The sequence below is a fragment of the Balaenoptera acutorostrata genome, chromosome 18 (assembly GCF_949987535.1).
Source record: "Balaenoptera acutorostrata chromosome 18, mBalAcu1.1, whole genome shotgun sequence".
NCBI classification, from domain to species: Eukaryota; Metazoa; Chordata; class Mammalia; order Artiodactyla; family Balaenopteridae; genus Balaenoptera; species Balaenoptera acutorostrata.
In genome coordinates, this window is record NC_080081.1 from 32164704 (window position 1) to 32236792 (window position 72089).

The following is a 72089-nucleotide window of genomic DNA, read 5'->3' on the forward strand; positions in this document are numbered from 1 at the left end:
CAACATACATGAAAAAATATTCCACCTCAATGATAAGAAAGGTGAAAATTAAAATAGTGCGACACTAAAATGTCAAAGATAAAAGGAATGATAATTGGCAAGGGTAAGAAGAAACTTTTGTTTCCTACACAGCCAGTAAATGTAGAAATAAACGCAATCTATCTCAGGAGCAAGTTGGCAATATGAATTTTAGAAAAATGTAAAATGTGCTTACATTTTGACCCAGGACTCTCACTCCTGGAAATTGGTCATAAGGAAATAATTAGGAACAGGTGGAAAGATTTAACTACAAAGATGAAATAAAACAGTAATGTACCACCTTAGAAGGAATAAGGAATGTAAGAGGAGGCAAGGCAATTTTTTTGTTGGTGTTGATGAGGGTAGAGAAAGGGGATCTCTGAGCTGATTACATGTAAATAAGCTTCAGGTCTTTTTTTTTTTCTCTAAGGACCATCTGGAAGTGGCAGCTGTATTGCATCTTCACTAAAGTTAGAAGAGGAAGTAGTGGGCTTAAGCTTTCACATAGGGATTTAGGTTAACTATAAGAAAGTATTTCCTTACAAGAAGATTTGTAAACATTGGTATTGGGTAAGTAGGAGGCGGTATATTCACATTCCCTGGAGGGCTTTACCACAGAAGAGATTTTTGTCAAATTAAGATGATTTTTGGTGTATGCCTACAAGAAGCAGGTTTGATGTTTAAATTCATGTTCAGTCTTCTATTTTTAATGATATTTCAATGTCTGATCGGTCTATTGTTCATTGTGTGGTATGGGTTCATGTTAAAGTAACTGTCACCTCATCTCATTAAAATAATACTTGGAATTACTCCTTATTATCCAAATGAAATAGGTTTCTCAGTAAGAATCAGGGTGGGGTACTCTGTCTTCAACCCACCAGCTGCCATGCATTACATAATCTCAGTAATATTTGAAATCCTTTGGGTGATCTTGGCTTTTCCCAGAAAGCTGTAAGTCTGAAATCAATTTATCAACCCTCTGAAAGGCCAAAATTATTCCAATTTTCAGTTATAGTGGGAATAAGTTTTCCAGTTCACATAACTTTAAGTTTGTCATTATTGCTGTTATAGTATTTTTACTGAGCACTAATCTCTAAAATTATAACAAATATTAGACACAATTCTATTAGAATATAACGGATTTGGATATAACCATTGGGAAGATCTGATATAAAGGGAAAATTTCACAAATATGAAAAACAGATTTGTACATACTCAACAGAAAAACTGGGTATCAAAACTGTTACAGGAATAGGTTAACAGTAAGTCAATTCTAATCATTTTTTAAGCAGTACAGACACATTTACCAAGGAAAAAAATGAGCCTAAGAAGAAAGGAATATAAATTGCTTATGTAGAAAGTAGAAGGGCTATTACTGTATTATTTATAACTTAAAGAATCATGTGTTCATATTTAATAAACTTCAAATATTCTCATTTTTTCAGACAAAATCTGACATCATTTCTCCAGTTGCATCATAGCTATATGCCACAAAATAAGGAATTCTGTGATGACTACCTAGTGATTATTTCTATCTTTAGATTTTTCCAGGCAGGAAAGAAAAAACTAAAATGAGCACTATTTGAAATTATACTAGTAGAGCACACCCCTTCCAAAAGGAAAAAGAATACTACGTTTGTGGTTTCCCAGTCTCATTCGACCCACATTGCTTCATTTATTTTAAAGCAATATGTGGTCCTTTCCTACATCCCAACCTTTACAGCTTGTCTATCCTTTTTAAAATTCACTTTTACCTTTAATCCTTGGCCACACCTAGTTTATCTTGCTCAGAAATCCAGGTATGTGGCATATCAAAGTTTTTCTGTCGACATATCAGACCCCTCTCTTGGCTTCAAAAAAATTTTGCTCCTCAGATTGCCTGAATTCAACCTGACAATATTCCTTGAATCATTTACTCTCCCTTCTGGACACACACCTTCATTCTAAATATTTATGATTGAATTTTTCAAAATATCCTTTATTCCTTTTTTTTAAAAAAATATTCATTCATTCATTTATTTATTTATTTGGCTGCATCGGGTCTTAGTTGCAGCATGCAGGATCTTCGGTGAGGCATGCAGGAACTTTTGTTGAGGCGCATGAGCTTCTCTCTAGTTGTGGCATGTGGCTTTTCTCTCTCTAGTTGTGGCGCTTGCGCTCCAGAGCGCGTGGGCTCTGTAGTTTGCAGCACGCAGACTTTCTCATTGAGGCGCACGAGCTCAATAGTTGTGGCGCGCGGATTTAGTTGCCTTGAGACATGTGGGATCTTAGTTCCCTGACCAGGGATCGAACTCACATTCCCTGCATTGGAAGGTGGATTCTTTACTACTGGACCACCAGGGAAGTCCCCATAATATCCTTTATTCCTGCCTCCCAATTGGATAAAGAGTTCCTTTTGTTTCTTACAACTCTCTACTCCCACCTTCTCTAAATATTCTGCCTTTGTCACTTCCTAGGTCAATGTTAACCCCCGAACCCTATCCTCCTTTACAGAGCTTCACACCTAACCCCTGCAATCTTGTCTTCAGGCCCTCATGTGAAGAGATATTTCCTTCTCAAAAACTTTAATATGACAGCTATCTTATTTACAACTTATAACGCTTAAGTTTGACACAGTAGCACTGCGGGTTCTCAATCCACACAATTATTTTTAAGATTTCCTATACTGCCCTCCCAATTTGCTCTTCAATGGAAATCCATAAGATCGACCAGTGGTATGAACCTCCATCAAAGGAACATAAAGGAAGTCTAAATAGTATCCTACATGAAGATTTAGCCATTAAACAAATACTAAATTGAGTATCCATCTATTAATCAGCTTTTCAATTGGTAGAGATATAAAATAAATCCCAGATTAGATAGGAATTTATTAGATAAGAATAATTACAAGTAGCTCATAAAAGGTAGGGAAAACAACACTCTAATTTTCTTTATGACTCTGATTTTTATTTGTGATGACGATGTATGCAGCAAATAAATGAACTACATTCCCAGACCCCCTTGCAGCTAGGGTTGTCAAGGAACATAGTTCTGGCCAATAAGATATAAATGGAACTCAGAGGGCATTCCATAAAAGCTTTTTTAAAGGAACTGACCACACTGGCATGAGTTCTTTGCCCCTTGCCCTTTACCATTCTTCCTCGCCAAAATGCTGGTTGCCATGCCCATGGGGGCAAGAGTTATCTTGCAGTAATGAGGAAGAGAGCATATATTCTGGGGAAAAGTTAAAAGGAGGCTGGATCCCTGATGACATTGTGTATACCATACTTGGCCTGCCTACTACCAGACTTCTTTCACACGAGAGAAAATTTAACCCCTCTGTTTTACGCCATTGTTTTTTAGGTTCTTATGGCCAGCAGTCTAACACATCCTTAACTGATAGAGTTGGTAAAAAATTTGATATGAAATTTTAAGCAAAGATATTTCAGGAAGTGGCCTAGGAGTAAAATTTAAATTATTATTATGAATGGAGTTCATTAATTATTTTTTCTTCAGAGTTTCTTCTGCTTCACAAGTGTCTGTTCTCTGTGATATGAAAATACAAAATGTTCCTACTATTTTTGGCTTTTTTACTATTTGTTATAAGTCTGCTTAGGGAAGAAAAGAAAATGGAACGATTAGAGGCTTCAGATCAATGTCCAAAGCTTACCCTTAGTTCCTACTAAAACTTTGGTACGGTTTCCCTCTATTACTAATTCTATATATCAAGATGTTTGATTGCAAACAACAGAAAGGTGTTTTAACTAACCTAAGAAAAGTAGGAATTTACTGGAATCATTTCAGGTGTGCAATATCATGATTTATAAGAAATATATATTTGGTCATCAGATGACTAAAATAAATTACCCATGTATTTTTGGTGTTCATCCATGGTGCCTGGCTCAGAGCTCCAAATACTCTTGGAATCTCCTAAGTGATGAGAGCAATAAAGATGTCTTTTGTTATGCTAATGAGGTGATTTGGGGACCACACCTAAGGATGGGGACTGGTTGCCAGGAGAACCAACCATATGATTAGAGGATTCAAACTTTCAGCCCCACCCCCCAACCTCTGGAGTTTGAATCAATCGCTAATGTCCAGTGATTCAATCAGTCATGCCTATGTAATGAAACCTCCATAAAAACCAAAAAGTACTGGGTTCTGGGAGTTTCTGGTTGGTGAACACGTGGAGATTGGGGAGAATGGTGCACCTGGAGAGATCATGGAAACTCCAAGCCCTTTCGTCATACCTTGCCCTTGAAAGAGACCAGCTTCTCTTTCATCTAGCTGTTCCTGAGTTATATCTTTTTAGAATAAACCAGTAATACAGTAAGTAAAATGTTTCTCTGAGTTCTGACAGGCCACACTAGCAAATTAATCTAATCAAACCCAAAGAGAAAGTTGTGGGAACTTCTGATTTATAGCCAGCTGGTCAGAAGCACAGGTAACAACCTAGGCTTGCAACTGGCATCTGAAGTTCCAGTTGTGGGGGATGGGCACGGAGGGCGGTCTTGTAGGACTGAACCCTTAACCTGTGGAATCTGATGCTATCTCTGAGTAGATAGTAGCAGAACTGAGTTGAATTCTTGGACACCCTGCTGGTCTCTAAGAATTGTTTGTTTTTGGTGTAGGGAAGTCCCCCTCCTCACACACACTGGAAACTGATCTCAGAACACCCCCAAAGGAAATTGACAGGAAAGCTGAATGCAATGAAATTCTGAGCTTAACTGCCCAGAATTAGGTCAAATTTCATGTTAAGGGCACAGTCCACCACAAGACTCCCCTCTCTTCAGACACCAGTCACAAGCTCCAGGGTTCCCAGGCCACCCACATTTCTCCCCAGCTGGCTAAAAATTCAGAGGTTCCTATTATTCCCTCAGGTTAGATAATTCACTGGAAAACTCACAGAACTCAGGAAAGTGATATACTACTTACAAATACAATTTTATTTTAAAGAATACAAATCCAGACCAGCCAAATGAACAGATGTATATGGGATCTGTGAAGATCCAAAACACAAAGCTTTCATGTCCTCGGGATGTTTCACCCTCCAAGCACATGGCTGTATGATTACCAACCAGGGAAATTTACTAGAGTTAGAGTGTCCAGGGTTTTTACTGGGGCTTCCTTCCATAGGTGTGATAAGTTGAATCACTGGTCGTGTGATTGAACCAAATCTCCAGCTCCCTTGCCTCTGTGAAGGTCAGGTTGATATCATGTAGCTCAAAGCACCAAACCTCTAATCACATGGTTGGTCTTTCTGGTATGAGGGCCTGATCTATCTCATTAGTGTAAGCCATCTAGGGGTCTACCATCAGTCTCCTCGCTAGTATAAACTATCAAGTGTGGTCTGAAAGGCCAACCATGAATACCAGAGACACTCCATCACTCAGGAAATTCCAAGGGTTTAGAGGTTCCCTCCAAGTAACCAGGACAAAGCCCAGCCAAATTCTATTTTACACAACACTGAGGAAAATCAGGACGTTTTCTTCAGGAAATCAGCAGGAAGCAGGATTCCAGTCAAGACCTCTCCACTGGAATGGCTGTCTTAGGACACACCTGCCACCTCTGCAGACTTCCCTGGAATTCTCCACTGACATTGCCACAGCCAGCACCATACTCACTACACCCCAACCGCACTGATGACACCTTCAAAATGAATGGATATGGTCTAGCTCCTTTGCATTATTTCTAGTTTCAAAACTCCTCGATATGAGCCTTTCGCTATCCAAGTTTAGGTCATGTGCACACACCTAGCTCACAGAGAAATAGGAACATTTATCCCATGGGGGCTTCTAAGGTGGAAGTATCTAATCCTTATTTTGAATCTCCAAATAACGAAGGAATCCCCTAACTTCGGAACTTGAGACCTTTGGCAGCAAAAATATGCCAAATATCCCTATACTCCACCTATTTCAGTAACTAAAATCCTTATACACCCTTCTTCTCCCCCAAATCTGCTTCTGTAAAATATAATACTATCACTTGTATAATTAAAACACACTTTTCTACTCTTAGAACATGGAGACCATCCAAAGTCCTATTATGTGCAAATCCAACTACATGCCTCAGATTTTTGGGTAGCATCCCTTCCTTCTCTAGTTTTGCCTCCATTCCACAGAAATATCCCATATAAATACTGTTCAGCCTCTGGACTAAATATGCCCTATATATAATAGTGTGTGCAAATGAGCAGGAAACCAAAGATAGATTAGTTAAATATGTAATGTATATATAATATATAATGCCATATACACATGGAGAGAGAGAGAGCAACTAAGATCATATAAAAGGGACTACAGTCCCTGTTTATGCAAAACCATGTCAACAAATATGCCTCTTCCACTACTCACTGCATGTTCTCTTTGCCATCAGCCAGCACAAAAGCTGGTTGAGTAAACTTACCCTAGGATACTTCATACCTTTATTCCTAAGAGTTCTCTGTCCTGGATGATCCTACTGTATAAGATTGAAGTCACCTTTAATCTTTTTTTTACTTCTAGAAATGGACATACAAAGATCTCCACCCCTACCCTCAGCTTAGTTGGTTCTGTCCACATTCTTTTCTGTCTCCATTGTGAAGTAACAACTCCATTTTTCCTTCGGTGTCAGGATTAATCACCCCAGACAGCACCATAATCCCTCTTTTCGATATATTCGACTCATGGTGAAGAACCCAAAAGGCCAGTGGCTGTCTCAGCTTCCAACTCAAAAGAACCCTTATTACGATGCCTTGTGGGTACATTCATCCCTTGTTTACCAAATCCTCGAAGCCAAAAGTGTTGGAAGTTAGCACAGTTTTCTGGAGTACATTATGAGTAATAATGAGTAATCTTGAGTCACAAACGTTCTGTCGTTCACTCTTCCCTAGACTCATCTATTCCATCTATGAGATAAATGGGTCCTCATATTGCACTCCTGAACATGCGCTCCGATCTCACACACAAGATCTCCTGGCTGGGACCCAAGGGGAGCCTTCCATAGGCCGCGCAACCATTCTACAAATGAGCTGCTTTAGGATGATGGCTACACGATAAAACCAATAATCCCATGAGCAGCAGCACATTGCCTCATTTTACTCACTAAAAACCAATTGTGTGGCCAGAGAAATGTGGAACACAATCTTCTGCTGAAGTAAAAGGCATATGTTAAGTCCACAATCAATGGTGCTTTCAGAAGTATAACAGGCAAGAAAAGCAAATCCATGTACTGAATGTTTATTGGAAATTGTCCAAAGTAATCAACCTGCCAGGACTTTCACCCATGTCCTAAGCCCTTTGCTCAGCGTGAACAAAGTCTACTGGAAAATTGAGCCCTCCGCAATGCCAGCAATAAAATAAGCCTAATGTAGAGAAGTCCCAATTCTTGGTATATTCATTCTTTAAGTGCCGTAATACATTACCACAAACCTCATGGTTTACAAAACAGAACTTCATCTCTCACAGTTCAGAGACCAGAAGTTAGAAATCAGGGTGTCCGTAGGTCCTATTCCTTCTGAAATCTCTAAAGGAGACTCCTTCCTTGCCTCTTGTGACTGCAGGTGTCCCTTGGCTTGTGACTGTATAACTCCCATCTCTGCCTCTATATTCGCATGGCCCTCTCTGTGTCTGTGTCTTCTCTCCTCTCTCGTAAGGACACTTGTCATTGGATTTAGGATCCACTCAGATAATTCAAGGTAATCTCAGCTCAAGATCCTTAATGTAATTACATCTGCAAAGACCCTTTCTCAAAACAATCATATTCACAGGTTCTGGGGGTTAGGACAAGGATATATTTCATGGGAGCAACCAACATTCAACCTGCTGTAATAAATTCCATCACTATCACCATTGCTACACCACTCATGAGACTACTAAGTCAACACTGAGGAGAAGGAGAGAGGAAGCTGACTGACATTCAGAGAGTAGATCATTGTATCTATTTTGACCTTTTAGAGAGTCTTGATAATCATTTAAATGGTATACTAATATTTTCCCACCTGGATCCATCCCAAAAGGTTTATCTACATACCTCTACCAAAATAGTCTTATTACTTTCAAATTTCTGACCACCTGCTCACACCACTAACCACTAACTATTGGTTTGTGTTATTACTTAACTCAATCCATGACTTCTTCCAGGCAAATTAGACAGGATGTACCTCCCTTTAGAAACACTACTGAAATGAATGGTGCAGTAAGGTAACATTAGATCCACCTAATATTGGTCCCAGAACACCAGGAAGAAATGAAGAAATGTGTGTGTGTGTGTGTGTGTGTGTGTGTGTGTGTGTGTGTATCTGGCTTCTCAAGCTGCTAAGTGGTCGTGGGAACCCCTCCATGAGGTCATTCCCATGGTATTGAGAGAAAGCAACAGTGCAGCACGAAGACACCTCTGGGGAGGACACACATCCTCCTTGTACAATTTAACTTATGCATTCAAGATTGGCTTGGGTCCATTCCTAATATGGATGTATCCCTGAATGTATATTCCACTTGATGGACTACACTGGGTATGCCTCGCTTTATGATTTGGTGGATAAGCTAATAACCAGTTCATAATGGGAAGCTCAGTTCACAAAATCAGGCATTGAGGCTCTACTGAGGTCCGGTAACAATTCAAGAGTTATTTCTCAAAATAAGAATAGTTACTTGCTGAAGAGGCCATAGCTTATATTTCAAAAACAATAATAGGGGTTTTACCTGTGAATTTACTATTGGGGCTCCATAAGGAACCCCAATCTGCTACAGACTGTTCAAGTTTCATTGGCTCTGCTGGGTCCTCTGGGCTGCCTGGTAGAGCCGGTTGCACTGCAGCCTGGACTGATTGCCAGGGGCTGTACTGATCTGAGTTAGTAAGGAAACAACATCTGGAACAGCAGCTGCACTTGGAGGCTTCACCTAATTAAGCTTATGATAATCCACTCTCATTCTCCAAGACACATCTGTCTTCCCCATCAGCCTAATTGGAGAGTTAAATGGAGCTGTGATAGAAATGACCACTCCCTATCTTTCTAGTTGTTGATGGTAGCACTAATCTCTGGGATTCCACAGGAATGTGGCATTGCTCTTGGTTTGCTCTTTTAATGAGGAAGGTGAGATCTAGGTCTTCCATCCTTGGTCCTTCCCCTCATAATAATTCTTATTCTGAGTCGAGAAGCAAATGTCAATATCAGGCCGTTGCCTAGGATATCTTTTTCCCAGAATACACTCAGGAAATGGAGGGGAAAAGAAGAGGGTGGGTCTGCAGGCCCCGCTGTGCCTACTGTGTGCTGTACTTGGCTCAAGATTCTATTCATCACCTCACCACCAAAAGCTTCCACTCTGACTGTTGAACCACAGTGCCATTTTTCTTTGCCAGGAATGTGTTATTTTGGATCCATTATCCAAAAATAGGTGAAAGGTCTACTTATATTCCTTTCCTCAGAGTATATTTACGCCAGAAAATGACCACAGGTCTAGAAATAGAGATAATGACTGTCTCCCTTTTGGTGAGTTCTATCAAAAGACATGGATTTTTTAACGCAAATTTGTTAGGAACTTTGTGAGTTGCCCATACATTTCCATAGACTCAATGATCAGTAAACCAATGTGAAATACCCATGTGTCTATTAGAGAAAGCACAACCATCTAGCCTCTGGAAGTTAAGTGCCTGACTTGGCTTCTGTACCTGCCCACCTCCACCAAAGAATCTTCCCATCTCTGTTTTAATCAGGCAGATCAGCTCAATATTAGTGTCTCCCAAAAAATATCCTTGAACTACAAGAAAAACCACAATCACACTTTTTAAAGATACCAGTGGTTCCCTCTTCAAAGTATTTCTCAAGGCTTAATAAGGAGAGGGTTTTCTATGCCTATTTAGGGAACACAGAAAGTATGTAGGATTCATATTATAAATCCAGTCGGTTGATTGCTTTCTATATATTTTGGCAAATCATTTATGGCATCTTAACCTTCTTAAGCATAATCACCATTCAGTACAGCTTTCTGTCAGTCAACCTACCTAAGAATTAAAACTAACTTGCCTTCTCAATGAATGCAGATAATTGCACTTATGTTAAAAAAAAAAAAATCAGGTTAACCTAAAACTATACTTTTTCTCTCTTTAGCATGTTTGGAATTTAGTCCCATATATTTTCCTCTATGTATGTTATAATATAAATTGCTAAATATATTTATTTCATTTTTATTTATTTTATTTTATTTATTTATCTATCACTAAGGTAAACAACATAGTTGAATGTTCTGAAATCTAACTCTAGTTATCAATTTGAGATGAAGATTGGGGAAAAGAGGCTTAGGACCTGAGGAGAACTGGCTCAAGCGAGGGAGGACTAGCCCACTAAGACCAAGAAAAGAATCTCCATGAGCTACTTTGGTTGTATCCACGGGCAAAGGAAGCTTAAAGAATTTGGGGTTTGTGGATATTCCAAACCCTTCAAATCCTCCCATAATTCTTATTTCAATATTCTGGGCCTTACTCTGTCCCATTAAATACTTTAACTTTCCCAGAAGAAACCTGGAGAGAGGGCATATTAAATAATGTGTTAACTTCACAATCCATAGCCAGCCTTTTCCTTTGTTTGTTGGGTACCTCAGCTCTGCAGCTGTAAGAGTCAAAAGATTCTACCAACATCATCAGATAGAGTCTCCTGGGTTTAAGTTGGTGACTTGAGAGTTTCATATTTAATCTTGTTATTCTCTTTTTTCAAAGCCACCTAGTGTGGCTAAAAGCAGCCACTCCCAGCCCCACTTGAATTCTTTCATGTTGTTATGTAACAGCAACAAGTTGATACCCAAAGCCTTATCTTCAATGTGCACTTGATTCCAAGTGACAGGAGGAAAAGGAACTGTTTCACCACTGCTTACCATAATCTGTCACCTTTCTATCGCTGACAAAGACTGCACTTTCACTAATTTTAGCCCAGTTAGGACAGGTAAAAATCCCAGATTTCCTTCTTTTTTCAGAGGTCTGATACAATAATCTACTCCTGGAAACAAATTCCATACCACTCAAGGCTCTTGATTGCCCAGAATACAAATGTACATATTTGTTAATATGTAGTCTTTACATGTTATTTAAAGATGCAGACTTAAATATAGTCTCTTACATGATATTTTGCCCCTTTATCACTTCCTTTATTATCTTTTTTCTCAGATAGCATTCAAAAAAAGCTAGCAGGCTTCTACCCAATCTTGTTTGACTAGTAGGGGCAAATGAAATTGAATGCTTAAGCCAAAGTACTTTTTATTTTAAGATTTAAAAAAAATTTTAGGCTCTGTTTAGAAAATATGTGCATATATATATTAAGGAAATTGAGTCCACAAACAGATAAAATATATAGATGTGAAGACAATGATATTCTTATGTTCTGTCTATTCTCTAATTGTATATTTTTACCAGGTAAACATAACACATTTCAGAGTAATTTTCCTTGTACAGTGATTATTGATATTATTCTGTTAAACACTAGGTCTTTTCAAAAGCGTCTGTTATTTTAATGCATATTGATCTAAACTGATTAACTTGTTTTGCATTTTTTAAATTTAGTTTGCTTTGCTCCCATCACCTTTTTTTTTTTTCAGAATTAATGACTGCAAATCTTGTGCTTGCTTTTGCTCCTTGAACTAATTTGTTTTTTTTAGTGTGTCTTAAGACCAATTGGCACACATATCCCAATATTTTTTATCTTTCCAAGCATTCCCTATACATTTAGAATGTGTCTGTTTTCAGTAACTTCATTATCCTTCCTAATCACAGGATATATTTCTTCATTGTTTTTCTATTTGAAACCCGATTTTATTACTTAGGCTCTCTCCTGCAATTAATTTACTCTAGTTGAATTGCTGTACTTCATCTGGAGAGAGCAGCATGCCTCTGGTGGTCCAAGTTATCTTTTACCAAAGCATGCAGTATGGGGCCTTGGAGTCATCAAGTTAATTTATTTACAAACATTTGGAAGCTCCTACTGTATGAAGTACATTGCATATAGCACTCCAGAGGGGATACAAGAGAAATAATCTCCACTTTTAATAGATTTGTAAATTCATGAGAAAAACACCCAGAAGAAGTAAAGTCAACCCTTCTTTAAAATGTGAATCAGCCCCAAATGGCATAGTTTATTCATACAATGGTTCAGCACATTTTAATCAATGCCTACTATGCACCAGTCCCTGGGCCAGATTCTAGGAATGCAGTAAAATCATGGTACCTGACCTCATGGCCTTTGAAGTGTATCCTGGAAGGCTGGTGGTGAACAGAAATTACAAATCACAAAGGACAAGCATTGAATGATCTGGGAGCAGGCAATATGGAAATCGAATCTAATCACGGGGCTCAGAAAAGGATTCCTTGAATTAATGCTTTTTACACTAAAAAGATTAATAATGTTGGATAGGTAAAGGGGAAGGGGTAGAATACAAGGGCTGAGTGGGTATTGACTAAAGGATTTAGTGCAGAAAAGACCTTTGGAAAGAGATAAGCCCTGAGATAGTATGTAAATCAATCTGAAAAAAAATTTTTTTAAGCATTAGCTATGTTCTCTATAAAAAAGTTCTGTGCACTAGGAAGAACACAGATTAATGTAAACCACTGATGAACGTATTCCAAGCGGAAGGAACAGCTTAGCAGAGAATGAAAGGCAAAGTTATGTGTATGGATTGGCTTGATCATACAAGGAAAGCTGAGGAGTAACGTGAAATCAGGTTGCACAGAGATGAGGAAAGTCAGCAGAATATCTTCTAGAGCATATTTCCTTCAATATCTAAAGAAATATGCTCTAGAAGATAAATATAAAATAAATGAGAGTATGAAGAATTAGAGGCTAGAAGGGGAATCCTTGGAACAATGGGAGTATTCTTGCCTGGATTAGGGTAGTACGGCAGATGCTCTTGGTGCCCTGCCCAAATCACTTTGGCATCACCAATCCCGTCTCCACACACACCACCTGCTACCTACCACAAGCATCTGTGACTCTCTGCCCTAGGGCTTTCTCTGGTCACAGGAGCATGCCTGGCCTATCCAGGGTACAGGCCAGACGTTTTGAGGAGTTCATGCTTGTAAGCAGGACAGGATAGCAATGTAGTGCATCAGTACCCCAGTTCTCTCGCTCCAGCAGAGGGGGCAACTCCAGGGCAGGTTGTCCTCAGTCTTCCAGACTGCCAGCAGAAGGGAACACTGAGTACCTTCTGGTAGCTTTCTTCTCTGTGTTACTTCCCCACTCTCCTACAGTCTTCCTGGGATGCCATGCAAATACACTGCTTGTACCAAATCTCATCTCATGGCCTGCTTCTGGGAGAACCCAAAGTGAGCTGTCAGTTACTGAGGAGGCTGAGGAAGAAGAAGTGTTTGGACATGGTGATAAAGAGATAATCCCTTAGTGGGTATCTAGCCTATGAATTAGTTGCACATCCCCATAACCTACAGACAGCTCCATTTTCTCCTAGTAACAAAGATCTTCTAAATCGCACTGTTTATCCACTAAGTGTAGAGTTGTGGATCACCAATGCTAACAGTGACAAAGAGACATGATCCTTAATTCACACAAATTTACAAAAATATATTGTTTAGTGCTTTACCTAATTCTGTCCCGGTTACTGATCTCAGGTTGTTTTGGTTACCACCCCACAGAGAATGAGCGCCCATGGAACGAGGACATCTCTGCATTAATAAAGACCTAAAAGACACTTAGTTGGAACACTCATTTTACAGGTAAGGCAACTGAGGTGCAGGGAAGAGAAATGTCTTTGGCGAAGTCACGCGGTTGGTGAGTGGAGACCTGTGAATAAGATCTAGTTTCTCTGTCAAGTGCAAGCAACCCCACAGCTGTCTGCCATTTGGGGGTGTGGGCAGGGGGGAACCTTCAAAAATAATAGGAAGCTATTGTTTTAGCATATATAGGGTAACGGACTAGACAAACTGTTTGAAGGTAGTTGTTCTTAGTGCTCATAAAAGAGCAGATTTTAGACACAAAAATGACGATTCATAAAATTCTAAAACTTGTCCTTTTGCCACATATGGTTTTTTTCCCCCTGAATTGAAAGATAATAGAAGTTAATGTGTAAAAGAAGCAGTTCAGTACCCTCAGGTAATGATAAGGTATATCTCTAAGTGACCTGTGTTATTTAATACAAACCAGACTGTTCAACTAAGACAGAGAGTAGCTGTTAGTTACTTCTCAAAACACCACTGACCTGAATTCAGAAATGAAAATCAAAAAGGGAAAGATGGGATCGAGCTGAACACACCTAGAAAAAGGCAACAGGGACTTCCCTGGTGGCGCAGTGGTTACGAATCCGCCTGCCAATGCAGGGGACACGGGTTCGATCCCTGGTCCGGAAAGATCCCACATGCCACGGAGCAACTAAGCCCGTGCGCCACAACTACTGAAGCTCGCGCGCCTAGAGCCCGTGCTCTGCAACAAGAGAAGCCACCGCAATGAGAAGCCCGCGCACCGCAACAAAGAGTAGCTCCCGCTCGCCGCAACTAGAGAAAGCCTGCATGCAACAACGAAGACCCAACGCAGCCAAAAATAAATAAATAAATTTTAAAACAAACAAACAAACAAAAATATATATATAGAAAAAGGCAACAAAGGTACCCAGTGCTGCACTGGAGTCTGATGGGTGTTAATACAGTCGCCCTGTGGAAACTGATTTGGGTCCACAAAATCAGACATATAAGTGCATCATTTTTATTAATCTGTAACCAAAATTGCTTTCCATATGAAGCTCACAGTCTCCCAGGTGACAAAACTTAATTTCCATCCAATTATGACCTTCTGCCAGGGTTGCGTCTAAGTTCGTACGGGCAACGGGGGATGGGGTCTGACAAAGTACCGGAGCATCACTGGAAGTGAGTGGCCGGTGAGATTTGGATCTTGGTTATCGGTCCGCACATTTTCCTGCATCTGCCTCACACTCACATCAGCCTACACGAGGCCGGCTGGCTTTCTGTGCACATTTGCATCACTCTGGGCATCAAGGGAAAGTGGTCTGCTTTCCTCACACCAGCTGGGGAGTGGTGGACCCTGGGGAACTGACGCAGGTCCACCTGCCTGGGCACCACTCGTGACGTGTCTTGGGCTCCCGAGCCATGCTGTTTCCCAAGCCCTCCTCGGGGAAGGTGGTACCAGACTCTGCTCTGTCTCAGGTTTCCAGCCTCTTCCAGATCCCGGGTCTCTGACCAAAGAATACAGGCAGGAGGGTTTCTAGGGAACAATCCAAGCTCTACTACTCTCACCTCCCCCGGGCCATACACCTCCCCCAATCTAGACTCTCTAATTGGGAAAACTAACCCTGAGTGATTAAAACTTCTATCAAATTTTGCCTTATATTTTGAACTTAACTTTTGAAGATCCCAAAAGCCAAACTTTTCACTCTTTTTTTCTCTGTTGTTCGGTGCCTCATGGATTACTGGCTTGAATAGAGAAAGGATCATGAAATAACAAGTGCTATGGTCAAAAAAGTGAAGAGTAATCACCAATTAATATATAAAACTATGTCTCCAGCGACACTGACACCAGTTTTTATCCTCATTCTGCCTTCTCACGTGTAATATAAAATTTAAAGTGTGATTAAAATTGAGACTGCTGGATGATAGTGAGTCTCTCTGCAAATCCTGGGCCATTTCCAAAACAGTATGGCAACAGTTAGGCAAATCTTGGAAAAAAGCACTCCTCAGAATCTTCCACTGATAAAAGAGAAGCTTAACGCTGATAAACCCACCTCCCCATCCTCCACCCCCACCAGTGAGCAGAAGTGCCAGCTCTGCTCTGCTAATTCCCTGGGAGGCTAAAGGCCTCTTGATCCCACCCACTGTGATCTACCCGTTGGGTTGAATGGCCCTTGTTGATTCTTTCAATAGGATTATTTTACTGCACTGACCTTTAATACAGTCTCACCCAGATCCACACTGGTCCTCAACTTTTCATCATTACAAAAAGGTCAGAAGGGCAAGTTTCAGCCTCTTGATTTGTCATGTCCAGGACCCAGAACCATGAAGCACGGCAGTGGCGAACCTGGGACTAGAGTTCAGGCATCTTTTTAAGTCATGTGTTTGGCATTTGTTTTGTTTTGTTTTGTTTATTCTTCTTCTTGTTTTTAGTCACTGGGCCATGCTGATTCCAGTCTTACTCATTATCAGAGACTTAAGGCAAGTGTACCTTAAACTTGAAGCTGTTCATTCTTGACTTCTTGACAAGAACTTGGTAACTTCTCAGTAGATGCTGACATTAGATTGGAACTAAGAAAACTTTATTTGAAATTTATGGAAATACATGTTTCTCCTCAATACACAGCAGCAGTCACTGGATAGAGTTACTTTTCCTGTATATCTAACCATCTTATTTAGCAAGAAATTATTTCTTTTTCTTTTTCTTTTCTTTTTTTTTTTTTTTTTTGCATAGTGCTTTTGTTTTTTTTTAATTTATTTTATTGAAGTGTAGTTAACTTACAGTGTTGCATTATTTCTGCTGTACATCAAAGTGATTCTGTTATACATATATATATGTACACTCTTTTTCATATTCTTTTCCATTATGGTTTATCACAAGATGTTGAATATATTTCCCTCTGCTATACAATAGGACCTTGTTGTTTATTCATTCTACATATACTAGTTTGCATCTGCTAATCCCAAACTCCCAATCCTTCCCTCCCCTCCCCTCCTCCCCCTTGGCAACCACAAGTCTGTTCTCTATGTCTGGGAGTCTGTTTCTGTTTTGTAGATAAGTTCATTTGTGTCATATTTTAGATTCCACATATAAGTGATATCATATGGTATTTGTCTTTCTCTTTCTAACTTACTTCACTTAGTATGATGATCTCTAAGTCCACCCATGTTGCTGCAAATGGCATTAAAGAAAGTATTTCTTAGAAAATAATTTCTAGACTAGGGGCACAATTTTAATTAAATAGAAGCCATTCGATATAATAGAAGCTACAAATAATTGCTCTGTGGATGTTCTTCTCTGGTTAAAAATAATTTGATCAAACACCTTCCTGAAATTATATCCATCTGGGGTCTCACAACATCATGCAATTGAAAGCCAAGTGCAATTCTGATGAGTAGGCTGCTGCTAAATGATACAACATAAAAAGCTAAATGCCAAATAATTGATGAGCAATTAAAAACTCAACTAGTCTATATTCCTTAAGCAAATGAATATACTTCAAAAACAATGATGTGATATCTCATTATTAATCTCAAACGTACACTCTAGAACACTCAAGGTACCGAGCAAAGGTTTTTTTCTTTGTGCCCAAACGCCCTCCCTTGTCAACTTGGAGAAATGTTCATTCTCGCTTATTAACCTGTATTTATTGAGCACCTACTTGGAATGAGTTACCATGCTAAGCATTATAGGTCCTTTAAAGGGATAATAAAAGTGTCCCTTCCTTAAAGTAGTTTACTAGATATTTGTTAAAGAAGATGTGTTTTTAAAATGCTAAATTTCTAAAAATAAGTTCTAGATGTTAGCAAGAGCATCTTGATAGACGCAAAAGCAGCCAACTCTTGCAGGCACCAATCTTCTCTCCTGATGTTCTTCTTCTCTGGCTAGCAAACCAGTTGCTGCATTCTGAGTGGAAAAACTGTTCTCCATTTAGCTCGATGGCCCAGTTATGGCTGTCTTATCTTTTCTTTAATTACTCATAGAATAACTGAAGTAAAGCCTGCATATTTGAATGTGGTTAAGTAGCAGTTAAGGGACAACAGAAGACAAAATAAACACACACACGCACACACCATGGCACAAGATCATGTGCCCTGGAATGTATATGTATTTATCTTCAGCTTGGGGGTTTCCTCCCTGCTACTGTTACTCTCTCTTCATCTGGAAGGGGCCACTTTCAAACTTTACCTCCTTGGGAGCCCCCTCAAGGCCTTTTAGAATCATCAGCAGACAATGAACAGAATGATCATGATTATGAGCTTTGAGGTCAGATAGGTATGAGTTCAAATCCCAGTTTGGCTACCGTACCTGCATAGATTTAAACCAGTAGATATGTATTACCTTTTGGACAATAGCATGAAGAATGCCTTCTTCATCGGGTTGTTTTTGGAATTAGAAGAAATAACAAGTACTTAGCACACTGCCCAGCTTAAGTGCACAATACATGGCAAGTATTATCATCATCAAAATAATAATGATCATTTAAAACCCGTAAAAGATAGCAAGACCCAGAGTGAATGGAGTTCCCTCTCTATTTACCTAAAGCCTGACGTCTCAATTTTCATTCTCTGTCTCAGAACCTGCCTCATCCTAACTGACTGGCACCAGCAAAATCCACTCCCATCAAAAAAACTATGTTTGCACTTGGCAATAGCCATATTAACAGACGTGAAGAGGACAATTCACTCAATAAAATACACCAAACACACAATCATACATGACACGTGCATATACTGATCGGAGATAATTTAGTTACAAGTGCATAAAAGGATGAACAATAATTAATGTAAGTGATAGTTCAAGGCTCCAAATGATTAATTAGCAAACATAAAATATATAAACAAAAGAGAGAGAGAAGTGTTGATAAATGTTTTGCTTTTGAAGAAGGCTCTTTGGTCAAATAAGTTTCAGAAACCCTGATTTTAAAAAAGGCAAAAAGTTTATTAGTGCAAGGTTCATCATAATCTATAATAAGCTATGGAGCTTAAATAGTGAATATATAAATCATACTATTTCCCTAATTTATGTACGCAGGACTTTCACAAACACATCAATCTTTTTCTATGATGGCAGGGATAGTTCAAGAACTTGTTTTCTATGGAACATTGAGAAATACTGGTAAATTCAAAAAAGCATTATTATTCTAGAAGGCAGACAGCTCTGTGGGCTCTAAGAGGCTGGCAAGTTTTAATGGGAAAGAGATTTAATCTCTTTGAGGAATGGATAGGATAAAGCATTCGATTCCTATTAAGAGGAAAAATAAATAAACTGATACATAGCTACTTAAATATAGTTTTTACATATTCACTTATTTATATCCTTCCATTTTTATTCACTCATAATTTTAATATCCACAAGGGATTTGAGGTGTCTCCCAGACACACGTGTACACCTCCCTACCACTTTGCTCCCACTTCGAAATAGTCCTTTCCCCTGCGTGATGCACTGCAGTTTACGAATTCTTCATCTGCAGGGTTCCGGAAATATAATGTGCTTAAGACTGATAGGAACTGGGGAAGCAGTCTTGTCAGTAATACTGGTTCTCAGCGCAAATACAGATTCCTGCACTTTTAGCTAGCATCTCAGATGACTCCGGGCAGGTAATGTAAGACTGTGCTTTTTGAATGTTGTTTTAGAATAATGTTACTTAGAAAAGATATCTAATTACAAATGTTAATCTCTAATCACACTCTAAAAACATAGATATTTCTCTCGAGAGATGATGATACATAGATAGATGATAGATAGATCCCAAGAGTTTTTTTAATTGAAGTACGGTTGACGTACAATATTATGTAAGTTATAAGTGTACAATGTAGTGATTCACAGTTTTAAAGGTTTTACTCCATTTATTGTTATTATAAAATATTAGCTATATTCCCTGTCTTATACAATATATCCATGTAGCTTATTTTTTACCTAATAGTTTGTACCTCTTAATCCGCTACCCCTAGATTACCCCTCCCCCCTTCCCTTTTCCCACTGGTAACCACTGGTTTGTTCTTTATATCTGTGAGTCTGCTTCTTTTTTGTAATCTTCACTAGTTTGTTTCATTCTTTAGATTCCACATATAAGTGATATAAGTATTTGGATCCAAAGAGTTTTAAAAACAAAAATTATGAATAGGAATAATTTAGACTAGAGATTTCTAATTCTATGCCAGAATGATCTATCCTAGCAAGGAGGTGGATGATTCAAACTTCTAACTTCTTTATTTCAGAGTTAGAAATAAAGAAAGGAAGAAGGGAAAGAAGAAACGAGGGAGGGAGAGGGTGGTGAGAAGGAGAGAACAGAGCTGATAGTTGCAGTTAAATATTTCTGATTTCGTTAAGATGGTTAGAAAAGGAAGAATTTACCCTATATAATCATGGTTAGTTATAATAAATAATTTGATTTAGCACCACTGAATCCAATGCCTGTAGAAAGTAATAGTTAAATCTCATAGAATCTCAGAGGTTTTGTTCCATTAGTTTGAGTAGCCAACCCTTCCTCCTCATTTTCCAAATGGAGTCCTGGCACAGTTATATGCTGAAGGTCATGGAAGCAGGGAGTGACACTGATACAGTCAGTCTTTTATTGTGATGGTTGTGTCCTGGTTGAGTCTAAGAACAGGGGGGAAAGGACGTGTGTCTGAAGCAAAGCCTGGGGTGAGGGATGGATGACATTTCTATGGCAGATCCTGCAGTTGTGAGCAACAGCCCACGTCCTCATATCTAAAGAGCAGGTGAAGTCAGCTGACCCTGCTGGCAGCCCCATCTGTAGGGTTCTTTGGAGGCAGGAGCCTAACAGGAATCACCCAAGGGTAAAGAAGGTTTGGGTTAATATCTATAAGCCTCTGGAAAATAGCATTAGCGATGCTATTCTTCAATATGATTTATTAACAATTAAGGGATAACAGAAGGGAAATAAACACACACAAAACATGGCATGTTATGGTGTAGCTTGCATGGTCCTTGAGAAAAGGGGCCCCTGCCTGTGTGAATCAGAACCCCCAGCTGTCAATTTCAGCCTATCCCAGCCCCAACCCCCCTCCCACAAAGATCACCTGCCTTGTGTGTTGTCAGCTGTACCCATCTGGGCACCAAGGACTGACTCAGCCTAGCAGAATTAGAAGCTTTCCCCTGCCCACTTGCAAGTGGGGTCTGGAAGCTGTCCATAGCTATCTTAAGTCATAGAGCCTGGAGGTCAACAGAATCCTCTGGGCCACGAAGAATAATGCTACCTGGCCCTTCAGTTCAAGTTTGCAGTGTGTGATTTCTCTTGACAGTATCTTCCTCAGGATGGGGAATCAGGAACCTGATTCTGAACACCAGCCAGCCAATTCAGGAGTTGGGCCTTTCTTACCTGACAGAGGAGAGTAGGAAGATGGGAGAGGATAGGAGAATTTTAATCCCCAAGGAGAAGGAGGTGGGAAGGGGGAAGCAATGCACTGGGAACTTAGCCAAGCAGACTGTGGTTTCAGGCAGGGGTCCCAGTCACAGTGAAGATCTGGATAGTAAAAACCCACACTACAAAAAAAGCAAAAGTTAAAAAATCTAAGATGAAGATTGCAAGGAAGCCCTCAGTTGAGTGAGAACTTGGACACCTGGGTAATCTATCTAGATATACCAGACACCAGGCTCAGGTCTATAGTGAAGAAGCGTTCATTAAACTGGTACCTAGGGCAGGGTCATATGGGAAGCAGGTGTGGCTGTATCCAAGAGATGGAGAGCCTGGGTACTGTTGAGAAGAACTGATAAGACTGGGACTGACTTTCACTGGTGGTATTAGAACAGCAACACTTTTCATTAATTATTCTTTGAATGTTGACATGTTTTCTCTATCGTTCTGGCACATCTTCTGCTCGCTGCTTTTTCAGTGTGGTGACTAATGCACATAATGGTTAGAAGAAAAACATAAAACTACGCAATACTGGGTTCATTTTTATTGCAGCCTTGATATTTTTTGAAGTTTGATGGAATAAGACCATCAGTCCCTGGCGTGTTAGGCGTAATGAGTGCCTGAAAGACATAACACAGTAATTGAATTGCCAGAGTTCCTGCTCCCAGAAAAGGGCTTAATCTCCTTCACGGGGAAGCCAGCTCTGGCCTGCTTTGCCCTCACCTCTTCTCTAAGGCATTCTTCAGCACTTCCTTTAGTGGTCTCTGATGGTTCTAACCTTTTGCTTGTTCTATATCCACCCCCCTCCTCAGCTTCCCTTCCCTCGTAAGTCCTCCACGGTTCCCTTCTGGGTACCTCCCTCCTTTCACGTGCTGGTTCTTCTCTGCATCCCGTCTGCGCACAACCTCGCAGACATCTCTGTGCATGATTTTAAGATCTCTCTGGAATAGTTGGACATTTCTGTCACCAAAATTTCTTACTACCTAAAGCACAAAGGAAACAGATCTACTCCTTTTTCCAGGCACAGAGCTCTGTGTTTTAAAAACTCCTTGTCCTCATCATACTCATTTTTGACAGGCTAATCCTACCCCAAATTAGTCAACATTCTCTCTCAAAGCACTTTTTCCTCCATGGATGCATTCACTTATTTATTTATTTTATTGAGATATAATTGATCTATAACATTATATTAGTTTCAGGTACACAACATAATGATTCATATTTCTACATATTGCAAAATGATCGCAACTATAAGTCCAGTTACCATCCGTCATCATACATAGTTACAATTGTTTTCTCTTTTTGTGATGAGAACTTTAAAGATCTACTCTCTTAGCGACTTTCAAGTATACAATACAGTGTTATTAACTATAGTCATCATGCTGTACATTATGTCCCCAGGACTTATTTATTTTATAACTGGAAGTTTGGTGTATCCATTTGTTTATTGGTTTCCTATTCGTTTGGGTCTGACTATCTCTTGCTTTGCCTTGGTGTAATGACCTCTCACTCTTTCCTCCAAACTTACCTCAGTACCTCAGACGTATGGCATTAATATGTCTCAAATATGTCTCATCACCGAGCCCCAGATCCAGTAGCTCCAGCAAGGCTATCGTGATTACAAAGTTTGGAGGCCATTGACTGACCTGATTACCAAAGAGAGAACTTGACCTCACAGGGTGGAACACCTACCCTCTGCCCCTCCCCCAGCCTCAGGGAGACTCTCCCAGTGATGCATCAAGAATGATGAACTTCCAGAAAATATCTACTGACTCCACCTACCCAATCAAGGAATAATTTCAGAATCTCCTCTTTATGATATTCACATCCAAAAAACCAAGGAACCCATAAAGCATTTCCCAGTCAAGTACTCCTCAAAAGAACAGCGAGGAATAAATTTAAGTATTTTCTACGTAGTATTAAAGAAAAAACCTTATCAGAACTTTCAGGTTCCATATATTTTCCAACTATAATTATGGTTGATGAAAACCAAATTTTTAAAGTAAGAAAGCTTGTTTTTTCCAACTCTCACCTACTGTGTTCAAACTCCTCCTTCTCTACCCTAACCACCACCTAAACCCACCCCTGGCCCAAGCTGTTGGGAGAAATCCCTGAGAAGCTTCATGGTCCAGACTCACCTACTCCCAATGCATCAGGCCCAGCTCAGTGTTCCCTTTTCAGCAAACATTTATTGTATTGGGGTGGGGTTTTGTGTGTGTGTGTGTAAGAGAGAGACAGAGACAGACAGACAGAAAGAGAGAGAAAGAAATGCCCCTCCTTTCAAAGCATTTACTGTGTAGTAGGAATGCAGGAGTTGACATTTACTGAAGTATCAAATATGTGCTATACACTGTGCTAGTTTATTTACATCCTTTACATCACCTAATCTTTGTAGCTTTTTAATATTATTATTCCCACTTTAGAAATTAAAAATATAAGAACCTGAGACTGAGAAAAACTAAATAACTTCCATCGTCATATAGCAAATTTCAGGAAGTGGTTTTGTTTTGGACCCACGTTTGCCTGGATTTTCTCAAACAGCCCACTTGCCCACCACCATTTCCCATCTTTCGAATTCATCCTCTAGTACCACTATTCCATCAATCCTTCAGCCTCCCTGAAACTGAGAGTCCATTGATCCTACCATTTTTTTCACTCTCCCTCACACCTCTTCCTTCCCTCCTTCCCCAGCTTAAAACCCACGGTCAGTCATCATGAACATCCTTAGTTCACATGAACACACCTCCCGTTCCTTTGTGGTTTGTCCCCTTTGCATGCTCACTTGGCAAAACCCCAACCCCAGTGAGACCCAACCCTCCACCTCCTCTGTGTCTGCTGCCTCCCAGCTGCTTGCTCAAGACAGGAGAGAAACACGCAACCAGGAGGACTGGTCTCTTGTGAGACAAAGACCTTAAGTCAGCCCTTAATGGTGGGCACTTTTACAATTGTGGCGACGTGTGTCTAAATGACTGGCCAGAACATAAAACTGAATGAGATAAGTTCTACAACTTCGCAAGTGCTTCCCAAGACTAAGCCTAGCTTATACATAGATTACTAATCATTGGCTGAAACTGTATTAATTGATGGGGGCTATTTCTCCTACTTTCCTTAAGCTCTCTTTGTTCTTCCTAGTAACATATGAAGCCTACTTTTCAAACCAATGTCCCCACCTTCGCTAAATTCATAAAAAGAGAAACTCAAATGGCTACTACAGAAGTGTGAATAGTCTTTCCTGGCCAACAGTGTTGCACACAAATGTCATCAGAAGAAAACAGGCTGGTGGCAACCTGTTTTCCAAGTTGACATTTGGAGGCAACCTGTCCTCACAGCAAGAGCATGTTTACCCTCAGCCTCTCAGGCTCAAAAACCTAATGTTTTCAGGGCACCAAGAGCACATATAAGCTCTCAGTGTAAACTCACAGTAATCAAACTTGTAAACAGATGTATAAATCCAGAATCCGACTACAAATAAGTCTATTACAAAGTCTGCAACATGAAAATTAGTATAACCACTATTCCTCTGCTATATAGGAAGCCAAATCATAAGCAGAAGTTTGGCTGATGAGTTTATAATCAAAGGGAGAGAAATTACCTTAACTGAGTGTATGTTGTCATTAGTTTAAGGTACCCAGGGCCTCCAGTGCCACAATACCAATAGCCTTGCCAATAAGACTGGAAGTTCATCATCAGGTGACCCCCACTCCCTCTCCTTGACATAGTGTTTGGATGAACCCTTGTCAGTGTTGGCCTCTGTGATCCTCCTTTTGTAATAATGAAAATATCTCTCGACAGTAACATCAATTCATTCAATCTGGTTACTGTTAAAAGTCTCATAGACCTAAAAACATTCTGCCTACAATAACTTGACATAACTTTGAGTTTTCATTCATTGTTTTCATAAGTGAATTCTCAGCGTTCAATTGTATACCATAAATTTAAAAATTCTTGGGAATCCCTTTCTGCGGCCTCCACAGGACATCAGTGAGGGTTTCAGAATAAGTAGGGAGCAAGTAAAACTTGAGGTCAATTTGGGAGATAAGAAAAATCAGGTAGGATGCTTACGATACTTCATCTCCCTTCTTCACCTAGGTACAAAATTGGTACCTCCTGATAGTTGCCAGAAAACTGATCACAGAGAAAAATTCAATTAATGGTAGCAAAGATCCCTTCAAATCGCTCATATGTCTCTGATATTTTTTTCATAGTGTTATCATCACAGTGAAATGTTCCTATTTAATCCATGTCATCCTTGTGCACCAGAGAATCTGTAACAGCAAGGAAACGATTTTATATTATATGGGCTTTTCAATTCAAAGCAATCTAAACCATCTTTATCACCAAGAGCATTTGTGATATCCATTTTACTGCAGTGTAATAAGCAAGATATCAAAGATATTTTCTCTGCTTTGTCTTTTCCGCACTCTCAATTTCTTTTCTTTGAAATCCGGTCAAAAGAACATAGCTTACTGCCTCCAAACTCATTATTAGTACAATAAGATAATTTTCACAGAAAGCAATAGCTATGGATGGAATTCAAACTACTGATGTCTATATGAAGATCATATTTTTCAACTAAAAGAGTCTTTTCTTAAATTAATCACGGAATACCAGTTAATTCCTCTGAGCATTTAGATTTTTTTACCCTAAGTAATTAACTCCTCTGACCCTCCTTAGCAGCGAGTCAGAGGTGCTTTCTCATACTTGCCACACACAGATGCAAATCTCAGCCCCAGCATTCTGACTCCTAAATGGAGATGTGCACGCCTCAGCTGAGACCCCCTTTCTTTGGAGGCTTCCTGCACTTAGACTCCGATTTCGGAAGAAAATGCCACCAAGGTGATCTTCACCATCTGTCCAGCGTTTCTGGGGAGGCATCGTGGGCACATGTTGGAGGGAGGAAGAGTTGATGTTTCCCTCACGTTGGTCTGTGCTATTTTTTCCACCCACAAAGCCAGGAAGCTGCACAAATCTCTGGCAAGCAGCCACTTTCAGTTTTCTCAGAAGCCGAGAGAGTGGTTCCCTGTATTTTAAAAAAGGCAAATGCTGCCTTATTCAACCTCATCATTACTTGGAGAACAATCGCAAAAGAATCCAGCCCACTGCCTTTTATGCCTAAAGAATAAGCCTGGGCGGCATTCTAAATGCTTCCACTTCTCTTTGCCAGAAGACAGAAAAGTCGTGTAGGAAACGGGCTCTCCACCAGGGGAGCCGCCCAGCTGCTGACACTGAGTATTAGAACGTGTTATTTCTACTCCATCCTGGAACTCCCAACCGGAATGGGGCCAAACCCTGGTACCAGGTGACCCTCCTAGAAAACTACACCGTTGTCGTCCACTTCAAGCAGGATGCATCATCCACTTATAACAGAAGCAGGTCTGAAATCTCTGACTGTTTCTTCTGCCATCAACGACTGGGGTTCTAGTGCTGATGTTGAAGTGTGGGCATTTGGAGAAGGCAGGGCCTGGGTGTGGTGTCAAAGAAAGAGGATTGGGGCACTGACGTGAAAGAGGATTTGAAAAAGAGAACTCTAAGAGCAAGGAAAGAAGTTCCCAAGGGAGGTGAACAGGGTCCAAAACTAAACCTTTTATGTAGAAGTGTCTGGGGAAAAGTTACTGAAAATTCCCTTTGCAATGGATCTTAGGTGGTTATTTTTCCACTGATACTTTAAGATACATTGGTGTGATTTTTTTTTTAATATTCCACTATTAAGCTTACATTTTAACCTGATCTTCCCAAAATAAAGTTGTCCACTCTTATTTCCAAGAGGAAATTTGTTATTAATTTATTTATTTAAAAAAGCTGTATTGAGTAACTGCTCTCTGTGAAACACGTTGCTATATGCCATGGTAGATGGGAGACTCATAAAACACTACAGATTTGATTGATATATTGAGATCATTAAAATATGATAAGAAAACTCAACCAGGAATAAGAAAACAGAAGTGAGAAGTGTTCTTAGCACAATCCTTTTTTCTTTGTAAACCTTGACTTCTTAATTTATAAAATAAGAAAATATGTTAGAAGGTCTCTAAATTTGTTTACAGTGTTAACATTCCATCATAGATCTTTCTTTCTTCTCCCTTACTAGCTCTGCTTTCTTTAGGCCCTCTTTTTTTTTTTTCCTTCCGTGAAACACTTTCTCCTTCTGACCCTATATTAGTTCCTTGGGCAATTTCATCAATTCCCATAACTTTGATTTCCACTTATAGACTTATGATTCCCAACTGTAAATAGATAAATGATAGATAAAGGACAGGTAGATAGATAGATGATAGATGATAGATAGATAGATAGATAGATAGATAGATAGATAGATAGATAGATATAAAGGAGCAAACTTATCTCCTGGTCTCCAAACCTGATGTTTAGCGTTCTACCAAATGTCTCAAACTGTATGTCCCAAATTCATCTCCAACTTTCACGTGTGAAATTGAAAATCTTCTATTTTTGTATCTATTGCAATAAATAATAATGCTATCTACTCAAATACCAAAACCAAAAACTGGGAATTTTCTTCAATAGTTTGTATCGCCATCCAGTTGGAACCCAGAACAGTCCATTCTTCCTTTTCCATCCCCAAGCCTTCAGTCCGTCTCCCGAGCCACCATCAGAGTGACCTTTCCAAATTCCAGTGATGGTAATACACTCCTTTTCTAGGTTTAAAACATTTAACCACAAGTTTGTTGCTACTACTATCTTCTTCAAACCCACCATTGGTTCCCCATCCCCAGGTGTGTTTCTCAATCTGGAATATACAGTCCCCAGGAGTCCTGGCACTGTGCCAGGGGAACTGAACACCTCAGGATAACATCTTCTGGGAAATTCAATTTTACTTGATGGCAAAAAGTTTAAAATATGATTTTAGTATTGAAACCAGTAGAGTACACACACAGTAGAAAGCAAAAATATGAAAGGAGACTTCAAATAAATTTTTTCACTTGCAATGGCCCACTTCAGACTATTCACTAAAAACCTATGGTAGGAGGATATTCTTCTTTCCTCTTTGGAATACTTTGGAACAGACAAAATGTTTGAGAAGTACTGACAATGAAGAATAGAACCAATAAACAACTAGGTCCTACTGTATAGCACAGGGAACTACATTCAATATCCTGTGATAAACCATAATGGAAAAGAATATGAAAAAGAATGTATATATAACAATCACTTTGCTGTACAGCAGAAATTAACACAACATTGTAAATTAACTATACTTCAATAAAATTTTTAAAAAAAGAATAGAATCAAGACTTCTTCTTGGTATAGCACTTGCAATTCATCTATTATCTCAACAACCCCATGTTCTTCTCCCACTTCCCTCCCACCCAGGGCTCCAACTATAGCAAGTTACCTTTATCTCAACAGGCTGTGTTGTTTCATGCACAAAGCCATGAGTTAGACAAGGGTATAGAATACGGGAGAACAATGAGTCATTCACGATGGCGTAAGCTTAGGGGTTGGGAGTAGAATGAAATGAGTTTGGAAGAAAGTGGGGAAGAATTATTGGGGCCAGCTTGTGAAGAATATTGTCTCCCACAGTGAGACTTATCTTGTAGGCAATGGGGAGTCCCTGAATGTCTTGAGACAATGTCAGGATCACCTGTCTTTCAGAAGTGAGAGCTCTAAGCTACAGCGCTACCTCTAGTGGTAACGTGGCTCAAAGACTGGAGTGGAGAATTTCGGGCGAGAGTCCAAGTGAAAGATAAAATTCTTAACAATCACTGAAGAGTTGACCCGTGGGAATATAAGTGACACTCTTCAGTCTAGGGGTTTGAGGTTAAAAACAAAAAATTCAACCACAACAGGAACCGCGATAATGATTCACTTGGTAAACATCCTGTAGTAGATGTTTCAGATACCCCTATTAGTGAAAGCACTTCAGCTTTTCTAACTCCAACATATATAAATTAAAAACAATGAGACAGGGGCTTCCCTGGTGGCGCAGTGGTTGAGAATCTGCCTGCTAATGCAGGGGACGCGGGTTCGAGCCCTGGTCTGGGAAGATCCCACATGCCACGGAGCAGCTGGGCCCGTGAGCCACAACTACTGAGCCTGCGCGTCTGGAGCCTGTGCCCCGCAACGGGAGGGGCCGCGATAGTGAAAGGCCCGCGCACCGCGATGAAGAGCGGTCCCCGCACCGCGATGAAGAGTGGCCCCCACTTGCCGCAACTAGAGAAAGCCCTCGCACGAACCGAAGACCCAACACAGCCAAAAAAATAAATAAATAAATAAATAAAGTAGCTATACAATTAAAAAAAAAAAAATTAAAAAAAAAAATTAAAAAAAAAAAAAAACAATGAGACAGATGACAAGGTGTGCCTTTTTCAGGCCTCTTTGGCATTGCGTGTACATTCTGTTCCCGTTGGTAAGGATGCCCTTATCACCCTGGACCTTATTCCACCTGTGGAACCCTTAACTCTATTGCAAAACCCAGGCCAAAAGATACCCCCTTAAAGAATGCTTTGTCACTGGCACCCCCTGTGGTTGCATCAGGAACCTCCATCTTTATGTGCCCAAAAGTTCTGTGTCCACGTGGTCCAGATGGCCTCACCTCGCTGTAATACAAGTATGTTTCTGCATGTTCATCTCCACTCTAGACTGTGAGCTCCTTGAGAGTAAGGTCACACCTCCTTCCCCTTTGAATCACCAGCATCCGGCCCTAGGACTGGCAACTGTTAGACACAGTTAATGGGACGAGTACATCAAAGAATTAAAACTCAGAAAGAAACACCTCATATATACACATATATGTCAAAGAAAATGCAAGGATGTGTAAGCTCATTTCAAAATAAATGCCTATCTTACAAGACTAAATATACCTTCTGTGAAATCTGACTGTTCAACAGAGAAATATTTTCTATAAGTAGTAAGATCATTAACAAACATTTTCTATTTGAGGGAAAATTGAGTCACAATAGTGCAAATGTGCAATTTAAGTTGTCTAATCTAATATTCATATAACTTTCTGAAAAGTAAGCAGAAGAGTTTTAATATTCCTACTCTAGAGATTCAGTAGCTGAGAATCAGAGTGGATGTGTATATCCGAATTTTGCTGCCAACCTTCTCTTTCATATACGCTGTTAAGAAATTTGTACTTAAAACAAAATGCCAGAATAACAATATTTAAGGGGATGAATATAAGTTTGATCTTTTGTCTCTACTTTCATGGATGTGCCTTTCCTGCTCCAAAGGAGAGAAATACTTCCCATAAAAGGATAACTTTTTTAATTGTAAAAAGGAGATAGAAATAAGTTGTTATTAATAGATGAAGATCTTACCTCACCTGTACTACTTCACAAATATATATAGACAGGGAGGAAGAGCAATTATAACAGATTATGTATTTCGGTCAAAGATGTTTTCTAACTATTTTCCTCTTTATTTCTCCTCTGTCTTTTGTAATTGCAGCCACTGAGATACTACACCACTTCAAGTAATAAATCTAAATCATAACTACTAAACTTTTTAAATGAACATAGGGAAAGGCAGTTTCTATATAACAACTATAACATTTATTGAATACTTCTTGTGCAGAACTGAGATAAACTCTTTACATATGTTATTTAATATAAACAATATTTAATATAAACAATTTTCTGGTTTCCCTTACCAGCACCTACTGCAAATAGTTGCATGTGCTTTGTAACATGAATATAATGCCTTGGTGATTTATACCAAGTGTCAAAACAAGGGGAATGAAAGCCTGATTTTTTGCTTTAGTCAACAGGGTTAAAATAGCCTCTATGGCCCTCAAAGCTGAAATGCATCTGCCTTCATGAGTTTGGTGGTAAACACCCCCAGTAACCGTCTCTTTAAAAACCAGGGAAGAAATGGTCATTTAATCCATTTTGGTTTCTTGCATCTAAACTATATTATGTCACATTTGAAGATTTTTTAAATGTGTATACGTGTATTTAAATACATATACATACACACTCTATAATACTCAGGAGAAGACTTGAGAACTACCTCTGTCTCCAACATTACATGCCATAAATGTAAACCTTTTCAGAAATTCCAAGTAAAAGAGACAGATATTTCAGTTAAAATCCAAAATAAGCATATATATGTGTATATATGTAGGTAAAATCCAAAACAGATATATATATGACACATATATGTGTGTCTATATACATATATATATAGACATATATATTTGCATTGTATGTATATAATGGTCTTGAGCTGTGAAAAGAAATCTTAGAAAGATACCTCTGAAGCATTTTTCAGAATTCCAAATAACAGTGGCAAAACCTGAAAAGCTTAAGTGAACATACTGAATGGTTTTAAAATGTATGTATAGCCAAACAAATTAATGACTTTTCCTTTTTTGCATAATGACTTCTCCTTTCCTCCAGGAACCTTTCTTATTTCTGGCATAATTCTGTTAGCTTTTGAAATCTGTACAGCTTTTAAATGTAGCCTCATATATTAAGGATTGCATAGTATCAGTTATTGGACATTTACAGTGTGACATGCAGTGTTTTATGTGATTTGCCAACAAAATCTCATTTTAATGAGGTAGTTGTTCTTATACATTCTTCACAGATGATGATAATAATGTTTAGGAAAAAATAAATCTACTTGCTTAGGTTCACAGAACTTTTATAATTTGCATAGTTCAGATATGAACTCAGATCTTTCCAATTCTAAAACTTCAATTGTTTTATTTCTCTGTCTTCAAATAGAATATTTAGCCAGCTGAAGGATCTCAGTATACTTTTTAAAGTCATTTTTAATTGAATATTATCATGTTTTTTCAAACTACAATGTGTAGCTGGAAACAAAGGTATTGCACTTAATTATTACAGATGCCAAATCTGCATGGGCAAAATATGTTTCCAGAAGAACTGCTAACAATAATGCTTTTTCCCATTGCTTACACAATACTCTCCCCAAGGCACTCTTACGTTCTTCTGGCTGTGGATATGTGAAACAGGCCTCTGCAGGGCCTGTTGCCCACCGCAGGAATACTTCTCAAGGTATGTAGTGAATGGAGCAGGTCAAGGTTGCCAGGCCACGGGATCAGATCGATAGAGGAGCTTTTAACAGGTTGCAGAGTCTTGTGCAAAAAGGTCTTGTCCCACTGATGGCTGTAGCTATTCATGTATTCAGGTGTTCATGTGAATACCAAAGGAGTAGCTTCATCAAAGTGTGAGCCTGTGATTTGTTCATTTGTTTTGTTTAATGAGTGATCCTTTGCCTATAAGCCAGGTTCACAGTGGTCCAGTCAAGTACCAGGGAATCAAAACTCCCTAACACTAAGCAGAGGAGCCCTGTTGTCTTTGACAGTGATCTTGGTGAGACTGTGTACTCTGTCATTTAGATCTGCCCCTGGAAAGAGAAAATGTGATTCTATTGCAATTGTTGTCAACCTACCTGGAATGGCACAAATAAAAATTCTGATGTCAGACAGTAGAGGCCTTTCGCTTTAAAAAGTTTTTGAAACAGTGTTGTAAAAATACTTTTGTTTGTGTAGGTTCAACTATCAGAGGTTAGAAACCCTCAAATCTGGACAGGACACTCTTCTTGGAATGTAAAGGAAATTTCTCAAAAGGTTTTACTGGGCATCTTTTAGAGTCATAGAATTATGTAGAGATGTGAGAGCTTGAATGGGTATGAAGACATAACAGGAACTAGTTTCTTATCACAGTCTAGTTCAAGCCATGGGATAAACTTACATGAGGCAATAAACTATCACGGTCAATTTTTTGTGGCAGAAACTGAAACTGCCAAGTGAATCCATAACAGGGACCCTTTCAAAGAATCATGAACGTCTACTTGACCACAGTTATCAATTTGGAAAGAGTAAAGCTGTTCAGAAATGTATTTCCATATCATCTTAATCTTCTGCACACTTTGGAAAGGTAGAGCTTTATTGTTGCTGCTGTCACTGTTATTTTTGTTGCTTAATAAGCCATTCTCTACAAAGCCCATGATGCAATTAACGCTGCCTCCATCCTCCTTTCCACTCTACCCACAACCTCTTCCAATGTTAACATTGGTCTGAAGGAAGATGACTACTTACTAGGTAAAGTAAATTAGTTTATGTTACTCGCAGATCTTATCACATTGTGAATTCATCTAGCACACACAGCTTCTAGAATTTTAACGTCAATTCTTGCTATTATCAATTCAGACCAAAAAATTAAATTTCTTTTGAATAATTAATAAGTTAGATGCTTTCTGCCAATTTTTCTCCAGAGTATACAGACCTAACGTAATAATGAAAACCAATAACCAAATCAGATTTCCTAGACAATAGACCATTTTCATTCACAGATTTAAAATTTTTGATTGAGATGATTTGAAAGCATATAATAATAATTTCTATTTCCGAGGTTCTATATTGAATGATGTGTAATCTGAAGATGGTATGCAGAAAAGGGGCTCTTTGTTAGGAGGGTCCAAGCTGGCTGCCAAGCTTCCATGTCCACTTTACCTGGTTTCCCGTAATTTCAAATCTTGGTCTTCACAGGACATATTTCCAAAGATGACATATATTGTAGAATCACAACTTGGGATAGACAAGCCTGCAGACCCCCAAACCTTTATGCAACATATGACATAACAGGAAAAGCATGCTCTTTGGAGCGACAAGGTTGAGTTCAAGGCCAAGCTTCCAATATGACTGTCCTTATGACCTTAAACAATCCTTTAACCTCTCTGGGTCTCAGTTTATAAGTTTGCCTTACCTCTCTGGATGATGGTTTTGTTTAGCAAATAAAATGATGCGAAGTTAAGAATGAAATAAAGCATTGTTACAAATATCCAAGAGGTTAAGGGAGGTTGTGGCAAGTGATTCACATATTTCTTCCTCCTCTTTCTTCTCTTAGAGTTTAATGCTTAGCAGAATATTTATTGAGTGTCTGCTAAATTCCATTGATTAACATCAGAGATTCATAGATAAAGCAACTTGGTCCTTGCCCTGAAGTAGTAACAATGTGACATGACCTGACTTTCATTTACAAGGATCACTCTGGCTGCTGTGTTGATAATGCATGATAGGGAAGTAAAGGCAGAAGCAGAGATGCCTGGTTTATAGACCCCTGTATCATTTTGGGCAAAAAATGATGCTGCCTTGTGCAAGAGTGGTAGCAGTGGAAGTGGTGAGAATTCAGATAAGATGAAGGTTGATAACTGCATCTTGGATTTAGCGTGGCAAAAAAAAGAACCAGTATCTTTGTGGCAGAGACAAAGTTCAATCAAAGCAAAGCAACTAAGAGAGGATTACTTAAAAGAGAATGAAAATTTCATAAGCATATTGGAAATATTTGGGAGAGAAGCCAACAGGAGAAGGAAGAGTAAGAGGGAAAAAGCATCAGGTTTAGAAAGTCTTGCTTTGGAGGGCAATGGATAAAGGCCTGACAGACATGAATATGTGGAATGTCCATGAGGCTAGATCAATGGGGACGTGGTTCCTCTGAATAGAACTCGTCTCAGGTATGAAGGGGAGAAAATCTTCTGTGTTCACCATCACTCATTTTCGTGCAAAACCACCTGCTGTCCATTTGGTTAGGGGACTAAAATAAACATGGTAGAACTGAAGGAGTCTGAATTGGAGCTAAAAAATTCTAGTCCTTGAATAAGGTCTTTGCCACGTAGTTGAGGAGGTGAAGCATATATAATTATGTTTGTTATGTATTGAGTACCTATTCTGTGTCTGCCACATTAAACTCTCACAACAAAAACCTAAAAGATAGATGTTATCATCTCATACTAGAGATGAGAAAATTGCATCTCAGAGAAATTAAATAGCATACTCATCCACCCATCTTCCCACAGTGAGTGACAAAACTAGGACTCTACTCTCTCTCCCTCTCTTTGCATTACACTTTGAAGGGCCGTGGAGATGCATCTTTCAGAAGGTGAAGAGGTAGAATTAGTTGGAAACACAACATGGGGTACACTGGGGAGACAGGACTAAAAGAGTCTATATAAGAAATAAAAATAGAGTTACCATATAATCCTGCAATCCCACTTCTGGGCATATAGCTGGAGAAAACTATAATTTGAAAAGATACATGCACCCCAATGTTCATTGCAGCACTATTTATAATAGCCAAGATATGGAAGCAACCTAAATGTCCATCAACAGATGAATGGATAAAAAAGATGTGGTATATATGTACAATGGAATACTACTCAGCCAAAAAAAAGAATGAAATAATGCCATTTGCAGCAACATGGGTGGACCTAGAGATTATCATACTAAGTGAAGTAAGCCAGATAGAGAAAGACAAATATAATATCACTTATATGTGAAATATAAAAAAAAAGATACAAATGAACTTATTTACAAAACAGAAATATATCCACAGACATAGAACAAACTTATGGTTATCAAAGGGGGAACGGCAGGGGGGGTATAAATTAGGAGTTTGGGATTAGTATATACATACTACTATATATAAAATAGACAAACAACAAGGTCCTATACCTTGTTGTATAGGGAACTATACTCAATAGTTTGTAATAACCTATAAGGGAAAAGAATCTGAAAAAGAATATATATATATATATATATATATATATATATATATATATATATATATATATATAATAAAACTGAATCACTGTGCCGTATACCTGAAACTAACACGACATTGTAAATCAACTATACTTCAATTAAAAAAGAAAAAAAGAAATGAAACTGAATTGGGGTCAGCTGTGGTTTTCAGCCTTCTAGACCAATCTTCAAAGCTTCCTCAGTTTCAGCCACTGGTTGTTAGTGGCTCACAGGCTGCTCTCAGGGACCTAGGAAAAAATTGCCAAGTATAAGTTACCTTTTAAGTTTGGAATCTAAAAGAAGTTATTATTTTAGATGACTTTCCAGGTGTTAGTAGGAGTGAATAATTTTATTTAATTAAGACTCTCATCATAGGCTCCTACCTCTTCCAAATTCTCACCCTTTTAAGTCTGACAAGGAATAAAAAATGTTGTTAGCATGCATCACCTTCACTGGTACTTCCCTACTTTTACAAGAAGCTGTGCACACCATGGGGCTCAGGAAAACAGAGAATTACTGCCAAGCACAGGTTGGACCTGGGAACCCTGAATATTCAAAACCATGAATAATGAGTCCAGAGGTAGAGGACATTTTTTTTTGGCCAGGATTTCACTCTTCAACAATGTATTCTTCAGACCACTTAGGGACATATTGCTTATTATATATTTTTTCCTTGGTTCAAAGCCTTTGTTCCTGAAGGCTATCTCCCCTATAATTGCACACAAGGATAATGCAACTTTGATGATAAGCTCCAAGAATTCAGAAAGCCAGGAGTATGGCAATTTTATTTTTGCTCAAAATATACTGCCATCCCAACTAGCAACTCTAAAGAAGCTTATTTGTTTCCTTGTTTGTTTTATTTTTTTAAGATGTTACACATTATTACATGTTTCAGAATGTAAAGTTCAGATCATAAGAATTCATTATATTTAACTTTAAATGGCTACATGTACTGAGGGTTCTTAATATTTGATAATGGAAATTTAAATGATATTCAAATTATTCACTAAGTGTGGAACACCACTGTTTGGTTTTCTTCATTTTTCTGTTTGGCCTATTTAAAGAAGACTATGAAAACTGATAAAGTACAAAACGTGATGTTTACATTGAAAAAATAAACTAAGGGGCACAGAAAAATGAAGACAAATAAACTTTGTGTTAGTTATCAAGTGTCAGATTTGGGGGAACAGTTTTGACTTCGAATACTCTGTTTCACTGTTTCCATTTAAGTCAAATCAGACTGTCATAATATACACCCTAGTTTTAAATTCAGACAATATAGGCACCATACTATAAATAAAAAGCGACATAGATCTAGAATCAGACACATTAAATTCTCATTCAACCTCTGCTACTAATTTCTGTGTGACCTTGAAAAGGGGACTTAACATTTCTAAGCTTCATATTTCCTTATCCATGAAGTGGTACAATTGGTCTAGCTGACCTCTGAAATCTCATCTTATTCTAAGATTAAATATTAAGTCTTGAATGTTTCCACTATTTAATATAGTTTCAGAATTTTCAGTACACAGTGCACAAAGTATGACAAAATGCTCTATAGCAAACTGTATAAGAGAAAGATAATATTCCTTAGACATGGATAGTTATGAATTTCACCCAAGTAGACAGGTAAAATAAACTTAGGGAAAAGAAAACTGACATTTAAAATTGGTAGAGATACAAGTATTTTTGCAGAAATAACATCTTATACTTCCACAGCATCTGTCTTCTTTTCTTTCTTCCAAACACATGAAAAAAGGCATTTCGAGTTACTGATTAACTTCAACATGTTGATCTTTGATTCTGTCTAAGGTCCATGAAAATTGATTAGATTTCCTTCTACCAGAGAGGAAAAACTAAAAAATTGAACACATTTTTTAAAAGATTAGATTCTCTGTTATTCTGATATATCAGCCTAAATCTCATTTGGTTGGACTATATTTTTATTTGTTCCTTTTTCCCAAAGAAATTGGGAATGTCTAAGAGCTATCTTCTAAATATGACACTGTATTTTATTATCAGAATAAACTATACATTTTTATGGGTTATCCTCTTTCTCTTGATACTTTCCACTTTTTTTAAAAATTATTAGCACATTTTAATTATTATTATTATTATTTTTTTGGGGGGGGGGCTGTGTTGGGTCTTCGTTTCTGTGCGAGGGCTTCCTCTAGTTGCGGCAAGTGGGGACCACTCTTCATCGCGGTGCGCGGGCCTCTCACTATCGTGGCCTCTCTTGTTGCAAAGCACAGGCTCCAGATGCACAGGCTCAGCAACTGCGGCTCACGGGCCTAGTTGCTCCGTGGCATGTGGGATCTTCCCAGACCAGGGCTCGAACCTGTGTCCCCTGCATTAGCAGGCAGATTCTCAACCACTGTGCCACCAGGGAAACCCACTTTCCACTTTAGAATGAGAAGGATAGGATTGTGGGGAGTTGATTCTATAACCACTGAGGTTCTTAACTATTGTTAGCCTTGGCTATAGATGATGATAAAAGGGGGAAAACTTTAAGCAGGGAGTTGCTTTGACTAAAAATGGAAAAACTTTGATCAGGGAATCAAAATGAATATACCAAGTGAAAATCAGTTATCATGTATGACTTTATAATGTTGAAAAGACAAAAATATGAGGGGGTATAGACAATGTCTACCATTACTAGTCAACCACTCTGTAAGAGGCAGCATGGTTCAGTCTGGAGTAATACAGAAGTGGACAAGGCAGCTTATTTCTCACAATTCATGTGAGATAAACCACAAACACTCATTTAAAGCATAACATGGGTTAGTGCTGTGACAGAGGTACAATGCTCTGTAGGAGTACAGATTGCTGATATTTGAGCCATTCTTGAGATTAAGAGGATTGCAAAAGGTATGAACAGATGGGAAGGGTATTCCAGGAAGAAAGAACAAAAGCACCATTAAGGCTGTGAAGAGAGCCAATTTTGAGGAAAGGCAATTGATGCTATATGTAGAAGGCATGGGAAAGAAAAGACTTAAGGAAAGAGTAGCATTGAAAAGGAAGGGCTTTATACTATATGTAATAAGGAGGGGCTTAAAAGATTTTTGAGTGAAAGGATGATGAGACATGATTAGACAAGTACTTAATTAGGACAAATAGTCTGAGAGCAACAGGCAGAAAACCTTGGAGTGGGGAAGACTGCAGGCAAGGAGATCTGTTAGGAAACTATTTCACTAGGATTGTGAGTACATTGGGAAACAAACAAATAAATATTTTCGCTTCCCAATCCCTATCAGCCCAGGAGAAAAGTTAGTCTCCTGTGGGTCAGGTATGGTACTGTTACTGAGTCCAAGCTCTCTCTTACTGCTCACCACACAACAGGCCAATAAATCAAGAGACGAGTTGTTGGGGCAAGGTATAGCGACTTTATTTGGAAAGCCGGCAAACCAAGAAGATGCTGGACTAGTGTCCCAAAGAACCATCTTACCAGAGTTAGAATTCAAGCTTCTTTTATACTGAAAGGGGAGGGGGCGTGTGGCTGGTTGTTTCAAACTTCTTGGTGCCAGAATCCTTTGTTCTTATAGCTGTCCCCATAGATCAGGTCAGGATGTTCCTATAAACCTCCAAAAAGACAAATGTTCTCTGTTCTGCAACTTTTTATCTCTAGGTGAATGGAAAATTGTTACACCTTTAAAGATCAGAGCCTTGAGAGTGGGCTATCATGTATATTTCAGGCTAGAGGCAGCATTCTTTTACAAAAGGTGCAGAGCCAGCATGACTAAGCACAGGCAACAGAGCACCAGGGTTAGAGCTAAAGGAATAGATTCAATATGGAGTCAGGTTTGTTCTTCTCAGACACAGAATATCCAGGAATGAAAGTTAGGGTCCCTTCTTCAGTCTAGTTGGAGAGACATGGGTTGATCTTTTTTGTTGTTGTTTTTATCGAAGCCCCTGGCTTTTAGCAATGATCAATTGCTAATGATTTTGTAAAACTCCATCCCTAGTCTTTTGCCCAGTACAGACTCCTATCCCTCATTGTTGAATGGACATGTCCACATAAATGTTCCACAAACTTGTTAATTGGACACAGAAGATCAAACTCATCTTCCTCTCTGCTAATCTACTTCTGTTAGTGTCTTTCATTATTAACTCAGTCTTCCAAGCCAAAAATTCCAAAGATATCTATCCAAACCATTAGCAAGTCCTGCCTATTCTTGCTCAGAAACTTCTCTTGAGATTTTTCCCTCCTTTTCTTCCCAAGATACTGCTTTTTCTTCCTTCAGATCTCCATCAACTCTCACCTGGATTATTACGTTGGTTTTCTATCTGATCTTATTGCAGTTTCCTCCTCAAGGCCATCCTCCACACAACTTCCAAAGGTATCTTCCTTTTAAAAAATACATTCCCATCGTTCACCTGCTTAAAATTCCAGATATTTATATGTGCCTGAAAAACAAAATTCAAGCTTCTGATTATGGCATGAAAGGACACTTTAAATGTGACTGTAATACAACTTTCCAACAGCTAGTCAACATACTCCAAGTTCCAGCCACATTCAATGTATCACTATCTTTGATGAATTGCCACAAAGATTATCCTTCCATGGCCATTGCACATGCAATTTGGTCTGCCTCAAATGTCCCCTTTTCCTCTTCTCAGGCTGGACATCTTTTCATCCTTTAAGAACTATACCAAAACTTAGTTTTTCTTCCCCAACACTGCCTGACAAAATGAGTTTCTGCCTATAACCATAGAGTAAATTGTTTCTACCTTTATTCCTGTTTTATTGTAACTTCACCTGCGTATATATCAGAGCTCTTCCAACAGACAACAAGATTCTCAAGGGATGGGATGGATTTCAATTACCTTTTTATCTCCAGGTCTCAAATTAGCCTGGTAAATGGAATGTGTTCAATAAATGTCTGTTGAATGAATGACTGATTATCACTATCACTATTGAATGTGGTACAAAAAAGTAATTACCCATTAGGAAAAATTACAGTGTAGTCCACGACTACATGCAATACTTCATGGAAAAGAGATAGGAAATAGATCTAATGGAGATTTAGAGATTCATCTACAAGGAATGTTTTGAAAAAACATAACTATATCTTTGTTAACAACATAGCTTTGATAGCAAAGAATCAAATAACACCTTTAAGGTAGGGTGAAATCAAGACTCTGGTTGTGGAGGAGAACTTAGGGATACTCATTCTAGTCCTGGGTATCTTCTTTGTAGAGGTGGTAATTGAAACTTTGGAATAGGATGAGGATATCAAAGCATCAAGTGTAGGGAGAGAAAAGTACATACATAATCCAGGATGATGTTCAAATTCTTCCTGAAGTTGCCACAGTCAAAACATTTCTATTTCTGAAAAATGATTGTAGTGTTATGTTTTAGTTTCTGCTTAATTCTGTTATGTCATTGATATTCCCTAAGTTGTATGCAATCAAGGAGAAAGCCATTTAGGAGTAAGAATGCTTAGTAAAATTACAACAATATTCATCTTAAATTCAACATGTTCTTCATAATATTTATCCATTGTACTTATTAAGAACTGGTTATATGATAGTTTGAGAGAAAAAAATTCCAGAATCTCAAAATGACAAAGTGCTCCCACTCTAGTATAGCTTTTCATGAACTGTGTTCCCATTGACCTAATGGAGATTTAAAACAGACAGTTCCAAGCAGCTACATGCTACAAAGTACTATGGGTCTTATATGTAATGAAACTTGGGAAGAGTTCTAACACTGGGGAAGTGAAGGAAAAAATATTTCCTCTCTTTTGATCTCTATTATTTAGCATCAGTTAATCGCATTGTGTGGTAGGATAGATCCAAGATGTGATCTATCCTGGAGAATGTTCCGTGCACACTTGAGAAGAAAGTGTAATCTGCTGTTTTTGGATGGAATGTCCTATAAATATCAATTAAATCTATCTGGTCTATTGTGTCATTTAAAGCTTGTGTTTCCTTATTAATTTTCTGTCTGGATGATCTGTCCATTGGTGTAAGTGAGGTGTTAAAGTCCCCCACTATTACTGTGTTACTGTTGATTTCCTCTTTTAGAGCTGTTAGCAGTTGCCTTATGTACTGAGGTGCTCCTATGTTGGGTGCATATATATTTATAATTGTTATATCTTCCTCTTGGATTGATCCCTTGATCATTATGTAGTGACCTTCCTTGTCTCTTGTAACATTCTTTATTTTAAAGTCCATTTTGTCTGATATGAGTATTGCTACTCTAGCTTTCTTTTGATTTCCATTTGCATGGAATATCTTTTTCCATCCCCTCACTTTCAGTCTGTATGTGTCCCTAGGTCTAAAGTGGGTCTATGGTAGACAGCATATATATGGGTCTTGTTTTTGTATCCATTCAGCAAGCCTGTGTCTTTTGGTTGGAGCATTTAATCCATTCACGTTTAAGGTAATTATCAATATGTATGTTCCTATGACCATTTTCTTAATTGTTTTGGGTTTGTTTTTGTAGGTCCTTTTCTTCTCTTGTGTTTCCCACTTAGAGAAGTTCCTTTAGCATTTGTTGTAGAGCTGGTTTGGTGGTGCTGAATTCTCTTAACTTTTGCTTGTCTGTAAAATTTTTGATTTCTCCATCGAATCTGAATGAGATCCTTGCTGGTTAGAGTCATCTTGGTTGTAGGTTCTTCCCTTACATCACTTTAAGTATATCATGCCATTCCCTTCTGGCTTGTAGAGTTTCTGCTGAGAAATCAGCTGTTAACCTTATGGGAGTTCCCTTGTATATTATTTGTCATTTTTTCCCTTGCTCCTTTCAATAATTTTTCTTTGTCTTTAATTTTTGCCCATTTGATTACTATGTGTCTCAGCGTGTTTCTCCTTGGGTTTATCCTGTATGGGACTCTCTGTGCTTCCTGGACTTGGGTGGCTATTTCCTTTCCCATGTTAGGGAAGTTTTCGACTATAATCTCTTCAAATATTTTCTCAGGTCCTTTCTCTCTCTCTTCTCCCCTATAATGCGAATGTTGTTGCATTTAATGTTGTCCCAGAGGTCTCTTAGGCTGTCTTCATTTCTTTTCATTCTTTTTTCTTTATTCTGTTCCGCAGCAGTGAATTCCACCATTCTGTCTTCCAGGTCACTTATCCGTTCTTCTGCCTCAGTTATTCTGCTACTGATTCCTTCTAGTGTATTTTTCATTTTAGTTATTGTATTGTTTATCTCTGTTTTTTCTTTAATTCTAGATCTTTGTTAAACATTTCTTGCATCTTCTCGATCTTTGCCTCCATTCTTTTTCCGAGGTTCTGGATCATCTTCACTATCATTATTCTCAATTCTTTTTCTGGAAGATTGCCTATCTCCATTTCATTTAGTTGTTTTTCTGGGGTTTTATCTTGTTCCTTCATCTGGTACATAGCCCTCTGCCTTTTTATCTTGTCTATCTTTCTGTGAATGTGGTTTTTGTTCCACAGGCTGCAGGATTGTAGTTCTTCTTGCTTCTGCTCTATCAAATTTTCTATTTGAGTGAATGTCAAATCTCTCCATGTCTATCTGAAATTTTAATGCAATTATAATCAAAATTCCCATATGGCTGTTACAGAATTATCCATTGATTATAAAGTTTTTCTGGAAAATAAGTGTGGGCAACTAACTAAGCTATTTTGAAAAGGTAGACTAATGGGAGTAGACATGCCCTATGATATCAAAATACAGCACAAAATTCCAGTAATTAATGATGTGGTAGCAGTGTAGGCCCTGATGACTAGAAATATCTAGGAATAAAGATTCCAGAAACAAATTTGTGTACTTTTTATAAAAGATAGTGGGATTCAGATATTTACTCTGCTCTTTCCTATGAAAATTACCAAAACATCTGAAAATCAACACCATAAACTATTAAAAAAAACAAACAAACTAAAAATACAGAGAAAATTTATCCAAACCCAAAGAAAATATCAAAAGTTAACTTACTGCCCTCCAAATCTTGGTTAAAGTATAGATTTCTCTAAAAAGAAAATTAGAGTGTCCCAAGGGGCTAGCCAACATTTTTTTTAATGTAACTACAAGAATTGGGATAGTGGGTGGGGGAGGGAGAGAGTGAAGGTCAAATTCTACACTGTCAAGTGGTGGGGGTCATAAGAGGATAAAACCTATGTAGAAATACATATGAAATTCCACGTAGACAGCCATATTAATTCTCTCTCTACTCTCACCCAACTAACACTGGAAAAATAGCTTTCACGTGTGGGGAGGTAAAGTGGAGACGGGAATCAGTAGGAAGAATTAACTAAGCAGAGAGAAATCACCACATAAATGACCTGTGAGCTATAGGGCTTCACAGTGGAACTTGGTGACCTCCTACCTGTGTGACCTGCCCGTCCTGAAATGTAAGCTCCTGAAGTGAAGTAGTGAGTGATGGGGTCCTCAGACAGAGTAGACTCTGGCAGAAGATTGTTCTGAAACAACAAACCCAAATTGAAGCTGTTTCCCAGTTTCCCAAGATCATGCTCCCCAGAGTTATAGTATCAGCTGATAAAACTGCCTCTTTTCAGTGCTCTGCATCACTAACCATCAGGGAAATTCAACTCAAAACCACAACAAAATATCACTTCATACCTGTTAGAATGGCCATCATCAAAAAAATAAGAGATAACAGGTGTTGGTGAGGATGTTGGAAAAGGGAACCCTCAGGCACTGTTGGTGAGACTGTAGATTGGTGCAGCCACTATGGGAAACAGAATAGAGGTTCCTCAAAAAATTAAAAATACAACTACCATATGATCCAGCAACCCCATTTCTGGGTATATATCCAAAGGAAATGAAAACAGGATATTGAAGAGATACCTGCAATCCCATGTTCACTGCAACATCATTGTTTACAATAGCCAAAAATATGGATACAACCTAAATGTCTATCAACAGATGAATGGATAAATAAGATGTGATATATATACATATATGAATATTATTCAGCCATGAGAAGGAAATCCTACTGTTTGTGATAACATGGATGGATCTTGAAGGCATTAGGCCAAGTGCAATAAGCCAGACAGAAAAAGATTAATATTGCATGGTACCACTTATATGTGGAATCCAAAAAAAAAGGTCAAACTCTTAGAAACAGAGAGTAGAAATGTGGTTTCCAGGGACTGAGGGATGGGGAAAATAGGGAGAGTTTGGTAAAAGGGTACAAAGTTTCAGTTATAAGAGGGTTAAGATCTGAGGATCTAATGTATAGCATGATGACTAGAGTCGATAACACTTGTGTAATTGAAATTTGCTAAGAAGGTAGCACTTAAATGTTCTCACAAAAAAAAATAAATGTGTGAGGTGATGGATGTACTAATTAACTAGATGAGGAAATTCTTTACCAGTGTATACGTATATCAATTCATCACAGCTTATGCTTTATCTAACAATTTTATTTATCAATTGGACCTCAGTAAAGCTGAAAACAAAACTTCCTCTTTTCAAATCTAATATTGACTCCATTAATAGACCCAAGGCATATAAATGAGACCTAATAACCTGTTACAATATAGAATGTGTTACAAACCATGAGAACTAGAAATATATAAGAAAAAAATGGAGGACTAGGAATGTGTAAGGAAGAATAATTGTGCTAATTTCTTCTTTTTTACGTTAGAGGATTAATGATTTCCTGTAAAGTTTATATGTCAAGGAAATTAGGTTTAAGTAAATTAGTGTTATAGAAGTAACATTAAAGACATTACAGGCTGCAGAGTTTCCAAGTGACCCAAAAGGTGGAGGAAAACTAAAAAGAAAAAAAACACATAGACCAAATAATAAAAAAATAAAATCAAACGAAGCATTAAAAACAGAAAATATAACTTTATATTTTTTTTAATGACTATATGTGTTGTATAAGCTTTCAGTGATAGCAGGTTACACAAATGAGAAAAACTGAGATAAAATATTTTAAAGAATCTTTTAACAAACAGTGTTGGAGAGGTAATAGGATAATGACTTGCTTTCTAGACAAATCTAGAACATGAGAATGCAGAGAACTAAGGAAAGTACTCAAAGCCATTTTTCTACACTATAATCAAAATTAATAACAAAGCATGAGTTCACCAGCAACTGAAACATAATGAAAGAAAGACTTGTTAGCCTGGAAGTTTCAGCAAAAAAATTACCAGAAGAATGCATCGAGAGACAAAAAGTTGGAAAATGCAGAAGAAAAAGATATAAAACTTATAGTGAGAAAGTTCCAGAATAGGAGGAAGTTGAAGCAAATGCAAGATTTAAGAGATAATGACTAAGAAACTTCCAGAACTGATGAAACATGTTGGATTTAAGAATCAAGTTAAAAAAGAAAAGAAATCCACCATTGAACACATTTGAGTGGAACACATTTGTGGAAAACCAAAGAGAGAATGCTTGAAAGCAGCCAAGGAAAATAGATAGATTACCTTCAAAGAACAAGTTAGACTGAGAACTGATTTCCCAAGAACAACAATCTTACTCAGAAGACTGTAGAGTATTTCCTTCAATGGACTAATCTGGATTCTGTCCACAGCAGAAATATCATTCAATAATAAATTGAAATAAAGACAATCTCAGAAAGTTAGTTAATAGACAAACAGTAAAGAATTTTTTTTTTAATTTTTAACATAAAATGTACTCACCCATAATTCTCCAATCCTAGGAATTCATCTTAAAGTAATAATAGGACAAACATTAAAAGATACATTTACAAGATGTATATACATTGTTATTGGTTTCCTTATTTTATCCAAAATATGGAAACAAGTGAAATGTACATTAATAGGGAACTATTGAAATATAATATGATGCATTCATAATTTGCGTTAAGATTTCACAGATCTTTGTGTATTCACGTGGAAATATAATCTCAGTATTACAATAAGTAGGAAAAAAAGAAAAAAGCATACTATGGAGAAGCAGGTTTCATATGATTCAATAAAGGTTAAAAATTATAAATTTCTATTTGTTATAAGTTTACATATCCAGAAAAGTCGAAAAAGGCATATATGTATATATATATATGGTTATTACTCCTGGGGTGTGAAATGCGAGGGAAATTTTTCACATTTTGTTTTATTTGCTTTCTTTACCACCATCATTTTCATTTAGAAAAACAAAGAACAAAAGCTTTTCAGGAGTATCACATATTTATTGAGACCTTTACTAGAAACATTGCATTTATGCAGCTAACGGCACGGTATTTTAGAGCTAGCCTTGTTCTTTCGTTTGGGTAGGCCACGATGGTAATAAAGCCTACTCTGAAGTTTGCTTCCTGTGTAGGTCAGTTAGCTCTGCACACAGAACAAAATGACTCTTTTGTGCATTATCCATCAACCAAGGAGCCAGGCTTTCAAGTCCTTACCTTTGTCTCATGGTAAGAGAGTTTGTGTGGATGTTACAAACCATAGAAAATGGAAAAACAACTCAAACCATGTGAACCGGGAGTGGGGGGTGGGGCAGTTAGTGTCACTTTCACCTACAAAGAAGGACTCATATCTTCCTTTGATATTCCCAGACCATGGTGTTTCCCAGGTTACAAGTCCAATCAAAACAAAACTGCATTCAGCAAGAAACTCTCATTTTTTAGAGCTCCCTTTCCATTTGCCTCATTGCTTTCTCCCACTTTCTCTGCTCAAGAGGATTTCCCCATTTTTACCATATTCATTCTCATAACAAATGACCTCAAGAAATGGAGGCTGACCTAACCACTCTCCATGGCCTCAGAAAGGAATTCTAATTTTTTTGCATTATGGTGAGGAACACCAACGGCTGGGGGATTCTAATCTCACCATTTTCTGGCCTGCAGTTTTACCCCTCAACTTTACAGCAAGTAAATCCTGGTAACAGTTTTTGGAGGTTTATCTCTTATGAAACCTGCCATAGAAACATACAGCTTCATTCCAATCTGAATGTATCATTGTCAGCTTATAACCCGAATCATGGAAGGAATTTGAGCAGCTAGTTGGAATGTTTATACTGAATACCTGGAGAGTTGGGCTTATACATTCCAGCACATCACTGTAAATGATGTACTAGGTAAAATTCTAAACAAGTCATTTTAGAATTCTGAGTATTGGTTTGTTTCACTGGAAAGAATACTGAGCATATGGATACATTGTAAGGAGAAACTAGATCTTACTGCATTATCCATGTTCCTTTTGTAACATGTCCTGGGCTTTGTGTTAGCAACTAACAATTTTTCAGTTGTCTTTATTTTATGAAAGGTGTTTTACACTTTTATAACAGTCATACTACCAGTAGTGTTTGTAGGGCAATGTTTTTCTTACAAAACCTATTTTCTAACATTGATATTCTGATAATTAAGAAGAAAAATAAATAAGTTCCCAGAAATTTATGGTTTGGGTTTTTCTCTTAGAAATCCCTGGATATTTCCTAAACATTTTCTTCTAGGGAATATGGAAGAAATATATGTGGTAAATAAAATCATTGTCAAGGTATGTTTTTCAAATATTCTGATTGCTAGCTAGATAATTAATATAAAGCCATAAATTTCCATAGAAAACTACTCCAGAGATGAAAGTGCTAAGTGAATTCATTGTCAATCAATCATATTTATTTTTGAAACTCTTCCTCCTGTCAAGGTTGATTAAGACTTCTTGCTACAGAGGATTTTAATTAGGGTGAACATACATTCTGGCTTCTGGAACAGTCCTGATTGGTTTAAGTCCATTGCCCCTGTGTAACTATTAATAGTGTCCCTTCTCATTTTCAGAAGTTGGAAACAAGAATTACATGATCACTCTATTTTAATAGTTTGATAACCCATTTTTACAGCTTTCCCTTCATTACATCTCTTGATGTACACTCCTCTGAGAAAATCAAGATAAATGAAGAATGCAGAAGCACTACTACCCACCCTGGTCCTTCGCCTAGGGCATCTGCTGAGGCTCAGTCAGGTCTACCATGTTGCCCAGTTCTCAGGGGTGCCCTTCACACCATAATCTGTATGGCCAGTGGCCCCCACTCCTTTTCTTGGACTTATCCTGTTAGGGGAAACATGTATTTACATGGATACAGCTAAGTTAAATAACTATTAACTCTATATCTCTTTCTTCTTTCTCTATGTGTGACTGTGCCCAAACCCTCAACTCGATCCCATGTGAACAGAGTTTATCATCTCTTTTTAACTAATCTCATTTTCCAAATGAAAAAGCCTTTGCAAATGTCGTGTTAATGGTAGAATCTGGTGTCACATGAAAAAGTCTGGTGTTCATGTTTGGCTATTTTTTATTCTAATTTCAGTCCAAACTAACACTGTTTTGTGTACATAGACTATGTTCCTCCATTCTAGTGATATTTAGTAATCACTTACTTAGGTACAACATTACCTTAAATACATGACTGAATTTCGTTGTATGAGAAAATCTGAATAACATATTTCTATATACACAGTACAACAAGCAAGGTTTAACTACGGTATGCTCTTTCTAGCACACTATATATGGATAAAATAGTGTTAAAAGATGTCCGTATAATGTAATACACAAAGCTTGTAATAAAAATTGTCATGAGTATTTCTAAGTTTATAATTTAAGATAAATAGGGCTTCCCTGGTGGCGCAGTGATTAAGAATCTGCCTGCCAATGCAGGGGACACGGGTTTGATCCCTGGTCCGGGAAGATCCCACATGCCACGGAGCAACTAAGCCCGTGTGCCGCAACTACTGAGCCTACACTCTAGAGCCCGCGAGCCACAACTACTGAAGCTCGCGTGCCTAGAGCCTGTGCTCTGCAACAAGAGAAACCACTGCAATGAGAAGCCTGCGCACCGCAACGAAGAGTAGCCCCCACTTGCTGCAACTAGAGAAAGCCCACGTGCAGCAACGAAGACCCAACACAGCCAAAACTAAATATGTTTAAAAAAAATTTTTTAAATAAATAAATAAAATAAATGAACATCTAACTTGTGACCACTGAAAGAGCAGGCAGGGGCCAGGTTATGTGGTGCCCTCTAGGCATTGTGAAGGAAGGTGGATTTTATTCTAGGTGCCAAGGAAAAGTATTGAACAGTTAAGAGTAAGAAACATAGTTTGACTCACACTATTGGATTCACATGGGCCAAATACATAGCAAGGAGTTCATTTAGGAGGTTGTAGCAGTAATTCTGGCAAAAGAAGATGGTAGCTTGGACAAAGACATGGAGATGGAAAGTTTTGGAAGAATTGGGATCTATTTTGGAGTGAAAACTGGCAAGACATGCTAATGGATTGGCTGAGAGTGGGAAAACTGTGGAAGGACAGTTTATCGGGCTGTTCCTGAGTTATATTCTTTCATAATAAAGTGATAATCTAGTAAAAAATGGAGTAAAATAAATGAACATCTAAACATTACACACACACACACACACACACACACACACACACATCAAAGGCAGAAGCCATAAAGGAAAACGTTTATATGTTTGACTAAATTGATTTACTTTTTACTTCCAGTTAGACATGGCCAATGGAACAAATGCATTTTTTTTTTTAAAGTATTCTTTTTTTTTTTTTTTTAATTAATTAATTAATTTATTTATTTATTTTTGACTGTGTTGGGTCTTCGGTTCGTGCGAGGGCTTTCTCCAGTTGCGGCAAGCGGGGGCCACTCTTCATCGCGGTGCGGGGACCGCTCTTCATCGCGGTGCGCGGGCCTTTCACTATCGCGGCCCCTCCCGTCACGGGGCACAGGCTCCAGACGCGCAGGCTCAGCAATTGTGGCTCACGGGCCCAGCTGCTCCGTGGCATGTGGGACAAATGCATTTTTTAAGTACCCAACCCCCCTGAAAGCAGATTAAATGGATTTTCTTTAAGGTATAAATCCATACATACATAAAAGAGAGAATGACAAGGACTTAAGAGTGTAAAAGAGACCGTAGAGAGAAGGGGAGGGTTCTGCAACAAAATAGCCAGGTCTCCAAGAGCTGGCCCCATCAGGCAGCAGGTTCTAACCACACACACGTGTTCAAGGCCTTTCTTAAATATAAAGTTTTAAAGCTTATCTGAAATTTGAGGAAAGCATCTAATTTCATAATAGAGACCCAAACGTACAAAAAGGAACTCAAAGGAAACAAAGATATGATAGGGTTAAAAAAAACATTAAAGGTCCTAAAATTATTATCCTCAGAGTTTTAAGGAAAGATATTGCAGCCGTGGAATAATTACAAGATACAAAAGAGGAATAATCAGAGAACAATTTTATTTTTATTGTAGAATAAAAATAAGGTTGCTAAAATTAAAAAGTCAACAGAAGTGTAAGAAGATAAAGTGGGGCCCAGAAAGCATAATAAAAAGACAAATATACGAAATATTGGGGCAGAAAAATAAGGTAATTTAAAAAATGGTTTAGGAGATAAAGTACCCAATAACTTGAGTTCAAGAAAGAGAATATATCTGGGGGGAGGGGGGAATAAGAGAGAAAGACATTATCAACAATTATTTCAAGAAAATGTTTCCAAAATTTTAGAATATGAGTTTGCAAAATGAATCTCAACAAAATAAATTTTAAAATACCCATTTTAATGCGCATCTCCTTGAAATTTCATCCAGAGCACTAGAGATAAGTAAAATACTATAAATGTTCAGAGAGAAATAAATTTTGAAAAAAGTTTCTGCGATCAGAATATTACCAGACAACAGTACAACCACATTTGAAGCTAGAAGATGATGAAACAATACCTTCATATTTCTGAAAGAAACTTTTATTAAACCTAAAATTCTCTTCTCAACCAAACTATCAATCTATGTCAAACCAGCAATCAAGTATAACAGTATATTAAAACATTGACAGACATGCAAGCCCTAAAAAAAATGAGCTCCCATGCACATCATTTTAAGAAGTTCCTGGACAATGAGGGCATAAACTAAAATAGAGGAAGAAACCAAATCTTCAAAACAAGGGACTCAGAACAGGAGAAAGGAGAAGTTCCAGGTCGATAGCTTTGCATTAGCTCTGAAGAGAAACTAGTCCATATTGGAGGAGAAGGATGAAGAGCTCCAGCATGGATGCTTCCAAAGGGCTGGGGGTAAAAATTGATAAAGCACCGGATGTTTTTGACCATATGGAAACTGGAAACCAAAAGGGTCCTATTGATCAGTTGGAGAGTGTGATATAATGAATGTGATACATATATACACCTAGGCAAACAAAAATAAAAATAAAAACAAAGGTATTATTAACTCTAGGTAAAACAAAAATTGCACAAGATGGAAAATATAATATTTGGCTCAGCTCTGAACAACACTAACATAGTCATAGTAAGATAAATACTGATCATGAATTCAACAAAACTAATTGATCTATGTATATTGAGACAATAGAAAAAAATATGAAATGAGGTAAGAGCTCTAAATCCTCATCTCATAAGAAAAAATATATAATAACTAAAACTGACAAGTTAAGAAACAGCACTATAAAATACAAGAAATTAAATGCCAAAGGAAATAGCCAGAAGGTTTGTGAAAGAGAACACAGGAATAGGAAATTTGGGGCTTGGGGAACTATTTTTCAATATCAGTCTTGTCAAGTTATTTGACTGTTTAAACTACATATGTTGATTACTCAGAAAAAATAAAAACAATATTTCAAATAGAATAGAAATGATTTAAACTTAGAAGGAAGGAAGGAAAGTAGGAGAGAAGGAAGGAGAAAGAAGAAAGGAAGGGAGGGTGATTCCATCCATGTATTTCATTATATCAATCAGTTAAAAGAAATAATATGAATGGTCCGTTCTCTAGATGCTGAAAAAAAATTGATAAAATTCTGTACCCATTGCTGATATAAATAAAAGAAGTCTCATAACAAAATAGCTTCCAGAAACCCACAGCAACCACTATGATATTAAAATGACAAACAAATGAAAAGGACAGTTGCCCTCAACACTAAAATTCAGCATTGTACTCACAATCATAGCCAATGCCACAGACAAAGAAGTTTTTCATGTTGCCATAGTAAATTGTTAAACGGAAAAAAAAGCCTTAGTATGCTCCCATTTATATATATGTGGGGTGTGTGTGTGTGTGTGTGTGTACATAATATTAAAAAGAGATGAAACAAAATTTAACATAGGTTATCTCTGGGTAGAAGAATTGTAGGTGACAGCTTTTATTTGCTGATATATGTATGCATTTTTTTCTACTATCTCAGTGTTTTCTAAATTTTCCACTATGTGCTACACATAAAAATTATATTTTACACATGCAATTTTTATTAGTACCACCCTCATTTTAATTATAAAGACTTTCTTATTTTATTACTTTCCTGAAAAACATGTTGTTATAACCAATCTCCTTCTTCTCTCTTCCTTCCATGTTTGTTAATAAATAACTTAGGATTGTTACCAAAACATTGAATTAAAATATTTATTTTTACATCACTTCTTTATATTGTTCTGCACTTTGGAGAAGGATTGATCCTGGGAGTAACTGTAGAATAAGAGAAATTTGTTTTCAGCGGCTCCCTATCGCCCCTTTATTTCTGCCTCTCTTACCTCCATTTCAGTTTTCCAGGGTTCTCTTGTACTCCCCACTATTTCCTCTCCCATCCTAACTAAGCAAGGCCAATTCTACTAAAACTATTATAATTTCACGTTTCATTAAGTTTGTTGTTGTTTACACTAAGTTTTTTAAGTCTCTCATCCCATAGTTGATGCCTCCCAAGGTTCTGACCTGAGCCCTACTTAATCTAATATCAATTGTTCTGAGACTCTGTGCCCATAACATCTCATGCATACCTTGGTTTTAGTACTGAGGAAGTTTTCTCAATGAAACTCCAATAATATACCTAAGCTAAATGATTGATATTGTGCATTCCTTTGTCAGATATAATGGCTGATGTGCAAAGCATGCTAAAATCTCCCAGCTTTCAGCTGGTCTCCAGTATAACCACGAACTTCTGTTCCTACCAGTTGAGTTGTATGTTTCCAAAAACTTGATAACATTTCTTCCAAACCAGTCGTCTTTGCTATTTTAATTACATAATTAAATTTTATGTTGGAACTAATGAAATACTCTATGAAAAGAGAGTTGTGTTGTGATAACATATGTGAATACTTTTAAAAGACTGGATAAAGTTGAGTTGTTAAAAAAATAATACTGTTGAATTAAGTATTAGCAAGATAACTCAAATGCTCATTTACAAAACTAATACAACCTCAGGAGGATCTGTGCTCATTACTTTGCATGTTTGTCTAATTTCTCATTCCACTTTAAAAAATACAAACATTAAACCACATACCTTGCATTATGTATATGGTTTATATAAGAAAAATCATGAAAAGAAAAGGCTCTGACATATCAAAAGATCAGTGAATGTAGAATTTTATGTTTTACATTAAAATATTAAAAGGCACTTTAAAATTCCCTCCTACAAGCACATTTTTATTTGGTCAATAAATCAATTTCTAGACCAAATTGCATTAGATAAAAGAGCTTCAACTGAATATAAAAAATCACTTATTTGTGTAGCCGCCTCCCCTACTGGAATGTTAGCTCCTTGAGAGCAAATATCACAACATCTTATTATTCTTTGTTCTCTAGGACTAATGAAATGCGTGGGCAATTAATAAATGTTTCCCTCTTAAAATTTGTCAATGGATCTCCCTCAAATGAATACTGTGAAATTTTTTATTTTTACATTCAAGTGTCCCATGAAATTTTTTAACTCCATAACCCAAATTGAAGCCCATAGGCCAACAGTTTTTGCTTGACTTCCTTCAAAAATAAAAAATTTAAAAAACAGCTATTTATCTGCCTCTCCTCATGTGGTTCTTCTACTTGGAAAGCCGTCACCAACTTCAATATCCTATCCAACCCAAACCCTAATGGAGACAATCATTCAGTATGAATGATTCCTCCTCTTAGATCACTTCCCTGACTCCTTGCAACTGACATGATGGTTGGCTATTTTCATATTTTAGTATTGAAGCACAAGTCATGATAAGTCAGGACCTGTAGAAAATTTGGGGACTGGCTGATGACCCAAACACTGGACTGAGAGAACAGACCAGGCTCCGAGCTAAATACAGAAGTTCAGAGATGCCTGGCAGCGTTATCAGTTAAATCATGTTTCAGACAAGAACCAGCCCCAGATGTCCAAAAATCCCAGAGCATAGCAAAGACGTTCATAAGCTAAGGAACACAATAATGAACCTGGACGGAAGGCTGCCATCATCCCTTGGTTGCCTTGTGAGCTTACAGACCTCAATAGGAACTCAGACCCTGTGCAGGCTACAGGACCATGTAATAGGTGTGACCTCTCTCCTCCCAGCCTTCACTGGGCAGGGTTACCGGCCCAACTTTGGTGCTTAGAGAGCAGTGCAAAAGCCAGATCAAAATAAGCTACACAGGCCTGTGAGCCGGCAGACAGCCAGGACTTGAAGGTAACATGGACACATAGTGGGATCCCAAGGGAACACTGGATTTCAGGTCTGGAGCCCAACAGAAATAACAATTATTATGAGAGCTCAAAAAACCAACCAGATCACCAGGTCCCATGTCTGGAGTAGTGACTAAAGCATAAACCAGAAAGAATGGGGAACTAAAAAAGAGGCACTGAAGCTATAGATACTACTCTCTGTTAGAAAATGCACAGAAAATGGCTGGATCATACCTTGCATGGAAGGTATCTGTCCTGCCAGATTTTATGACCTTGGAAGAGACGTAGATGGGGAAAATAGCATTCCCTCACAGTTAAAAACACTTTAACCTAGAAATGGCTGATGTTATTTTGTAGTGTAGCTAACCCAGAGATTAATGGGCCAGTCTTCTAAAGTATATTTTAAAATACAGAAGGTTTTAGAACCTTTGAACAGGTTTTGGTGGTAAGCAGTTGGGTGGAGGGAAGCATAATTCTACTGAGCTCAGCACCTTTCAAGAAGTTTCTTGATTCACCAAAATAACTTTTAAAAATTTGTCAGTTACCAAACCAGCAGGTATTAGAACCGTGTGTCTGGATTCCTAGAGAAGGTAGTTTCCTGTGACTTGATAAAAACCTAAATCAACCACTTTCAGATTCTTTAGCTATTAGTTAAGAATGGGAACGCAGTCTTTCTAAACTTATTGCACTAATGTCTTGAGTTTTTTCATTCTCAATTTTAGAATTTTGTCACCCCAAGTAATTTTGTAAAGAATAAATTTTAACACAATTCTTACATATGAAGCAAAAACCTAGCTTCTTCCACGAAATACTATCTGGTTTGAGGCATGTTTTTAAGAGCTACAAATCAATTTCACTTATTTAATCAAAGAATTGGAAAAAATGTATCAACACTACAGCTTGGTCCTTATCTTTTTATCTTGGTTTTATTGTATCTGTTGCTTAGTGTTAGTTGCCCAAATCTTTTTGAACATAGGCAGGTGGCAAATAATAATGTAGTTAATAATTATTGAGCATTTATGTGCAAGAATTTATGCTGGGCACTTTATTTACATTATTAAATCTAATCTATACAAAATTTCATCAAATATGCACTCGTATATCTGCCATTTTGCAAATGAAGAAACGAAGGTCCATGCAGGTTAAGTAACTTGCCCAGGATCACACAGGTAGTAAGAGGTAGAGCTGGGATTTTTAACCTAGGTCTCAAATTTTTAACTTGTACATTTAACCACCACAGTGCATGTGCGTGTGCATGTGTGTGTGTGTGTGTGTGTGTGTGTGTGTGCAAGATACTAAAATGTTCTCTCTTTCCTTCATTTCTTTATGAAAAATTTATTTTCTCTCACAGAAGTTTACTGAGTATTTTGTGCACTAGCCAATATACAGGGTATTCAATAGGAGTCAGAAAAGGTTAAAAATCAATCTCAGTGCTCAGAAGCTTATAGTAGATATTAAATATTTTCCAATTAAAATGACAGCTTTTTAGTTGGAAAAAATAAAGAGGACTGAATGTTTAGCCCTCAGAGTTAGCCTAGGAGATTCAGATATCACAGGAAGTAAATTAAGTGGCTCTCACTGCACTTCACAGAGAGTAACTTGAACATTGTAAAGAGCTGAATCCAGTATCTATTGAATACAAATGGGGTTTGTGTCATTATCCTTGGCTGTGGAACATATTTTTAATATGTTTGTCTGTGTGATAAGATTGTAAATTCCTTAAGTGTTGAGCCTCTTTTTATACTTCCACACTGCCACAAAGCCTGGTGTGCTGTTGTGTCACTCAGGATTGTGTTTAATTAAATTGAGATAGGATCTCTTATCAGTGTTTAGTGCATTTTCATGAAATACTTGGGAAATTTCTCATGTTTCTTTCTTCCACAGCACTTAGGCCACTGCAAAGATAACAAAGCTAGAGTTTGCCCACAATTCTCCTTCCCAAGGCAAAATTAAACTCTGCCCCTTCTCTCTTTCTTAAGGAAGTGTTTCATACACTTTTTTGTATATGACCTTTTTCCTGGATTATAACAGGCCTTTTCCATTACATTGAGAATTACGAATCCAAAAGATTTTCTGACAACCCATTTTGATAAGAAAGTAGACATTTGAAAGATTACTATTTGAATTTAGGGACTCTGCCTTTCAACAAAATGATATATAATCTCCTTACTGTTATACTATCACTACCAAAAATATTAACATTAGAAAAATTCTCAGACAAAATATGCATCTGTTTTTTAAAATATACATTCAATTTTGTAGTGCTTTATTTTTCTTTTTTTGCTAATTACACATGATTGATTGGTGATAGATTGGCCACCAAGAGTTCAAATCCTTGAAGCACCATATTGCAGCACTCTGAATTATCTGTTGGCAAGATTATGTTACAAGGTTTTAGAGCCAATTCTCTCTTGAGATCTCAACGATATACTTTGGACAGATTTTACAGCAAAGAGACAATCTCTTTGATGTATTTGATTCTAATAACCAAAACTTGTAGGATCACATTATTACTGTGAAAAATATATATATATATATACTATATTGAAATATATACATATTTTTTTCAATGTGTCATACCTCTTGACCTAACCAATGAGGGTCTTGAATTTGAACATTCATAATGTCAAAAGAGAATTAACTTCTTTGAACTTAATAGCTGCATTTTTTTCTTTTTCTTTTTCTTTATTCTATAAATTCTTTATCCTGTGTTTTTTGTTCATTGAGCTTAAGGTAAAAAAACATCCGATTTGGGGGTTTGGGGATGGCGAAAGTGGGTGAAAGGTCAAAAGGTACAAACTTCCAGCTGTGAGATAAATAAGTTCTGGGGGCATAATGTACAGCATGGTGACTATAGTTAATGATACTATACTGTATATTGGAAAGTGGCTAAGAGAGAAAATCTTGAAAGTTCTCATCACAAGAAAAAAAGTGTAACTATATGAGGTAATGAATGTTAAGTAAACTTATTGTGGTAATCATTTTGTAATATATACATATATCAAATCATTATGCTGTATACCTTAGACTAATTTAATGTTATATGTCAATTATATCTCAATAAAATTGTAAAAAAAAGAATGTCTGAGGAGTCAAGATCTGTAAATACCTCCAAGAAACATACTTATAATTCACTTAATCACTTGGAGGACAGCGGAGCCGCATAGCAGGGATTATATTTTCTACTTTTCACCATAGGCTCAGATGGCAAAGTGATCGACTTTGAATTAAGAGATCCTTATAAGATAAGAAAAGAACAGTTAAATAAGCATATGCCCTAGTGGTTTGAAAAGTAAACAGGCTGTCACTTGATTTGAGGATGGATGGAAACCTCTTTCTAGCATTTCCTGCATGACCTGTCCTGAGGCACGAGGACCATTGTACTTCCCTGTCCCATACTGTGTGCTGTGTATGACTTATATAAGGTTTGCAAAGAACAAAAGTTCATTAGTTCGTTATATTATTATTGGCAAAGAGGCAGATGCCAAATGTTTAGAAACTCTTGAAGACTGGCTTTAGATTCTTACCTGTTCTGGGTTTTGTTCTAACGCACAGGATTAAATGAATGACCAATGTGCTGTGTTGTACTTTGTTTTGTTTTCCGTAATCCTATGCATAGTGAGCCTGCTGTCTCCCAAGAAAAACAAAGTATAGCTTAAACTACCACTTCTTACCCCAGGCTCTTTCATTCTCATTCTAGAATCAACACTTTATACTTTCCTTGTTAGAAAATTAGCAGTGCAGCTCCTATCCCTTGGATCGGTGGATGAAGGGAAGAGAGCATGTGTATAGATTACTCAGTTTCCTGTGGGTGAATGCAAACACAAAGAGAAGCGAAGAATAGAGAAGGAAAATACCAGAGTAGCCAGAAATAAATGGGCCACTCAAAAGTGGTTGCCTGGAACGTGGGGAATGAAAGCCTGTGGTAATTGTTTGAAACTGAATAAGTCAATTGTTTGATACTATTTTAAAATATTTAAAAGTTCATAACCTCTAAGTACTGTCAATGTTTTTATAACCAAGATAACCAGAGTAGTGCAAAGCCAACACTCCTTCTAAAAACATTTAAAATATAATTATTATAGTTAGTTTATAAAATATGTTGTGTAAAGCATCCATTGTCAATTTTTTAATGTATTCTAAAATAGGAAGTGGCCTCTAATGGGGAATGAAAACAGGTGAGACCTTCTTTCTTGACAGCTAGATTCTTAGGTTGTATCATGGTTGGGTACCATTACATAAACTTGAAGTTCTGGGTAATGAAATGTATCATAACCAAGAATAGGAAGAAAAGAAAGAGAGAAAATGATCTCTTCAGTATGACTATTTAATTCAGATGTCCTATGAAAAAACCTGTATCTTGTGTCATCTCATGTAAGACGCTACCTATGAGATAACTAAAAGCCTGATCTACCACATTTGGAAGCCATTAATTTCTGAGGACAGAGTTCATATTTGACAGCTCTTTCCCACTACTGTAATATGAAAATCTCTACAGTCTGGAGGAAAGACTCATCCTTTTACAACCACCATGGCCCTTCATCCTTAGTGTAAGCTTCAAATTCAGCTAAGCATGTCCTCACGTTCTGAGACCAGAGTTTCAGTCTCTAGAATTGTTTCAATTCTGTTCAGTTCTGCTATAAATGATAGAGAGAGAGAACCAAGGCCTTTCTCTCTGTCCACGTGAGGGTCAGGAAAGTTACATGGGCAGGTCAAAGGAAGTTAATCCTTAATCATACATGGTTAGCAAAGCTTTGTGTGTTTGCACGGGTCCAAGAACATGTTTGCTGAGTCAGAGCCAGTCAACATAATCTTTTAGGTAATTTTTTCTTTACTTAGTACACTTGGGTAGAAAGAAGGTCTCACAACTTAGAGCCCGCATGACTGGCTGGACCTCTCGAAAACCTCGGTCTACATGTCACCTTCCCCAAAAGCCTAGTAAATCTCAGAAATAAAGATTCCAGTTGTCTGGAAGAGTTACTTTTCATTTCACACCATGTTTGTTCATAAAGAACTTCATCTGACAACATTTTCTGATGCAGTAAAATCTGCTGGTTGTCTTAATTATGAATTTATTACACTGGCTTAATTTGACAAACTGTATTTACTGTATTCATTCCACTCTGAGTAAATTTGCTGTCAGTCTATGCCCCTCAGGAATTTACCCTCTAGCTAGTGCAGATGGCCACTAGGGAAACAACTTTTTAGAATATTTACACAGAAAAATATAACCAAGGACCAAAAAATATAGGGCAGCTATGTCAAGGTCAAGGGAAGTTCACTTTCTAAATATCACAATAAAGGGTAAATGGGAAGATAACTCGATGGTCATTTTCTGTCATCAGCATATGCCCAGTGATTTATTTTAGACTGGCTCTGGCTTTGTAAGAAGCCCAACAATCAAAGGGCTGGAGAGATTCCTGAAGTTTGCAATAGCAGTAATAAACTTTAAAGAAGTTGCTAGCAAGATGCTACAGAGACCAAAGTAGCCCAAATATCCCAAACATGCAGCAATGGTGGTGTAATAATCCACCCAACCACAAATTCCTGAAGTTCCTCCAGATGCCACACAGAAACCTGGGTTTCTGAATCATCCAAGTAATAGCCAGCCTCATATACAAAATAAGATCCTCAACATGTTTTTAAATCTGAAAATTGCTTAAGATTTAGAGAAAAATGGAAGTCATTCAACTTACTCCTCAAAACTACAGAGAATTCACCACAAATGGTAGGGTGAGATTTCTAAAAATCTAAATAATTTTAGCGGGAAGGATTTTGTGGTTGACAGACTTTCAGACTCAAGGGGAAATGAATTGGGAAGAATGATTTTATAATCATTTATAAGAAAACCAAGAAGAGTCCTTACAGGTATTTTTATATTTACTAACAACGTGTTTTTAAAATGATAGCTATCATTTCAATGCTTTCCATGTGCCAGGCACTTTGCATACGTTTTCTTGGTTCTTACAGTGACACCAAGCAACACCCCTATTGTCTGCATGAAGTTTTAAAACTTGCCCAAAGTCATACATAGAGTAAATAATAAAACTAGAGTTGTATCACTTCAAAGCCCATTCTACAGCAGAGATGATGGGAGCACTGCAAGATTTCATATAATATACTCCCCATAATATCTCCATGCTCTTCTGGAGTTTCTTCCTTAAGCTTTTCAGAAACAACGTCCATGTCATCTCCATGTCTTCTTTTGAACGTCTTTCTGCATCCAGTCATTCAAGCTTTGCTTCTTCTGAATCTCCACCTATGTGCTGTTCAAAGTAGAGTCTTCAGGGACTGAATATTGATAAAGCTGTTTTAAAATTGGCAACTGCCTCGTATATTGTTCAGTGGGAATGGCTGGGTGATACTGCAGCTCTCTGCCCCTGTAACCTGAGTGCTGGGTCGGCCCTCTACTTGGCAGTCGAGTTTCTCTGCCATAATTAATGTCCTGTGTCCTGTGGGTAGGAGAAGGGCATTTTAAATCTTCTTTGCCAAGGAGAGTCACTTCCTGCTTATACTCCACCAGGCTGAATACAGATTCTCACATTACATAGAATCATAACACTTCCTGTTTTTCACCGTTATACATCTCAATGGCAGCTGCAATTTATCAGCATTACCTTTAAGTACCTTATCCTAATAACCAGGTTGCTTGGATCCTAACAGGAATCACAGTGAATCATAAAGGTCTTATTAAAAAACTTTTTGTTGGGGAATTGAGGCTTGATTTTTTACTATGGGTGCTATTAATTTGTAAATCTGAGGAGGGAAAATCTCTCTAAAAAGAAGTAATGTTCCATCCAAAATTCATTTTGCCACCGTCCTTTTTTTAATGTTAATTGCGGTATTGTTTAAAACAGCATATTATAGAATCTCAACGAATCCTAATGAATCAGAGGATTTATTTCAGTCTAACAATGGCTAAGTACTTTTTTTTTAATTGAAGTATAGTTGCTGTACAATATTATATAAGTTACAGGTATACAGTATAGTGATTCACAATTTTAAAGGTTACACTCCATTTATAGTTACTATAAAATATTGGCTATATTCCCCGTGTTGTACAATATATCCTTGTAGCTTATTTTATACCTAATAGTTTGTACCTCTTACTCCCCTACCCCTATATTGCTCCTCCTCCCTTTCCTCTCCCCACTGGTAACCACTAGTTTGTTCTCTATATCTCTGAGTCTGCTTCTTTTTTTGTTATATTCACTAGTTGTTGTATTTTTTAGATTCTACATATAAGTGATATCATACAGTATTTGTCTTTCTCTGTCTGACTTATTTCACTTAGCACAATGCCCTCCAAGTCCATCCATATTGCTGCAAATGGCAAAACCTCATTCTTTTTTGTGGCTGAGTAGTATTCCATTGAATATTTATACCATATCTTCTTTATCCATCCATCTGTTGATGGACACTTAGATTGCTTCCATATCTTATTTTCCCACCATCTTTTTGCATCTGGTCTTATTCCAGGGTGGAGAGAGCAGAGGTTCTCGAGCAATAGATTGAAATCTGCAACCTATGAACAATGACTCCCAAGCCAATTATCTCCAGCCAGATCTTGCCCTCAGCTCTAGATTTGTGTTAGTATTTGCAAAGGTATATCATCTCCCAGATACTGCCATGCATTCTTCAAACTAAATATACCAAGAAATAAATGCCAAAATCAACTACTTCTTGGTCTCTTAATAGAACCCCATCAAACCTATTCATGTAAACCAGAAATCTAAGAGTTTAAATCGATCATTAAGTTCTATTCTGTCATTCGCATCTCCTACATAGCTTTCAGTTAAATCCCTTCCTACCTTCTGCCACTTCTTTTGTTGGCAATATCATTACCCAACATGCTAGTCATGCTGCCTGCCACGCCCACACAGACTTTCCCCACCTTGCCTCTTTTATGAAAAGAAGTATTAGCCCCTTTTTTGAACAAGGGCTGCCAGTAAATGGACCAGAGCAGACACACCTGTGCCAAGAGTCTAGCGGGTGATTAATGAGGTCACTTAACTCAGAACATTCTGTTCAAAAAGAGGCAGCAGCACCTAGCAGATTAGTTCCTGCCATAATTTGGATGTGGAATATGGGAGGGACTGACCTATCAATAGAAGGAGGAGGGCAGAGCAGACATTGCTGAGTGAAGCCAAGAATTTTGTGTCAGAAGAACAGAGGGAAATGTTGGTCCTTAGAGGTGCTGTATCATAGACAGATTGACGATTGCAAATCTGGCACACAAGAACACGTCAATGAGCACTCATTTGTATTAAGGTAATTAGTCTCTTTTATTAAGGAAATAGTTTCTCTGCCTTGCAACCAAAAGAAAGCAGCTAACACAAATAGAGGGGTCAGGAGTATCCCTGCACCCACAGTCCCTTACAGGGGGTGCGGATCTGTTGGTAGGGTTGTGGAAGACTGGACAACCTGTTAAATGGATGGAGGAGCAAGCAATCCACGTGTGGCAAAGGTAAAGTGGATTCAGTCCTGGCCAAAGCAAGGCTTGGTGCTTTTGCTTTGGAGAAATTCCAAGGAAATGGGAAATGCAAGTGAAATTCTTCCTCTCTCTGTATCTTTCTCCTTGTACTGCCCTTTCTAGAAGAATAGGCACCAAGTTGTTAAAAGTGGTTACTTTTGGATGATGGAAATATAAGAGGCTTTTAAGATCTTTCAAGTTACCTGTATTTTTCCCCAACAATGTACATGCTCTGATTTTTGATAAAGAAATAAGAAAGAAAAAATGAAAAAAAAAGAGAAATGAAATTCAAGAATCCCAGAGCTGGATGACCGCCTCTCATACGATTAGACAGTTGCATTGGGAAAGCACATGCAATGGTTCAAGGTTGCCTGGTTGAAAGCAGATAAAGAAACACAGGGCCATCACATGACTTGGCTTCAGGAAACCCTTTCTATGTGTAACCAGTATTCTGAGACCACTTAAAATCAGATCCAGAACTAATAGTACCCACTGCTGAATTGCAATGTCAAGCTGAATTGTCTGACTTGCCAGGTTTCTATGGTTAAAATTAATGCCCTGCTTGGCAAAGACTGTCATACTAGCAATTGGAACCATCTGAGAGGAGCCAACGCAGTCTGGATTTCCCGACTCCTGGGTCCCTTTGAATTATAACTCTGCATTCATCTGCTTCCCCCAAGAGTGGAATGAGGTGCAGGCCAGTCATAAGGATTCAAACATAGCATTAGATCCAGTGGTGTGCTAAATCCGAGTGTGGGAAAAAAAATACTATCAAAAATATTATAGGCGTTGTCTCAGGAGTATGGGGAAGAGCTTCATGAGAATATGTAGAGATGAATTTTACATTTGCTTAACCAAGGGGTACAAAACATTGTCTGAGAAGATCTAGCCAAATTCATTCCAAGCTTGAGATGAGAAAGGAAGGGGATGAAGGGGAAGCAGAGGCAAATGGTTGCACCTCTTCAGGCACCTGTGGAGCTCTGTGGTAGGTTGTGACCAACACAGACAGAGGGCTGAAGTAGGCTTGCAGACAACAGATCTTTGGAGGAAATGTGAACTTGGTTGCAGGGTTGTGGAAGACTGAGGAATCTTGGGGACAGTGCCTCCCAAACATTAGGTTGGGATCTGCCATCTATAGTCAATGACTCCTATGTCAACTATCTCCAGCCAGACTTCTACCCTGAGCAAACTTCTGTGGTTCCAAAGGTTGCTGGGATCAGCTGAGACCCAGCCAGTAACAGTGAAAAGCCAGACCACCAACGGTCCGTGTGAAAAAGGTTTACAAATGATGCAGAAGATAGGAATATTTGAATGCTTCTCTATCTTTGTGTCCTACTGAACTTCTCCAAACTAGGCTCCCCATCTGGGCTGGAAGACACAATTCTCTGGATCATTAAAAAGAGTATAATAAGAGAAACCATCTTGGCAGTGAAAACTACTTTCCTGATGAGGCATCAAAGACAGGGAAAGGAGACAGCTATTTTAAAAAACCAAATAGATATTGTGAGTAAATCTGCACTAAATAAAATAGTAGCACCCAAGTAGGTATGGCATTCTGGTGCTGTAGGATGAAGCCTAATCTCATTTGTCTATGCTTTGAGATCCAGGACTATGAAGAAACCAAATTAAAAGAAAGTTCAATAAAGATCATCCTTGTAGGGAAAAGACTAATATGCAAAACATCTTCTAGAAATTGGAATAAAGAAAATGGGAAGAATGGGCTGTTCCATGGAGAGGGAGAGTGTATAACCACAGAGAGAAGGAGAAACTTTCAATGAGATTGAACTCATGTCACAGACATGAGATTAGCCTGTCTTGATGGTTTCTGTGTTCAGTTTGCCTATTAAGACATCCTCCTTTTTTTAAAAAAACGATCTGTGTGAGTCTGATTTGGACAAACCAAAGATCCAGGCTAGCAGCTGTCATTAGGTCTTATGTAAGCTAGTCTTATGTTCTTTTATCTTCGGTCTTTTCCCACTCTACTCTACCTGCCGTGATACTTCTAGAATAATATTCATCAAAAATAAAAATCCAGTCAGGTTATTCTGCCTTCAAACCTGTCTATGACACTCAATATGATCCTGCAGAATTTTCCCGTTCCTACTCTTCACACATCATCACAGAGGCTCTTGGCTCTAGTCACGGAACCATCTCAAATCACTTAAGCGCATCAACTCTATTGCCTTGGTAAACTTAGACCTAGCTTTTCTCCTCTCCTGGCTTCAGTTCCTGCCTGATTCTCCCAGCCATGCTTGGTGCACACTGCATGACACAAGCCTCAGTCCAGAAGATCACTGCCTCCTTACGAAACCCTTCACTGACTAGGCCTAGAAATAGATGTTTCCCTTCTTCTGTTCTTCTAAAGCTCCCTTCACTCTTGTTAATGGCACCAATTCCATTGTGTCTTTGTTTACCCTCGTGCTTCTCCCACTGGAATGTAATCTCCTTAAGAGTGGGAAGAATCTCTTTGTATCTGTAAATTATCTTTAAATATCTTGAAATGCCCAGCACTTGGCACAGTTACTAGGATGCTATAATGTTTATTGAAAGAATGACTAGTGATCATTACCTACCAGATGTCCCCAAAAGGCACAGGCAATGTCCTAGACAGAGCTTGGGATTGTTCAGATGAAGTCTCTATGTGGAGTTCAGGGGCAAGTCATCCGCCCGTCTATTGTATCATATCCTTTTGAGAAGCTCAGTGACTCCTTAAAAGTGGATTAAATTTGACTCCCCTTTCCCAAGGCAGATTCCTGTGATTTGGAAAACTTCCTATCTGACTCAGGGCTTTATTGTCAATCAACATGGTCATGACTCTCTTACCTAATTCATTTATTTCATCTAAAATATTGGGCAATGGAACTGAAGTGCTTGAGCCACCAAGTGTGGAGTAGCTTTGCAGGTCCTGTGCATCTGCATTCTGCTTATGAGTCTATTTTTGAAATGTGACATTTTTTAAAGTTCCCTTTAATATTTCAGTAAACCTTTATTAAGAGTGTACTATATGCCAGGCATGATTTTTATTGTCACAATTTATTGGGCATATGGCAGGGCCAATTTACACACTACCAGTCAGGTGTGAAAGAAATGTAGTTTATTTTCTACATCTAACTTAATTTTGCTCCCAAGCTATCGCACTGCTGGGTACTGAGAGAAAACATGACTGTTGAATGACAGTATATAATCTCTTTGGGGCAGTCATTTTAGAGTAAATCCTCGGTCCTTTTGTTCTCTACCCTCATTCCCAGGATGGTTTGTGAATGTATGGGGGACTTTCAAGGCCATGAGTTACTGGGACAGAAGACACTTTGGGACCACCCCCACAGGTCCCGGGAATGGATGACTTGTGGTCCTCATTGACTTCTACAGTGATTTCTGCCAGTCATGGGATGTCCTATGGGCCCATGGTACTGATGTCTGGGTCTGGTGGAATCATGCGTTGTTCTCATACTGGTTCCATGAGTTGTTCTCATACTGGTTGCCTCTCCCTGGCTTTGTGGACCCACCTGAGTGTCAGCCAAGCCCTCCCTCCTGCTCTGGTTTAAGCCATCTATCCTGCAGCCTGTGCAGTGGAGTCTGTTCTTGTTCACATTGCCAGCTCATGGATTCTCATTCCAGGGACTTTCTATGTCTCCTCCTGACCAAGCACACTTACTTCTGGATTTCTCCCATGGCCCATGCATGTGGAAGGAGTTGGAGGAGAGTGAGGAGTCTGACCTCCAGCCCTCTATCTCACCCCTCGCTCAGCCACTTGTAACATTTCCTTCAGGACATCACTCCTCAAACTATAGTGGATTCCCACCCCTGCCCCCAATCCACAGCAGACCCATATTTTTGTAAAGTACAATAAAAATCAATTATTAGACAAATAAAATAGTAAAAAGGCACACAATACAAGCCCCAGTTTTTAAAAATAATTAGTTGAGTCAACAGGTATAAAATCAGTTGTCTTAGTCCATCTGGGCTCCTAAAAGAAAAATATTATAGATTATGTGGCTTATAAACACCAGATATTTATTTCTCACATTTCTGGAGACTGGAAGTCCAAGATTAGGGCACCAGGAGGGTCAGTTCTGGTGAAAGCCCCCTTCCAGGATGCAGACCTCCAGTGTCTCATGTTATCGTCACACGGAGAAAAGCAGAGTGGAAGCAAGCTCTCTCCTGACTCTTCCCAAGGGCACTAACCCCACTCATGAGCTCTCCACCCTCATGACCTGTCTCATCCTAATCGCCTCCCAAAGGCCTCACCTCCTAATGCCATCACATTTGGGGATGGGATTTCAACCTATGAATTTGGGGGGACACAAACATTCAGTCCATAACACTAGGCTATCAAATTGGTATAAAAGTTTCTAAATGCTTACTCCCCATTTCAGAACTGATCTCAGTGTGCACTGGAGGCCAGCACCTTCTCAGGACCACACTTTGAGTAGCACAGGCCTAGAATGTGCCACGTTGGGCCAAGAACTTGTCTAAGGTGGTCTTTAGTCTTAGGCAGTGCCCAGGGAAGGGAAGAGCAAGTCCCACTACACCAGAATTCTGCACAGTTTCTCTGTTTTATTTTGCCTAACAGCCTTCAAGCACCACGCCCAGCTATACTTACTTTCAACATGCCCCAGGGTTTAGCCTCAGGGGTAAGAGAGGACACCTTCTTTCCTGACCCTGGTCCCTCTCAGCATCTGCCTCTCTGACCAGGAGCCTCTCCATTTTCTCCCCTTGCTTTCCATCTGCTTGGGGTTGATAGACAAAACTCTCTGTCTTTGCTTTTGATATGTGACCAGTAGGGATTTTTTTCCCTTCTCTTGTTCTTCTTTCTTTCTTGTTTTCTTTCTCTCTCTGTCTTTTTTTCTTTTTGGCATTCTAGAAAACCCTTTTCAGTCTCTAAAAGGCTCAACCCTCTTGCTGGAATTTTTTTTTAAGTTGGCTTTGGAACTCAAAGCTGATCAATGCCCTCTTTGTTCCAGCTGGTACCCGCCCTCCTTCTGAGAGGACAACTGCCATTGACAAAGTGGGTGGGGAGCCTCGGAGGCAACAAAAAAAAAAGTACAGGGTATGAAAATATTTCATAAAATGCCTATTACACTGACATCTGGGTGATACAAATAGGAGTAATTAAGAAGGATTTTAAAACTCTTCATCAGATCAACATATACACACTACTATATATAAAATAGATAACTAATAAGGACCTGCTGTATAGCACAGAGAACTCTGCTCAATACTCTGTAATGACCTATATGGGAAAAGAAACTAAAAAAGAGGGGATATATGTATATGTATAACTGAATCACCTTGCTGTGCAGCAGAAACTAACGCAACATTGTAAATCAACTATACTCCAATAAAAATGTTTTTAAAAAATTTAAAAAAAACTGTTCATCACTATTATGTGATACCTGATTGATAATTGCATAAAATGATGCTTTCGATGCAAACATTTATACATTCCTTTACTGTACCCTCATCTCACAACAAGACAGGAGGAGTTTTCAGGATACATATCTTTATATGTATGAAACCAAAAATAATAGCACTAGTAGAAAATACAGTAAAAATTGTAAAAGTTATTCAGTGTGTGTGTGTGAACAACTGGCAAGAGAATTCGTTTTTAACTGAGGGATCTTTATGCACTCTTGGGATTTTAACTTCACATACAAATTAACCTCTGCTTTACTCTCAGGAAAACTGAGTTGCCCAAAGAAAATTGGACGGTTCCTCCTGGATATTCTTAAATTTCAAAAATTATAATTTTGTAAAGATGCCTGCAAACTTACTTTATAGAATTCAAAATAACCATCAAAAGAAACTAGACAATCTAGACAGTGTTTGTACATTTTTTTCTTCCTATTATCAATTATTTATTATGACCACATAAATAATTCTAGTCATTATTTCTATTTCAATAGCTATTACATACTTGAAAGTGTTGTAAAAACTAAATTCCAGTTTTCTGAGATCTTATCACTTTAAGACTGAGAGATGAACACAGGTCACATTCATTGTACTATTTGAAATTTTTGCTCAGGGCCTGGAATAGCAAAGAAACCAAATAAATCTTCACCAAATTAATTAATTATTAGAAGTGAAAGCTCACCTTCACCTAACTTCTACTGGAAACACTATCCTTCAATGTGTGCACATTTTAAATTAAACCAACATTTTAAAAGATATGGGAAACACAATTTTTTTTAAAATTCTAAACAAATGTTGCTACATATATCTACAGTATCTTTCAACAATGGTATTAGTCAGAGTCTAGGTAGGAAAGAGATGGCACAGTCAAGCTGTATATTTGGGGAGAATTTAATTAAGGGATTACTTTCAAGGATGTGGTCTGGATTTAGGGAAACTACAAAACATAGTGCTATACCACAGAGCTAGTTACCAGGAGCATTGTTACCATCCTCAAGCTAAAGAACCCCAGGGGAGCTGAACCCCAAGACAGAGAAAGCTTCATAAACTGATCATCCTCTGAAGACTCCAGCAAAAAATGGAGAAACCAAGCTAAAGAACATAAACATACATTTCTGTTACAGATACAAGTAACATTTTAAACAACATGAACATTTAGGTTGTTTAAATGTCCATCAACAGATGAATGGATAAAGACGATGTGGTACATATATACAATGGAATATTACTCAGCCATAAAAAAGAAGGAAATCATACCATTTGCAGCAACATGGACGGACCTAGAGATTATCATACTAAGTGAAGTAAGTCAGAGAAAGACAAATAACATATGACATCACTCATATGTGAAATGTAATTTTAAAAATGATACAAATGAACTAATTTACAAAACAGAAACCGACTTACAGATATCAAACACAAACTTATGGTTACCAAAGGGGAAATGTGGGGGGAGGGATAAATCAGGAGCTTGGGATTAACTTACACACACTACTATAGATAAGATGGATAACCAAGGACCTATTGTATAGCACAGGGAACTCTACTCAATATTCTGTGATAACCTATATGAGAAAAGAATCTGAAAAAGAATGAATATATGTATAGGTATAACTGAATCATTTTGCTGTACACCGGAAACTAACACAACATTGTAAATCAACTATACTCCAATAAAATTTTAAAAATAGAACAAATATGGAGTTTGTTCTTCTTTCCCGCTACTTACTGTCACCTCTCATTGACAATATTGTAAACATTATGTGCCTTTGGATCGAGGGATGCAACCAAGCCTAAGTGATCCCTGCACCCTGCAAGAAAAGCCTGGGGAGTAAATATCTGTCTTTACTCCCCTTCCCTCTGATGTCCTGCTGAGGGTTCCCACTGGAAAACTCAACCAGGAGTCAGAGGTTAAGGAAGCTGCTACCGTCAGTCAAAGTCCTAGTCTCCAGAGAAGGGTGGAGGAGAACAGAAAGTGAAGATTGAGGGAAAAACACAAGATATCTAACACATTCAGTGCTCTGTCTTGCAATGTACACATGGTTGTGTTTGTGCTCTTTAAAATATTTTGTACCTGATGTGTGCTTAAAAAGTATGAAAGAGCTAACGAAAGGATATAGGCGTACTTATCAAGAGTAACCTAATTTATCACATTTTCTTTTCATAATACCTGTGGTAACAATAGTAAATCCATTTCTTGAGCTATCGTTAAGTGCCAGGTACCATACATTTTCGGATTGTAGTAGGTCTGTCATGCTTTGTGGTCACCAGCCATAGAAAAATCTCCTTAAATTTATGGACTTTCCCTCTTTGTGAGTCTTGCTTCCCATGGTCAAAACCAGGGCTGAGTTTCCCAGCCTCAGTCATGGAGCCTAGGTTAGGATAATCAGACTCCTCCAAACAAGACTGGCTTTGGAAGAGAGCAAAGAGAGAAGGAGACTGCACAGGCCGCCCCGTCCCTGGCGCTCACGTGGTGTCAGGGCACAGAGGCGAGAGGGACAGCGTTCATAGCAGTAAGTATCCTTTGCTCAGCCTTGTAGCATGGACTGCTGGGCCCTCGCCCAAGCCGGGAATGAATTCAATATTTTTCTTGGCTATGAGGCCGCCATGTCTGATTTTCTGGCCTTTCCAAAGATTCTGTAAACCATCTTTAATAACTTTCTTCTCTACTAAAACTAGCTACATTAAGTTCTGGTTTTTGTAAATGTTTTTTTAAAACATCTGGCGGATACAAATTTTCAAAAACATTTTAATACAGTCTTATGAAATGTCGCCAATAAAGAAACGGGAGCTTGGAAAAGTTAAGATTATACAATTCATAAGCAGCCAAAGGGCTGACCACAGAAATCCACTCCCCGCAGTGGCCTCTTTGCCCTCTGTGCCAGCTAATTCACCTGCAGAGTCAACGACAAACTCCACAGAAGAAGGGAGTCCTGAAGGAGATGCTTTAGAGAGAGTTGAGGAAAGCAGATAATTATCAGTTGAGAGGCTTTTATAGATCAACTTGTCTATGAAAAAGAAATAAATGAACGAATCATTATTTTTCAATGGAAGTAGGAAAGTAATGTCATCCGGGAGTGACAGCTACCTCAAACTGAAAACATTAGAGTTTCTTTTGTCTGTTTGTTTGTTTGCTTTCCCCTCTCTTTGAGTATCTTAGATGTCATCCAGACTCCTTTTGGCCCTTGGAGCATAACATATATTTGGTGTCATCTCCATTAATTCAAATTGGCAAAATTTTCCATAAAGTTCTGTTCCATTCACTCTGGTCTGGTTCCTGAATTCATGCATGCTTGCTCTGTACACAAAAATCACCCCCTTCACCTGTTTTCACTACTCCTTTTGTTAAAAA